At 37.3% G+C, this 71758-nt stretch overlaps 9 protein-coding genes and 1 pseudogene across 10 annotated transcripts in view; 3 read left to right on the top strand and 7 right to left on the bottom strand.

Annotated features, from left to right (window-relative positions):
• The window catches only part of scarb1 (scavenger receptor class B, member 1), a 9621-nt gene extending 479 nt beyond the window's left edge, over positions 1–9142 (top strand). The window contains exons 1-13 of one of the 2 annotated variants that reach the window (XM_057321925.1): positions 1–12; positions 626–786; positions 1848–1989; positions 2062–2265; positions 2347–2442; positions 2590–2705; positions 3602–3768; positions 3869–3987; positions 5469–5542; positions 5692–5743; positions 6572–6718; positions 7603–7678; positions 8330–9142. The exon at positions 1–12 is cut by the window's left edge and continues 479 nt beyond it. In XM_057321925.1, the coding sequence (XP_057177908.1) occupies positions 1–12; positions 626–786; positions 1848–1989; positions 2062–2265; positions 2347–2442; positions 2590–2705; positions 3602–3768; positions 3869–3987; positions 5469–5542; positions 5692–5743; positions 6572–6718; positions 7603–7678; positions 8330–8340 (1377 nt within the window). In that variant the 3' untranslated portion in view covers positions 8341–9142. The remainder of the gene's footprint in view (positions 13–625; positions 787–1847; positions 1990–2061; positions 2266–2346; positions 2443–2589; positions 2706–3601; positions 3769–3868; positions 3988–5468; positions 5543–5691; positions 5744–6571; positions 6719–7602; positions 7679–8329) is intronic. The other variant, XM_057321924.1, reaches the window with a different exon arrangement.
• Positions 9143–13312: 4170 nt separating this feature from the next.
• On the bottom strand, positions 13313–20511 carry tacr1b (tachykinin receptor 1b). The gene is made up of 5 exons (XM_057321457.1): positions 19949–20511; positions 18210–18404; positions 16645–16795; positions 15707–15903; positions 13313–15632 (listed from the first exon to the last, which is right to left on the bottom strand). The coding sequence occupies exons 1-5, from the start codon at positions 20341–20343 to the stop codon at positions 15350–15352; spliced, it is 1221 nt and encodes a 406-aa protein (XP_057177440.1). The 5' UTR covers positions 20344–20511; the 3' UTR covers positions 13313–15349.
• A 6263-nt stretch (positions 20512–26774) lies between these two features.
• Positions 26775–64432, top strand: LOC130546276 (GTPase IMAP family member 8-like). The gene is made up of 10 exons (XM_057321456.1): positions 26775–26871; positions 28075–28155; positions 28765–28895; positions 62017–62068; positions 62165–62226; positions 62441–62996; positions 63091–63164; positions 63255–63290; positions 63410–63523; positions 63596–64432. The coding sequence occupies exons 5-10, from the start codon at positions 62217–62219 to the stop codon at positions 64243–64245; spliced, it is 1440 nt and encodes a 479-aa protein (XP_057177439.1). The 5' UTR covers positions 26775–26871; positions 28075–28155; positions 28765–28895; positions 62017–62068; positions 62165–62216; the 3' UTR covers positions 64246–64432.
• LOC130546279 (trace amine-associated receptor 13c-like) lies at positions 34978–36047 on the bottom strand. Its single transcript, XM_057321458.1, has one exon. It carries the CDS (start codon positions 35992–35994, stop codon positions 34978–34980), a length of 1017 nt encoding a protein of 338 aa, XP_057177441.1. The 5' UTR covers positions 35995–36047.
• Positions 38615–39690, bottom strand: LOC130546278 (trace amine-associated receptor 13c-like; annotated as a pseudogene).
• Positions 44441–45379, top strand: LOC130545745 (trace amine-associated receptor 8a-like). The gene has a single exon (XM_057320463.1). The coding sequence runs from the start codon at positions 44441–44443 to the stop codon at positions 45377–45379; it is 939 nt and encodes a 312-aa protein (XP_057176446.1).
• LOC130545744 (trace amine-associated receptor 13c-like) lies at positions 49326–50297 on the bottom strand. Its single transcript, XM_057320462.1, has one exon. The coding sequence runs from the start codon at positions 50295–50297 to the stop codon at positions 49326–49328; it is 972 nt and encodes a 323-aa protein (XP_057176445.1).
• LOC130546280 (trace amine-associated receptor 13c-like) lies at positions 55797–56792 on the bottom strand. The gene has a single exon (XM_057321459.1). It carries the CDS (start codon positions 56790–56792, stop codon positions 55797–55799), a length of 996 nt encoding a protein of 331 aa, XP_057177442.1.
• A 3253-nt stretch (positions 64433–67685) lies between the features above and the next one.
• Positions 67686–69807, bottom strand: LOC130546253 (GTPase IMAP family member 4-like). Its single transcript, XM_057321421.1, has 2 exons — positions 69432–69807; positions 67686–69247 (listed from the first exon to the last, which is right to left on the bottom strand). The coding sequence occupies exons 1-2, from the start codon at positions 69493–69495 to the stop codon at positions 68487–68489; spliced, it is 825 nt and encodes a 274-aa protein (XP_057177404.1). The 5' UTR covers positions 69496–69807; the 3' UTR covers positions 67686–68486.
• A 1929-nt stretch (positions 69808–71736) lies between these two features.
• Positions 71737–71758, bottom strand: part of LOC130546303 (GTPase IMAP family member 4-like) — a 1458-nt gene continuing 1436 nt past the window's right edge. The window contains exon 3 of the mRNA XM_057321488.1: positions 71737–71758. This exon is cut by the window's right edge and continues 984 nt beyond it. The gene's annotated coding sequence lies outside the window, so the exon portion shown is untranslated.

Here is a 71758-nt window from a genome sequence, read left to right as displayed (position 1 = left end):
CAGATAGTGAAGGTGAGTTATATCTGACAGGGGCTACACATTTGACTTTATAAATGAATTGAACTGTGTCTGTGTTCGAAGAGAATGAACCGATCTGATTTTCACTGTATCACCTACCTGTGGTCTACACAGCCTACCTGAGATCAGCATTGACACGGATTGTCATCTTTGTATAATTCATTTCGGAACATGCCTTTGTTTGTTTAATTTGTTTGTTTTGTGTAGCTAACTGACTCCTCTTTCTTTTCACTTTTCCATGTAATGTTGGCTATTCTGTTTATTTAATCATTTCTTTACTATCTGCACTCGTATGTATTTACTGTAAAGCTGTAGCACATTTTGAATTTCAATTTCGATTACATTTATATAATTTATTCCACGATTCCATATTTATATTCACCGTTAAAAAAATGTTTTTAAGAATGTGTAAATGGTAGTCTTAATTTTTAATCACCTTCACCTTTCAGTTCACTTAACTCGTGTGACCATTTTTGTATTGTAATTTTTAAATAATATTTTGTATTTCTTTTGACAAATATGTGATCGTAACGTCTTATTCATTTATATACGTATATATGTTGTTTTGAGTAGTTGTTTAGATTTCTCGTGTTTCGTATCTTTGCAGAATGTAGAGATCAATCCGAAGAACGATCTCTCCTACACTATGTGGAAGGACATCCCGGTACCGTTCTTCATGTCTGTGTATTTCTTTCATGTTCTTAACCCTGTTGAGATCCTGAAAGGAGAGAAGCCCATGTTGCAACAGAGAGGGCCGTATGTCTACCGGTGAGGACGTTTTCTTTAAAGCAATAATATGTTTTGTAAACAGTGCTGTAAATAACTTGACCTGGACTGGACGTTTAATGGCCCTGTGGATGTTCAGACTCGTAGGCAAACACTGTGGAATTCACGCTATGCGAGTGCTTTGTCTCTATTGTCCAGTCAGGACCACCAAAATCTCTGAATGTCCCTCCTTTAGGATTTCAAGGAACGTTTTCTGAAGTGAAAGTGACCTATTAGTCAGATATGGTGACCCATACCCGAAATGTGACTCTGCATTTAACCCATCCAGAGAGTAGTGAACACACGCACAGCAAGTGGTGACCACACGTACACCCGGAGCAGTGGGCAGCTATCACTGCAGCGCCCGGGGAGCAAGTAGGGGTCAGGTGCCTTGCTCAAGTGCACCTCAGTCGTTACCCGCCGGCCCTGAGGATCCAACCGGCAACCTTCTGGTCACGAGTCCCACTCTCTAACCATTAGGTCACGACTGCCCAAATTCTAATTCTAATTCTAATTGGTTTGTTCCTCCTGTGCTAATAATGTGTCCACTTTGATCAAAAAGAAACGGTCACATGTGACCTTTATGTGGGTCTTATAAACATAATTGTAGTAAAACAGAGTAAAATACTTTTCTTCTAGGCTCAGTCCAAAGTCATTTTGATGTTTTGCAAAACAAACATTTCTTAGCGCACTCAGTTTATTTGTTTTTTTATTCATTAAATCTAATTCCAATTCATTTTTTTATTTGAGATGATTATGTGGGTAAATGTGCACTGGTTTCATCATCTCGCAGTTATGTTTAGGAAACAGACGCATGGCAGAAGTTTCTAGAGCGATCATGTGCTTGCGTGCATGTGTCATACGGCGTGTCATCTTGTGTGACTTTCTAATATCCGTGCCATTTCTGCTGACCCACTACCTCAAATGTCTTCCTCAGAAAGCAGAATTTTGCAGAGTTTGGACAATATTAGTGTATAAAGACTCTTGTTAAGACATCTCCGCTGACTAACCAAAATAAAAAGAAAGCTCTTTTCTTTGACTTTTGTTTATTCGGTGCGTTTCAGTGAACAGCGCTGGAAAGACAACATCACGTTCCATGACAACAACACAGTATCGTATCGTGAATATCGTCAGTATTTCTTCGAGGAGAGTATGTCTGTGGGAGATGAGTCTGATGTGGTCACCATCCCCAACATGCTTGTCCTGGTGAGTTTCTTCAGTGATATTTTCCCCATCATCCCCGGCGACTTGATATAACGCCGTTTCATTGTGTTTCAGGGCGCTTCAGTAATGATGGAGAACATGCCGTATCCTTTTCGCTTGCTGCTCAGCACCACCTTCAAGTCCTTTAATGAAGGAGCGTTCCTAACCAAACCGGTGGGAGAACTCATGTGGGGCTACGACAGCAAGTTGGTGGACTTTCTGAACAAATATCTGCCGGGCATGCTGCCTTCCAGCGGGAAGTTTGGACTGTTTGCCGAGGTATCATCTTCTCCCATGGAGTGATTTGTACAGCAAAAGATGCAGAGCTCTTAAATTAAAGTCATTTCTTTCCAAATACAGTTTAACAACTCCAACACGGGGCAGTTCACAGTCTTCACAGGCCAAGGGGACATCCGGAACGTTCATAAAGTCGATTCCTGGAATGGTTTGAAAAGCGTAAGTTTCGACTAGTCTAGATGACATTTTAGAAGAATGTCACATATTTGAAAATGTGCTCGATCTGTAGACAGCTCACAGGGAACAGAACGTCGCTCTGTAATGTTGATCATCATCAAACTGTAACGCAAATGATGTTGGTTTCAGGTGAATTATTGGAGAACGGAGCAGTGTAACATGATCAATGGAACAGCTGGACAGATGTGGCCACCGTTCATGACCACAGAATCAACACTGCCCTTCTACAGCCCTGATGCGTGCAGGTACACCACTGACAACAGATTGACGCACACTCTTAAAGGGACAGTGCACTCAAAATATGTCAGATACAACACATTTTCTAAATACGTGTTCTACAGAAGAAAGCGATGATGTTAAAGGTGTAGTTCACTATAAAATTAAAATGTCATGATAATTCACTCACCCACGTGTCATACTGTCCGTGTGTTTATTTCTTCTGTGGAAAAAACAAATTGAGGTTTTTGAAGGGGAAGCTTTCCAGGGTTTTTCTCCATATAGTGGACCGTTGGTTGAGGTCCAAATTTTAGTTTCATCGCAGCTTCAAAAGGCTCTACGTGACACCAGCCGATGAATAGGGGTGTTGTATAGCCAAACAATTGGTCATTTTCCAAGAAAACGAAAAAATGATATACTTTTTAAACATAAATATATGGCAAGAAGAACGAAACACACAGACGGCAGATAAGTGAATTATCATGCCATTTTAATTTTATAGTGAACTACTTTTTCTGTCATTTATGACACTGTGCTTCGATACCTTCTGTGTTTTCATTGTAATACGATGTGACATCTTCTGAAAGTGAACAGCATAAACCGATCCAAAAACAAACAAATAGTCTGTTTGTGTCATCATTCTGGATCAGTCTTTGATAAACAACTATTTTCTCAGCTTTTTCGTTTGAAATGTTGTTTTTAATGCAATTTAACCACAAATAAATGCGGCCAGATTTTTTTAAAGCAGAGGCTTTGTTCTTTCTTTGGATATTAAATGTTTGCATATTCATCCTACAAAATATCCCATGTAAATGTTGTGACAATGCTCAAAGAAGTTGGCAAGGAAAGAGCGAAGAACCTTGAGGTCCTGATGTTCATATGGAATTGAGTTTGTCAGAGTTTTGTGGTGCTTTTGTGACCTCAGGTCAATGGAGCTGGTGTACCAGAGGCCGCTTGTGTCACGTGGGATCCCCGTGTTCCGTTACGTGGCCCCAAAGACCCTCTTCGCCAACGGTTCAGATTATCCTCCCAATGAGGGCTTCTGTCCGTGCAGACAGTCGGGTCTTCTGAACGTCAGTACCTGCAGACACCGTGAGCACATCTGACATTTCTTTATGACTTTATCTGTGCGCTTCTGACCACATTTAGAGTCAGGTGATTTATATCAGGAGCGTTTCTTTCTTGACCTCAGATTCGCCCGTGTTTATTTCTCATCCACACTTTTATAACGCTGATCCTGACCTGTTGAACACCATCTATGGACTGAACCCGAACGAAGACGATCACGGGCTTTTCATCGATATTCACCCGGTAAGAAAACCAGACACGCAAAAACATTACGATGAATACAAATGTCACAACATTACAAAAACATTATCATGTTCGGAATGCTAATTTAATTAGCTGGGAATAAAATTCAAAAGAATTATAGAAACGATTAGCACACGTAAGTAAACAATTAACAATTATTTAGAACAGAATTCAACGTTTGCTTCCACAGTTTAACCTTATAAAGGAAAGAAAACAGAATATCAAGTTATCTTTCAAGGTTATTGATTATCTGTCACTTTGACTTATGAAACGCGTTTTTATCTGTGAAATTGGCCGTAAATTTAGTCCTTGTGTCACTTATCTAAATTGGTTACATAAACATCTCGTTTTATTTTTCCGTTCTTTTACTGAAAAGTGCTGTAGTTTGTTGTTTTGTTGTTTGATAATACGGTTGCGTTTATCTTTACGACATCTGATAAGCTAATTGGAAATTGCAGTTATTACGACCTTTATGATGCTCGAATGGCTCTCAGGAACCTAACGACCCACTATAAACATGTTGAAGTTTGTCATTTTTAATTGATATATACAGGCAGTACTGTAAAAGGTCCAATCTGTGTAAGATTTGAAAGATTAAAGATAGACGGTGGACGTGCGTTTGGACCTGCGGTAATAAAGATGTTGAATTTCTCTAACACAGATAGGGATGTGCCAGGTTTCTGTAGAGTTTGTCCTGTTGTGCAAAGGTCTTGGGTGGGCATTTAAAGTCGCTTTGGATAAAGTGTCTTTCAAATTCGTTAATGTAAAGTTTCATTATTTGTTGGAATCTACAGTGAGCAGTGAAAACATGTTTGATGTCTTGTAATGTTTGTGATCTCAGGCCTTTGGCTGCACAGATGGTGTGATAAGACGAACCTTTATTGCTTGTTATTATTGGAGATATGAACATGTTTAAGAAGTTGTTGACACGCTATCAGCCTGAGTGCCATATTTCTTAATGACGTTATCTAGATGGAATGTTCTCACATCTGTAGCATGACACATGATTCGCTTCAGAATCTGTCATAGTTGCAGTCCTGTGTCCATGACTAAGTCACCAGTAAATATGGTGAAAACCATTAATGCCGTCTCGTCTGTCTTAAACAGATCCACACTGTTGTTTGCGTTTCTTTAGAAAATCTTTTTGGTCTGATTCAAAAGGAATTTTGGCAGCTAATTCTTTCAACAGAGTTTAGATCTCTTTCACGTTTCACTATGTTTATATCCATTTCCATAAATCCACAGATTTCATTCTCCAAATTTACTGAAATTTCATATTTTCATTATTTTCTTAGGTCATTTTGGAAAATGCAGAATTTTTAGACATTTGTACTGGAAAACAAGACAAAAATACTAAGTGTTGCAATGTTGTCATGGATGTTAACATGGTTTCTACATTTCAAGTTGCTGTATTTACTCATTCACCTCTCTCAGGATGTCACAGATCAGCTGTGTTTGATTGACAGATGTTTGTATTGCAGGAGACAGGAGTGCCCATGAATGTGTCCATCCGTCTCCAGCTGAACCTGCTCACGAAGAGCGTGTCTGGAATCTCGTGAGTACAGGACAGATGTCACACTGATGTGTGTTTGCTCAAAAACCGGCCGAGGTCCAATAAGATCTTTAAATGCCTGTTTGTTTTTCGATTGCAGAGCTGTTGTGAACTATGTCCTGTTTCTGTACTGTGTTTTTACTGTGTTTCAGAGAGACGGGGAAGATACAAGAGGTGGTGATGCCCATGATCTGGTTTGGAGAGGTGAGATTGAAGAACAAACTCCATTAAAGAGACAGTTCACTGTAAATAAATATTTGTTGTTTTGTTGGTTCAATTAAAACAAAGTTACCTGGTTAACTTAAAATTTGAGTTAATTCAACTTGAAAATATTAGTTAACTTGTCGAGAAATTTATTGAGTTAACTAACATTTTTAAGTTACATTAAAGTCACTGTGCAATTAAAAATAATAATAGTCATTTTCTTACACAGCGTTGCAGTGATTATTATAAATGATTTATCCATGCACATCATTATTTTTGTCAAATTAATTTGCAGTTGTAATCCCCTCTAAACAACAATCCCTGAAAAAGAGGTAGGACTATACGGACTGTTCAGTGGGTACCGCTGGTGTTTCAGGCCAATTTACAACAACCCAATCAATTAGGGGAGGGAGACATGAAGTCCCGCACTACTTTGTTTTTATTTTAGAAGCGTTTCACTTGGATGTCACTCGGATGTACGTCACGACGATAAAGAAACGAAGACAAACGCAACTTCCGTTTCATGGTGACTTTAAATTTTTGAGTTAAGGCAACCAGGTGACTTAAAAAAAAAAAAGTTGAACCAACAAAAACAAATAATAATTTTTTTACAGTGTTCCGCCAAAAATAAAAATCATCTTATTCCTCCTCATGTGGTTGTGAACCTGTATGTGATTCTTCAGTGGAACTCGAAAGAAGATATTTTGTGAAATGTGTTCATACAATGAAAGTCAACGGCTTTTATTCATAACAATCATTTCTCTTTCAGTTTCAATTCTGAAACCGATTTGGTTAACAGGTGGATTTTTGGATGTTGTCTTTTTTTAGAGTGGGTACATTGACGGTCCCGTCCTCGACACATTTCGTACCAATCTGGTGGTGTTACCCATGGTAATGGAGTACATGCAGTACATCTTCATCTCCCTCGGACTCGCTCTCATCCTGACAGCCGCCGTCTTATACCTCAATGAGAAGGTATGGGATTTACAGCACATTATGGGTTGATGGGACGTTGAGAAGGATTTGATGTTTCAATTTGTATAAAGGGCAAATTAACACCTACAAGCACTTTGAATATTCCTTCATCATCACCCCACCTGAACTCTCTGCATGACCCCTCTGACTTCTATCAGTGTTTTAATGGCGTGCAACATTGACATGGTGTGTTTTACAGATATCCAGAGACAAGAAGAAATCTAATCTAGCACAAGCGGTCAGCATCAACATTTTAGATATGTATCTACATAAAGCAATGAGAAGTGACCAAATTATGATTATCTCTTACCCAAAATCTTCAGAAGTTCAAGATTTCTTTATTATGATTATTTAGGACATCCATGTTCAAGAAGCATTCACCCAAACATGAATATTCAGTCATCTACAGAATGACCAAGAGCTGTAAAAACAATTCGATTATTATCTGTTGTAGTTTAAAAAGTGGAGCACGAATCTAATAAACTACCGTTCATTTATGATCCACGTGAGGGTGAATTAACAATGGCAGAATCTTCATTTTTGGGTGAACTATTCCTGTAAATCTTGCCGCGCTGACAGGTAAACAGCCGGATTGGAATGATCTCTGACAAACGGATATGAATCCAGTTTTATTCTGAGAATATGTAAATGAGCACAATCCAGTTTCAAAGCATGTGATTAACCGATCCACGACACCTCGCATGATTCCCTCCCTGTGTCAATCACTTCAACACCTCATGCATGCGTCTCCACATCACACTAATCGCACACGGGCCGCTCGGATTCCCGTCTCTTCATCTTCTGACGTACGTCAAAATAATCACGCTGGAGAAGTCAGTGTCACTGCCCACCTGATGTTCAATGAGGTCTGGTTATTCTTTTAGGAAAACGTAAAAGACACAAAACACGAGTCGAGCGCGAATGAGCAGCAGGCTGAAAAATGTGTCATGAGCGATCCAGGTGGGTTTGTGGCTTTAACACATCACATCTCAAACTCTTCTTCTGCAGGTGTGTGGAGACCGCAGCACTAACAAACGCTCGGGACGAATGTTCTTCATTTCATCTGCTGTCGTTCGTAACGCATCAGAACAGAAACTGTGTGTTTGTGTGTTTCTCATGTGGAGCAGATGAGCATTCAGACGCACGTGTCGAGAGAGAAATGCATGAATACAACTTGCGAAGTTCTTTTTTTAATAGCAGAATTACTTATGAACTTATATGTAAAAATATCCTGATCAGGTCCTTAATGTCAAATGTCAAAATAGTTTACCAATTAAACAAAAAACATGGTTAACTGTGGTCGCAAAACAATATTTTAACCGTGCTATTTGTAGTAAAACTGTGGACAGGCAATTTGTCGATCAATCTGCCAACTTTCACTATACTTTGCTATATTAAAACAATGGTTTATCTTTTATAATAATATTTTTAATTGAGCTTTTAAAGTACATATTTGGTGTAACCAATATTTTTTTTATTATTAATATCATTTATTCACCTGTGTTTTTTCTTCCGTTTAAAATTGCGGGTTGAGAATGATCGTTAATGTTTTTAGCAGATGGTTTTGTTTTCTTTCTGTTGTATTAACATGCTTCTGGTCTTCATCGGCAGGTGAAAAGTAAGATGTGTGTCCTGCCGTGTACAGATGTGAATCCAGACGGTTCAGTCCACGAGAAGACTCCTCTAACACACAACACCGAGACATAAGAGCATCCGTCCACTTTACAAACTCAATGCCTTACAATCCCACAATCCTCTGGACATGAAATGTTTGTTTTATTGGGTGTTGGGCTTGATAACCAGTAAAGACTGCCGTAATAAACGGGGATTTGATGTGGAATTTGAACTATGAGTTTTGTGCACTGTGGCATGGTGAGAATGACCTGTTGGATTTGTGTCTGATATAAACGTGAGCGTATGAGCATTATGGTCAGGTTAGATTAAAGCGCTTTCTGTTGTTCTGTTTATTTTAATTTATCGTGGACACTTCACTCCTAATGAAATACATCAAAGCAGAGAGTGTATTTGAAACGACACATTCAATAACACATTGTATAATTGAAATGAATCATGAGATATCCGATGTAACCTTTATACTGTAAAAAAGAGAAAGTGGTGCGCATGCAACGTGTCATCAAATCCCTAGAAAGCAGAACATGCTGACATTTCTCGATATGTGATAACACATCTCGGCCCCGTGTTTTAAAATCCTGACTGTAAAGGCACTTGTGTTTAAGGCCTGTGCAATATTCTTTAATACCTGCGTCATGTTTGACTGTTCTTTAATTAGTCTATTGTTTAAGAAATAAAGTTTGCAGTGTTTAAGAATGTATTAATATCGAGGAGCCAAAAACAAGGATAGTGTCATTTGCATAAATCCACGTAACACATCCTGGATAAATGTTTGTATTCTTTGATTTAAAAGCCTTCTGTAATATGTGTCTTCATTCTTGTCCATTGAATCTTCTTGTCCAAAAAATATCAGGTTTACTTTTATTACATGCTTTGTGTGATGATAACGAAGCCTATTTTAAGAACCATTATAACTGACATTTTCATGACCAATCCATTCGATACCCGAGTTCTTGTTACTTTGGGATAAGCTTTGGATGTTTGTTTGTGCGTAATTTGGTAAAGAACAGTAGCATTAATATTGTTATTTTACCGTTGGCTTAATTACTGACAGTACATATCGATAATACAAGTATTTTCATAATCGTAATTCATTTGCATTAATGAAAGATTGTTGGAGTCATTTTCAAGATGGCTTCTTTGTATCGCCACAAGATGGCGGAAGCGAGCAGCAGTAGAGCGCGGCGCGAGGCCCTGTTGAGCGTTGACTCCGTCGATGTTTGTTTCTTTAAGTTAGACCTGTGGCAATTGGCAAATCGTGTGTTTATTTTCTTAATCTTTCAATAATCAAATAGTTTTTCATTAAGCAAATAGCTTCCCTCCACCCCATATGTCATACTGCTTTCAGCAGAACATTGTTGCCGAAATTCAAATCTTTTCCCACTGGGAAAATGGTGGCCTGGTGAGCGAAAAAGTTATGTCGTGAGTTTTTACTTTTTTGTGCATATACCATGCGTTACATCTCTACACTGTATGCTTTAAACAGCAGTTTTGTTACATGTATTACATGTTTGTCAAGTTGGCGGCCTAAATGTCAGTGTAGTATTTACAAACTAGAGATGACAGAAGTCTGCAATAAACAGTATGATGATCTTATAACGTATAGCCCATCTGTAGATAGACATTGTTAAACCTTCAATTGTGCTCTGTTGTTTCTTAAATATGAAATGAGTTTTTTATTTTCATAAGTGATCGGAAATGATTTGTTGTTATTGATTGCTGGTGACTTCCGGTGTTAAACGTCCTCATTCAAAACCTCAGTTCTTATTAGTGTAATGCTTCTGGATGTTTTACGTGTTTTTCATTAGCTTAAGATTTAAGATGTATTTATGCTATTAATTAATGATCATTTATTAATTTTATTTTAAATAATAATACAGTTGGCTTTATTACAGTACTGAAAGCCATTTTCACACATTTTGAAATGTGTGACTGTCGTCTAATTCAGTAATATTGACAGTATTTTACTTCCAGTGTGTGAATCAGAAAATCCAAGCAGGTGAAAATGAACGTATTCATGTTTTTATCTCATTTAAAACTCACAACAGAAGTAATGCTGGGTTCACACCAAACGCGAACAATCGCGTTCCACGCTCTTTATTATGCTGGGTTCACACCAAAGCGAACATTTCGCGTGAGTGACGTAATGTGACAAATATTTTCAACCTTCGCGGAAAACGAGGCGCCGCCCGATTCGCGTCATTCGCATCGCCTGCCACGAGCTGCGTAAGCAGCTTAATTCGTATTTGGTGTGAACCCGCTATAACAGAGGATGAAGTTGATGCATATGTAAAAAGTGATATTTTTAAAATATGGCCTTGGGGTCTCAGACTGCAAACATTGAAAGGTTTACACTTTATCAATGCAGCAGGTCATTTAAAACAACATGTGCAGTTAGAGAAAAGAGCTTTAGCGGTCGGACGTCAGTTCAATCGATGCAGGTGACATATGCATTGACATGACCTTTTCCTCACAGCCGCCTTGCTTCAGTCACATGTCCTGAGGGTCTCTGTGTGTGTGTGCTCCTGTGACCCTCGCTGCCAAATGCTGTATGGTGTCGTCATGGCCACAGAGCTGTCATGTATGTGAAATACATTTTCTTATGTGGTCCTTAAAGTGCAATATGAGTAAACGAAGCACATAACTCTAGTGCAGTAGCCTACACTGCCACTTAGTGCGTGCTGAGAGATTTATCCTCTTTGATCGTAATCTCAATTCTCTCACCATGGCCTTTATATTGAAGCAATTAAGAAACAAGAGGATAGAGCTATATCTCATCCGACGGCCCGGTGCAGTCAGACAGCAGATTCTCAGGAGATGAATGCGAACAAAGAGCCTGCTGCAAATATCTAATGAGCTCCGTTGGCCGGTTGGTAGGCTCTTGTGTGTGTGGAAGACAATAGTATGTGTCCATCACATGTTAACGTGTGCGGTGGGGGACTGTTTGTGCTGTGATCATGTTGAGGGTTGAGTTTGGCTCCTGTTTGCCACCTGCGAAGGATGAAAGGAGACCGCAGGTCATATCTCCCAGAATTATCTAACTGAGGTGTAATCTTTGATGTCTGAGACCCGACAAACATCTGGTGCACAGAGTGATAATGATGATGAAGAATATAGAAGGTTTCATCTTAACAACATAAATAAACGTTGCTGCGCATGCGCACTTTTGTGACCCCAGCTTAACTTCCGGTACACATTCACAAACAATAGAGCACCTGTAGATTATTTCTCATAACAAGCAAAAGAAACCGAGAAGAAACGTTACTCGGCTAAACTTGTCTCTCCGTTATTTTGAATTTAGACTGCGATACCAAACTCAACCGCTAGATGTCACCAAACTACAGGACCCATTCCCCAAATTGTTTTTTTAATAAAATGAACATACAACAAAATTCAACAAATCGTTCATGTAATACAATTATTATACAGTAAAATAATAATACAAATTAATTTTAACATAAATGAAATAAAATATAAATTGTTATAATATTAGACACTAGCCAAAGACAAACCGGAAGTTAACTGGGATTCAGGCGCGCGCGTCAGATGAAACGGTGTATGATGATGTAACCCACTCCATCAGGTAAATCTGACCATAATATGTCAAGGTCTCGTTTTCCTTTGCACAACAATTAGGCCTATTCTAAAGATTTTAGTCTTACATGTTTGTTTGTTGGTCATTTATATGATTCTCATTAGACTCTCGTCTCAGTACTGTAATACTTTCTTATTTTAAGGAGCATAGCACAACTGACACTTATGATGATTTATGATTTCACTCATTTCTATTCTTTTTGCAGACAAGTAATGACAGTAATGATAATATTGGTTATGCATTTTATCAGACCAAATAATATTTTAGTTTATAGTTTTTGTGTGTTTTTTATTTATTTTGAGGTAATGTGTAAATGTAGACATGTTTGACTGACAGGTTTCATTAGATTGATCTATTATTGTAAATTATAAATAATGTGATCTACGTTTGTCAAGGAAGAAAATAATTCATTTTAAAAAATCATTAAAAATCATTTTTTTATGTGCGTGGTGTGGATGCATGCATTAATGAACCAAATACTTTAAAAACAAACAGAGAGGGATACAAATACAAATGTTATCTGGTTATCACCGTGGCCACGTGGAAATTTGATTTCTGAGGCTTTTGGCAGCATCATATAAAAATGGCTGGGTGTGCTGAGGATTGGTTTGTGTTATTTCAGGAAGATTACTGCCTTTCGTTTTCTTCATATTGATTATTACTGGCAGCAGTGTTCCTGGTTAGGACATTACAAGCAGTTTAGATGTCATTTTGCTCTCTGCAGGAATAAATAGATTCATGTTATGTTCACACAAGACATGATATTGAGCAGTGCTTCTCTGTTGGTTTTGTTTCAGGAGTCAGGGTCCTGGATCTCATGTTGGAAAACACAGCACAGTACCAAAACTGTGTATGAGATGCAAGTAAGAAAACATGTCTATCTGTATTTACAAGAATAGTTCACCTAAATATGTCAATTCTGTCATCATTACTCATCTTCGAGTTGTTCCAAATCTGTATAAATGTCTTTGTTCTGATGAACACGGATAAAGATATTTGGAAGAATGCTTTTAACCAAACAGATTCCCCCCCCCATTGACTCCCATAGTAGGAAAAATTACTTTATCATTTTGTTTGTTCTGTTGAACACAAAGGAAGACATTTTGAAGAATGTCGGACAGCACACAGTTCTGGGGCACTTTTGACGACCATTGTATTTCTTCCTACTATGGGAGTAGGAAATGGTAGTAATGAAGATTTTGTTATTTTTTAATGGAAGTATGATGTAAAGCAGGGTCCACTGATGCATTTATGTGCGTAGTTAAAATTGACACAATAGATATTCACAAAGTTGTGTATTTTATTAAACAAGCACAAATATATTACAGCTGAATGCATTAATAGTATCTGATACTTACCATCTCAGAATTAGGAACAGTTAACCAAAAATGTTCCAAACTTGTATGAGCTTATTTCGTTCTGTTAAACACAAATAAATTTGGAAGAATATTTGTAACCAAACAGTTGTGGGGCACCATTGACTAGCGTAGTGGGAAAAGAAAACCAGACTACTATAGTCAGTGGTGCCCCAGAAGGGTTTGGTTTCCCACATTCTTCAAAATATCTTCTTTTGTGTTAAATACAACAAAGAAATGTATACAGGTTTGTAACAACATGAGGGTGAGTAAATGATGACAGGATTTTCATGTTTAACCACATTTCAATCTGATAGGACAAGTGTAAAACACAGCGTTGCAGTTATTTTAAGCTTTTACACGCTCATCAACTTTATACAAACTAATGGCTTTATTTTACACACAAAACATTTACGTGATCAGATGAATATACAATGTTTATAAATACATCATTAGGACGATGTACAGAGACAACCACATCAATGCAATGATGCTTTTCTGAACACATGCACTTCTACTGTAGGATTCAACATGAAACACCAGTTAGAGCCACATTGGTAATAGAATTTCGTCGGCGTGGTTTGGACTTTGTCTGTTTTGTGGAACAATGAATAACACACAGAGCGTATAGAATAAAAGTGATATGGTGCAGCTGGTGGGTAAGTGCTGTATGTAGAGTTAGATGTAAGCGAGTCTGTGTTTAAACATGCGACCGTCGGGAGTAATGCATGCAGCTGTGAGCGGTTCAAAAGGTGCTGCACTGCCAAATCTCTGTTCCTCTGAACGCATCAAAGCAGCGCTCACACCTGCGCCACAAAGAAAGAGTCTCTACAATCTGATGTCCTTACAGCTGAAAGAGACGTGTGAAGCACAGGCCGCGCTATAAAAAACACACATTACACGTAAACATCACACAGAAGTTCTAACACTGATGTTCTGGTATCATTTGTAAAAAATGAGACTGATCTATGATCAACTCTGTTAAAGGGACAGTTCATTCTCTCATGTGTTTGTAAATCTGTATGTGAGTCTTGGAAGACAAAAGAAGATATTTTGAGAAATGTCTCGGTGGTTTTGTGTTCATACAGTGGAAGTCAACGGAGTTCAGTGTTGATTGATGATCGACATTCTTCAAAATATCTTCTTTTGTGTTCTTCAGAAGAAAGAAACTCGTACAGGTTTGAAATGACATGTGGATGGATAAATGATGACAGAATTCTCATTTCTGGGTGAACTGTCCCTTTAAGCATTTTTATAACACGATACTCTCTAATCCATCATCACAAAAACAACTCTTTTAAATGCAGAAAATAGGTTTTTTTTTAAATATACGGACAAAAACATCATATTCTCTTTGTAAAATGTATTTAACCCCTTTTTTGGCAATGGCATCTATAATTGATACTTCTGAACATACGCTATATATACACACAATGTTTCATATAATGACATAATAGTGGGCAGCTATATTAATAGAATGTCTCTCTCTGTGTGTGTGCTATATATATACCATCTATATAAATCTTTTGTCGCCTCTGTAGTCCAGTAATATACGCCAACAGGTGCGAACTCTTCTGCGTCTGCCTATCAGATCCCCAACAACCCCCCGTAACCTTGATGGACGACTGACAGATTGTTGCCAAGGGCATCAGCTGGTCCCGTTTTCCTAAACAAATCGGGTCCTGGAATGCCGGAGCGAACGCCGGTCAGATGGTTTGATGGGAAAATTCCTGTGGGGACGACTGCTGGCCAGCTGCTCTCAAAACTCGTGTAGAAGTAACGAGAGAAAACTACACGTGCAATACATGATCTCACTGGACGGAGTTTACAGGAGATCTGATGTCCTGTGTTTGTTTTAAATAGACTTAAATAGATTACAGTATGTACTATGCATTGTATTCACAGTCCACAATTATGCTGTCAATAATATTTTGACTGATGTGCAAGTATTCTCCAGGAGAAAAGTGAGTGTTGGACCTCTTGATATTTCCAGAAAGGCGAATCCTCTCTGAACAGGATCGAGAGTTTGTGATGAACTGAAAGAATGTTCTAAGCGAGGTTGTTGCTGGAATAGAAGCTGGAGGACTCCGAGAGCGTCTTAGAGGCGCTTCGTGAAGAACCGTTGGATGTGAGATCTGTTGAAAATCGACTGAGGTTCTCCTGCAGGTCTCCGGCTGGCATCACTGTGGATATCGTGGTTTCCATCCGGATGGCGCGGTAGATGCTGGCCTGAGTCTGTAGGCAGCGGGTGGATTTGAGCTCCAGACCTTCATACGTGCCTTGAGGAACACATGGACACCAGGAGAACGCCTGCTGAAATCCAGCTCGAAATCTGCAAGATACAACAGTCACTGAATGGGCGAGTATTGAATTATAAAGCGATGTGAATGCATTGTTCTTTGTTACCTGTCATTGAGCAGACAGTAGATGATGGGATTGTACATGGTGGAGCTCATGGCAAGCCACATGATTCCTAAGTACACCTGCTGGATGTAGCGCTCCTCAAACAGGTCGGGAAAGAACTGATGCAGCAGAAAATAGACGTGATACGGCAGCCAGCAGACGGCAAACGTGCACACGACCACAATCATCATCTTCACCACCTACAGACCACGAAGTGAGTTAAAAACCTGCCGCCTGATTCATGAACATGCTACAAAAATAAGCTAACCATAAAAATGTTCTTTAGTTCAGTTTTATAACGTTTGTATTTAAAATACATTTTCTTACGAAGAATATTGAATGAATCTGGCACCTGGAGAAGACGCTTTCATAGTGAACTATACAGTAAAAGTTATTCTAGTTTTTGGGGTTTAATTGCGGTCTTATAAACATATTTAGTTCGTTTTATGTTTATATGTTATTATATATATGTATTTTTGCTATTCCTTGGTTCTTTAATTGTTTATTTATTTTTATAAATTTATTTGAGCTTTTTTTATTTTCAGTTAATCATTTTAGTGCCTCAAATGTATTTCAGTTTTCTTTTAAAAATAATATTTAGGCCTATATTTTATTAGATTTTTAATCAACATAAACAAACGTTATGTGGCCCAAACTTAACTTCCGCAAAGAATCAATAACTGTTGAGTAGTTTTAATTTCATTTAACACAATTAATATACAATAAAATATAAATTATAATTAATATAAATGAAGTATAAAATAAATTGTAATATTCCAACCAAACACAGACGCGTGCCGGCGTGCGTTCGATGAAACCGTCTATAGATGACATTAGAAAACCAGCACAGATCAGACGTTTAGTGTTGGTCTTGTCTTGCTGATGACGTGAATCTAGTTTTGAACATTTTGACATACAGTATGCGCTTAAATGTGTCACACCTTTCGTTTGGCAGTGAGCTGCTCTCGGTAGCGATCCGAGGAGTCTCCAGGAATCTCACCGGCCCAGAGAGTGCATCCCACCACCAGATACGCACAGCCCATGACCAGCAACGGTAAGAAATAAATGAGCACAAGCACACAGACGTAATACCTGATGAAAAAACACTCGACTGAGGTTAGGAAGAAAACAGCCAAAGAACAGAACAGACATCTGTGAGGGAAAGAAACGTTTGGTGCATATTCGTACGCACACCATCACCTCTCGGTCTCTCGTGTTTCCTCCTGCTAGCTGGCACTAATAAATGAACGCCGGGTAACGTTTGATGTACGAACCGTGAACGCTTTGAGAATGCATTGCTTTCTCGAGTCCCGTACAGTTCAACAGGCTGGAGTCTTATCTAAAACACACACACAACCCTTCTGAATGTGCACGTCTCCTGCCTCGTTCTTTGAACCTTTTCCTGTGGCTCGTGTGGGTTGAACGTGTGCCACACACTTAGTTTTAAATGCGTTAACAAGCCAAACTCTCACAGCGGGAGAGGGGTAATTGAACATCGGCCGGCTGGTTTTTGCTAAAAATAAGGAGATTAAGGCGATACAGCGATGGGTGAAAAGACCGAAGCTCGGAGGATTAGAGCGGCTGGATGCAAAACCCTGTGGAAAACAAATGAGCCGCCTGCTTGAATTTAATTCTGTGTGTGTGTGAAACTATCCATCATCACACTAACAGCGAGATCTTAAAGAGAGTCCATTCATCAATGCTTCTCATCTCCAACACCTCCCTCAGGGACTGTCTTAACGTCACAGAGAGTTTCAAGACTCCAAACCTGAATGAATGCTTTCCGCTCGCTCTGATGGGTACGTGTCACGTGAAGCAGGTAGACACGTCGCGACAGAGTAATCCTGAGAGAAGATTGGCTGCACGGGTGGGTGAACCACTAAAGCCGTTATGGAAAAGACCGTATGCCGTCTACACATGACACTTACAGAGCCTGCGCAAGACACCGGAGAGATGATGTCTATCCATCCTCATTCTGTGGATGATAAACACACATGTAAATCAGACGGTGTAGCACATTGTTAGATTGTGCGGCTGGTGTTTAACGAGGCTGATGTGTGCTGTTTTTCTGCAGTGCAGGCATAAAGGTGAAATGCACAACACAGAAATGCCGAAGCTCTGTGCACTTTAGAATTTTAACAACTCAGATGACATCACAACTCCTTCCGTCCAATCCCGTGGCACCGTTCTGGAGTTTATTCCCAGAGGATAAAATCCCATGCAAAAATCAATAATGATATAACCATCATACATAAGCATGACTCTTTTTTTTTCCAAGTATCAAAATCATTCAGTTATTTGTGATACGCACATTTGCAATATTGTGTTCATCTTGATATATCTCGCATCCCTAATTTTATAGTTTGTTTCTGGCAACATTTAAATTGACCTCGAGCTTTTGTACACCTGCTTTATATTCGTGCTGTTGGATGTGTTTTATTTTCTATTTCACGGACACATCCGATGAGGGGATTTGCGTCACAGACTCGACACAACATGCACTCACGTCTTTTGAAAATCCCACACGCTGAACACTGGCCAGTTGATGTAACAGACGACCCGTCCCGGGAGCCGAGCGGTGCTGGAGAAGTAATACTGAGGGAAAGCCAGGAGCAGTGCCAGGGCCCAGATCACACCCACTACTAACTTAGTCTCGGTGGACGACAGACGCTGCTGGAGAGGATGGATTATAGCCATATACCTGCGGCGAGAGGTCAGAAAATCAACAACCTGCTGTTTATGCAGACCTGATGGTCATCATTCACCATTTGACCCTGAATGCTTCACTCAATCCTGCTGATTGGATTTGATCTGAAGTCTGCAGCACAGTTCTCCAGGCAGGATCAAGAAGGGTTTATTTATGAAGAGATTTTTGACTTGCAGTCCGTTCTATGGTGTGCTAAGGTGTTCTCCAGGATTCCGACCCATGGTATTTGTTCTGCTAATGTAATTCTTCACCCATTCAACTAAGAGAATGCCATTGATATGGTACTGAATGATTAGCATATTCATGTAATATGGAACTGACACAAAAAATACCTTGGTACATGTCCAAAAAACATGGTACATATGATTAGGACCCGTGTAAACGAATCTACACGTTTTTAATGTATTAAACACAAGTTATCGGATTAACCTCTCTCGGTGCATGTGTCAGACGTCAAGTGGAGATTTGGCTTTGACTTCACCTTGAACCGTAAATACCAACCAGAGTTATTATAGTTTTCATTTTAGTTTGATTTAGTTTCATTAATATTTTTAATTAGATCTATCGTTTTTATGCTAATTTTAGTTAAAGTTTAAGCAATTTTGTTATGCTTTTGTCATTTTATAATTTGTGGCTATAATAATATGTTGCTATATAACATAAATTAATTTTGACTTTAGTTTTATGTTAGTTTTTTGTTTATTATTATCATTTTAGTCAATTGATTTTTGAGGCAAATTTTCAATGTTTCCTTTAGTTCAGTTTTTCCCATAATTTTTAGGTCAATATTTGATTTGATTTCAATGAACAGAGACGTTTTCAAAGTTTTAATTTTAGTCAACTAAAACAACCTTGATACCAACACAACAAATATACACTCCTGTTCAAACGCTTAAGGTCACTTACTCACTGTTTGATTTTTTTGGTAAACTTGGAATAACACAAATCTAAATGTGGGATTTGTGTTGTGGCTAAGAAAATTTTAAATAAATGAAAACTATTTTGTACAATTTTTCTATTTCTGAAAATATCCATATTTGGTGATTTTTATTGTTTGCCATACATTTTATTATTAGTCACCCTTCCCTTAATGTTTGTCGCTGGGCTTTGCAAATATCTAACCAATAGAAAGTGTTGACAATACAATATTTAATGATTTAACATGTACAGTGTTTTCCCATTTCCTGAAAAACATCTGAGGTGTTGGATAAACGGAGATGATAGTGTAGTCAATCTTTGTGTCGAATTTGCAGAAATGTTGTCTATTTATCGATCAGTCTCACCCTATAGGAGTTCGCATCTGTTCTAAGCTCTTATTGGCAGATTTTTCTTCATTAAAAACATGTTATTATACAGTTTTAGTTTTGTAATAAAAGCAGCCAATATGTTTGCACAATTGTATTACAATTGTAGACATTCAAGTACTTTCACATCAAAAGATTTGTAAGATTAAGAGAAACGTTTCACTGAAGTGTCCCTGAACTTTTGTATGTGGATGAAAAACACGAGATAAACAGACAGAATACAGTGGATCTCACCTGTCCAGGGCTATAGCAGTCATTGAGTAAATACTGGCGAACACTGCAGCTATTGGGAAGAAGTTGTGAAAGCGACAATAGACCAAACCGAAGTACCATTCGTTATGAACCGCGTACACGAAGTTAATAACGGTGTTAAACACAGACATGGACGCTTCAGCAAACGCCAGATTCACCAGAAAGTAGTTGGTGACCGTCCGCATGCGCTTGTGCGCAAAAATGATCCAAATGACTGTGACGTTCCCGACCACCGACGCCAGAACTATACAGCAGTAACCCACAGCCCACAGAACCACCTGCCACACCGGCTGGACGAACTGATTCGAGAAGACACCCGTGTCATTCACTGACGAACCGTTACTGGAGTTTCCCCAAGTCATATAAACATCATCCATGATCGAGAAATAATCACCACACAATCATCATTTCAGCAGAAAACGCAAACGGTAGATGCGGAACATGCGATTTTAAAAGAAGCGAAGAAATGTTAATAGTCCCGTCTCTGGATCGCACGCGCGCGTCTTCGGAATGAGCTGCGGGCGGAATCCCGAGCGCGCACTCTCCAGACGCGACATCGCTGCGGAGCGCGTGTCCGCGCGCTCGCGTGCGCGAGGGTGAGGATCTTTCCAGTAACGCGCATCGGCTTTTTACCGTGGTTTTGATTTTCAGGTGTTTGCTGTGGGAACGAAAAGGCGATTGAAAAACCTTGGTGTGAAATGCGCAACATGGCGGTGTTTTTAAAATGATGCGCATATCATATAATACCACGTGCTAAATAAAATGTATATACCATTTCTATGGTTTTATACAGTTACTATTAAATCATTTAAATATTTTTTATATAGTTTGGTCTGTACTGCAATAATGTATTTTCTGGAAACGTCATTTGCGACAAACTTGTGAAACGCGCTATAGAAATCAGTTTGAATTGAAGTAGATGATTTAAAGTCCCAGTGAAATTAAAAATCACAATGCCTATTTTTTCTTGAAATATTGCAGCGTTTATTGTAAATAGCATACCAATGTGGGTCTTTCTCTTTTCAACTGTCAGTCTGCTCCCAGTTCCAATTCAAAATGCAACGGCTGTTTTTATATATCAATTCAATTTGCAGGGAAAAACAAGCCACGCCCACTATTTTTTCTCTTTCGAAATTACTTTTCACTCGGAAATGCGTCAGAATACGGAAGTCAGCATCACAACTTCCGGTTCACGGGGACTTTAAGGGAGCATTGCCATTTATTTGGAAATTTGGCAAATTTAAGTATTCCTGGTGTTTTTTTTCTCTTTTTTTTGCTGCGTCCCAATTCGCCTACTTATACTATGCACTAAAGGTATATGTACTGTTTTTGTTATAGAAAAGTATATACGTTTTAGTGTGTAGCAAAACAATATGCACACGCTGGGACATACTAACAGGAAGCAGAAGTGTCCGTTGTTGCCTAGACAACGTTGTGGCCATTAACTGTCACACACATCAAAATACAGCTCTTCTTTCCATTTAAGTATTTATTTATTCATTGTTTCATATGTAATGTTAACTCTATAGTTATATTTATTAATTAACTCCGCCTACTTGCAGTGAGTTGTGGGTAATATTAACCGTTAGTGCATCATTCGGTACTTCGAATTTCAACCGGAAGTAGTCGACCATCTTGGAATCTTTGGAGTACTCTTTTCAACATACTATGATATGGGACATACTAATTCTATTTTCGAATACTATTAAGGACGGATAGTATGCAAATTGGGATGCAGCATTTGTTTTTTCCATTAAAAATGTTTGGACAAATTCGTTTTTTGTAAATATTCGTACTAGTTTCTTAGCACACTCTAAAAACGCAGGCTTGTTTTAAGCCGTGGTTGGGTCAAGTGTGGACCAGATTTTCTAGATCAATTTAAACCAACGCTTGGTTTTGTCTACATATATTTGACCCAATCTAGAGTTGAAACGATCCAGCTTTTTTGAGTGCACGTATTGTTTTGATATGCTCAAAATCATATTTAATCATGTTAGTCTTTCGCATTATTTCAGATGAACTAACAAGGCCAGTTCTTTGATGACATCATCCTCCAGGATGCCAGGGAGTGACATCATACTCGGTGAGAAAACAACACTACTAATGAAAAGGTTTAAGTGACTTGAGCTGTTTCTGAGTCTGCTAAACGCTAAAAATACTGGTATAGGACACGTGTTTTCAGCTCTATTCTTCTGTTACCATGGTAATCATTTCTGCCAAAACAAATCCAAAGTTAATACACAAATTAAGAATGAAACTAAATAAAAGAATCTGACTGTCACATTGGTAACCTGTAACTATGGAATTTCTGTGGGTACCATGCTATGTACTTTTTCATTGCATTCTCTTTTTAAAAAAGAATAAATTAACGAACCAGTGAAGTTGATGGCTAAATTGATTGGGTATTTTATTCTTCAAAGTAAAAGAGGTTTTCATTTTGCACGCGTCATACTCAGACTCCTGTAATGTTTCACCTTTAACACAAAGTAAAGTGAGGTCACCGCATACATACAGTATATCAAGATGTCTACGGGTGGAAAACGTGAGCGATGAATCGATGCACAATCCTTGACCTGAACCATACTTGTGTCTCTTGCGTTGAGCGGCAGTGGCCGCATGAACAATATCTCGCTTCCTCCACAGCGTGATCTCCACGCAATTTATCACTGCAAAAATCTAAAACATTCTAGCTGAGGATATGGGTGGAAAGTGTTTAGTGAAATAGAAGAGAAAGAAAGCAGGCACTTGGCAGCAGTAACAGTCTTAATTCATCGCCATATTTCTAACCTGTCTGAACACAAAGACATTCAATTAGTTCAATGGTCTATTAGCATGTGACCTATGTACATGTCTATAAATACACGTTCAGCAGGTCTATTCACATTCACGAGGCATTGAATTCTTCAACAGGGTGCATTGTCTTCTGATTCCCTCGCTTTTATTCTGTTCATCAGCTTTAAACACAGGCTTTAGTTGAAATGTGCCGTCAAGAGATTTGCGCTGTTCAGTTTACACCGCCTTGTAGAAAGTCTTGTGTTTCGCCATCATGTCTGCAGTAAGTCTTCAGTTGCTCCACACTGAAAAAAATTACTTGTAGAATTGACTTAATAAAATCCTCGTAACAATTTTCCTGAATTTTTTAAAAATGTGCTGCTATAATTCAAGTACAACTTACTAAGCAGGATAAAGTAAATTCTATTTATTAAATACATTTAGTTTTTGTTAAAATATCAAGTAAATGTAACTTGAAGTAACCAAAAAAATGACACTAAACAAAAACATTTGTCTGACTCAAACTTCACAGATCCCTTATTTTCATATTGAAATATAAGATTTTTTGACAACATAGATGGTGAAGTAGGAAGAGACTGGTGGTCTCATACTGGCATTAGCACACTTACTGCTCCATAACACACCTCGTGACTCATATCAGCCGAGGCACAAGCACCGCTCTTCTGAACAACGAATGTCTTTAAAACAGTAGAGACATAAGAAAAAAAACATAGATTAATATAGAAATAGAAAGTCATAAAAACAGGAAAACTGTGTAATACAATATCATGTAGAAAACATTGTATTAATGCAAATCTTTCATAGTGACCAGTAAACTTGAAAACACGAAGAAAGAGAAACCAAAGAAAAGTGAAACACACTGACCCGTGTGTTACCTTACTGTAATATAACCTTTAGTTCACATGACCGTTGTTGGTACCCACAATGCTTTGCAGGGAGGTTATCGGATCAAGATAAGAACATATGTCGTGCCGTCTGAAGGTTTTGAAATGGTGAAATGGTGTTTTGATGGGGGTGAATGGTCTCGACCCGATCAGCAATGAGGTTTGTTTGCTGATTTGTTTTGTTTTGCTGGTGGTACTCGTGCACCTGTCCAGTTAATCCCTGATGTCCACATGTGATTTATCAGAATGGACAGCAGGGAAATGAGATTTCAATTTCACACGTCACCTGCTGCTCACTAGAATACAATCCAGCAGAAAACAAGCGGCGGTAATGAGAAATGACTTCACGAACGGATAATATTCCTTATGCTGCAATACTTACAGTATCTTTTGAATAATATTCAAGTGCAATACACAAATATTTCAACATTATGGGCGGTAAACAGCTTGACCCTGGAGTCGTGTGGGGTAACTGAGTTTCAGAGACGCTCTTCTGATGCCTTGAAGACACGCAGAGAATGAAATGAAGCTCTCCCTCGATGTATGTGAAGCAACTGTTTTCACCAGCGATGGCCTTCCACAGAATCAATACATGCCATACTTTAGATCTTTGAATCGTATTGATTTACATTTTAATTGATCGCTTTCAAAATTGATTGAAAAAGAAAAGCTAGTTAATCAATATTCACCTGTTTCATATGTAAAATCTTATTACATCAAATGTTTATTTTATCTTAGAAACTCACAGATGAGATCTCTTCAGTTTTGCAATTTTTTCTCCTAGACATCAATGAGATTAAACGGAGAGAAAGTTTGGCTCTGTGCGTCAGATATTTCTCACGAGGAGAAAAGGTGTCAGAAATGTGTCTGTCATTAGAGTTCGAGAAGAGATGTCTGAGCTCACATTTCTCAAGTCTGCAATCAAAAGTCAACGTTATGGAAGATCTCAATATCATTCTCATCACATAAACCCTCCTCTGCATGTGATCAAGGCGTGTAAGCATCATAACGACAGTACTGTACATAAAACATTTCAGTCATCAATCACAAGCAGTATATCTGTCATAGAAAGTGTGGTGTTCATTATTTGTGACGTATGAGAGCAGGATGAGGATCAGGTGAACAGCTTCATAAATCAAATGTCAATTCCAATATCGCACAGAAATTGGATGTCCGTGCTCCATATCAGAGTTCACGTGAATTAAATTGGATTTGATGAGTGATCTTATGAACAATGCTTTCTGTTTCAGTGACTGAACGAACAGAGACAATGACACAAGCAAGAAAGAAACCATGAGAGATGTTTTTCTGTAGTTCACGAGAGCTTTGTTAGATTTGGTTGTATACTGTTTGATTTGCTTTCATAAGTAACGCCGTTCTGTGTGTGTGCCACAAAATGGGTTAAAGGACTAGTTCATTTTCATGATCATTTACTCACCCCCATGTCATCCAAGATGTGTATGTATTTGTGTTTTTAGTCGAAAAGAAATGAAGGTTTCTGATGAAAACATTCCAGGGTTTTTCTCCATGTAGTGGATTCAATGGACTCCAAACGGTTGAAGGTCAAAATGACAGTTTCAGTGCCGCTTTAAACGATATTAGACGACGAATGAGGGTCTTATGGTCTGGTATGGTTTAAAGCGGCACTGAAACTGTCATTTTGACCTTCAGCCGTTTGGAGTCCATTGAATCCACTATATAGAGAAAATGTTTTCATCAAAAACCTTCATTTCTTTTCGACTACAAACACAAATACATACACATCTTGGATGACATGGGGGTGAGTAAATGATCATGAAAATGTATTTAGAAAATGAACTAATCCTTTAAAGTAACAATATTAAAATCTTATTGAGATATTTTTCTGTAGAAGGTGCAGTCACTTTTACTGTGAATATCAATTTTTTGAGCTTCAAGCTTACTTTTTTAGTAGTTTTAGTGTTCTTCAATTAATGTAGTATCATGAATAAGACATCCTAAAAATGTCGCACTATTTCTGTGTTGCGATTCAAGGTCAGAACTCCGGTCATCCATTGACATCAACATGCTTTCTGTTCTATTCTCATGTTGGGATGGATCATTGAGTTTGGTCAATCCCAGCTCAATTAACTGTTTTCTTTTTTATATCAAACATGATATTAGATCAGAAGAATGCAACATGGAAGCACTTTCACCGGTGATCTGAACCTCTGTATGTGTTGAATCTGTATTTATTTGGCCTGTGAACAGATCTGTGGACGGGTCCTGATGAGAGGATGCTGACCGGACAGATAAAACATGCTCGGCTCGATGTGCCAACTAGATTAATCAACAGACTCTCTACTATCCCGTGGCTTGCTGACAAATAACGAGGCATCAAAAGTTTCAGATACACCACAACATTAGAGTCAACCGAGGTAAATGGTCACCTAACGCATTTAAACCCTCAGATGTTCACTTCTAAAAACAGAATGCAAATATATGAAGTCCAGTTGAAAGGCACTAAAAATGTGTAGCATCGCGGTGTTGTGCAGAATTGTGCTTGTTTGCCAAATGCTGTGTTTTTGTGTGATATTTTATAGCACAGGGCTTCCAGAGGAGCGTATTATTGCTCACAGGTTCCACCTGTTATTTTGATGTCCTTCTCATTTCTGCATAGTTCGGCTGGTGATATGATGCCGGACGCATTTACACCCAGAATGATAAACTCACGCTGTCTCTATGAAAGCTGATCGATATTCTAGATTTGACTGTATAGATACGAGCGTGCATGTGTTCACAGGACACAAAATCCCTCTGAAGTGTCTCTGGTGTGTTCACAGATGCCATAGAAATCCATTAGTCAGTAAACACGATGTTGTGAATCTGCTTCCGTCTTAACTTCACCTCTAATCCCTGATTATTACATCTCAAGTTTGAGTATCTGGTGAAGACGTTTCTCTGAAGTCGTGTTATCCTCCATCTCTTCTCATCCACAAGCACGTCGCAGGCTTACGAGGGTTTCATTTATTGAGATCCATCAAAGCAAAAGTTTGTAAGAACATGACTTTCGTTGCGTGTCTTTCAGTCTGTTATATTGTATGAAAGAAATATCAGCTATGAGACATTTGTAGCAAATGTTAAACTGAGTGTGAAACTCATCCTTTACTGCAGGGGTCTTCAACCGGGGGTCCGCGGTGGAATCTGCACTGACTTCTTTCGCATCCAGAGACAACCTCTACCTCCACTAGAATAGTGCCATTAACCAGGGTCAGTCATCTCATTGAAGCCTTCATAAAAACCTAAGGTTCAAATAAATGTTTCATTGTCCATCTCACAGTAAAATGAAAATGTTTGATGCTGCAAATCCCTTAAAATAATCAAGCAATCTATATTAAAAACAAAAATAATGCACAGAAAGTATTTAGCCTATGTGCAACAATAACATAATAGTGCTAATGTGATGTCTTAACATAATATTGCTGTGACAATAGGGTTGTTTCTATTTAAATAGCTCCGTTTACACATTTAGTATAAGGGGGTCCCTGCTCCATGCATCTCTCATCTAAGGGGTCCTTGCCCCGAAAAACGTTGAAGACCCCTGTGTTACTGTTTATGAAAGTGACACTTTCGATTCAGCATCTTAAAGCAGATCAAATTCAGAGACTTTGAGACTTATCTCAGAACCAGAATCAAATCTGACTTGAGGATGGACTTACTTCTGGGAAAACAACCTAGCAACACCATAGCAACCTCAAGATCACCTTAGCAACCCACAGCATCTTTAAAAAATGGGTACCACTTTAAAATAAGGTTGATTTTTTTAACACTATAGTTAACATGCTCACTGAACAATACTTGCACAACATAGTGGATTTGAGCATTAACAGTACTAAACCACGTTAAAAATCAAAAGTTGGTCGTGTTTACATTGGTTGATCCTCTGTGAACTGACATGAATGAACAATTGCATTTGTATGAACAAAAACTATACAAATATGTTTCTCGTTGTTCATGTTAATGAATTAAATATGGAGTTAATTGATCTAGTGAAAGCAGATCTCTCAGAGTAATACATATACATGAGAGTTATGATATGTTTTGCTGTTCATGAGCGTGTAAAATTCATTTGGAAGTGAGAAGTAATGAATCTCTTCATATCTGTCTAGAAAATAACTGGCCAGCATCCGATGAAATATTCATGAACATATGGAACAGCTGATAATGATGTCATCAATCATTCTGATGTCATTATATTAGTTAGCCAATGTTACTGTATTCATATACATGCGTAAGAAATGGTAGGTGTGTTAAATCAGCTTCTGTTGACTTCAATTAAAAGACATTAATTCTTACAGACGCAGATGAGGTTCAGGTGTTTTCATCACTGCATCGCAGCAATTCATTACAAATCCAGGAAGGAAGGAAAGCATTGAGGTGTTATCGTGATACGTGTTTGTTTATGATTGAAAGGTGTTCTGATGGCAGAATATCAAGAGACGGCTGTTTCACACCCCATCTGCACTAAAAACAGCTGAAGATGAAACATGTAAGGTGAGTTTGTGCTGCCATCTGCTGGTTCCCTATAAGAAAGAAAAATGATAGAAGAGATGAGATGTAAATGATTTCTCCTGGACCTCAGTAAGATTACATGGAAAGTTTTGCTTGAGTCTCATCCGTGTCTCAGATATTTCTCCTAAAAAAAGGAGTCATAAATGTGTCTGTCATTAGAGTTTGAGAAGAGATGTCAACAATGTGTCAAACTGAGCTCAGATTTGTCATGTCTGCAAATGTCAATATTATCGAAGATCTCAATATCAACTCAAACATTTCTCATCGCATTTACTCATTTTACCTCTACAAACTACATTCATTTACACCTCCAGACTCTTCATGTGTTTATAACAATTACTCTCTGCTAAATGGAGAGTTTTCACCACTAAAAATGATTGTCAATGGTCCTTTTGTTCTCTTAAGAAATAAATCAGAAGAATGTGATGCAGGAGAAGTGTTGTGTGTCCTGTGTACGGTTGATTCTGTGACTGAGATTGATCAGATATCGATACGATCAGGTCTGAAAGAGCCAGTGGGTCGTTCAGTGTGTTCAGATCAGTTCAGGAACGGCGTGTCACGTTTAACAGCATCGTACTGTGATCTGTCCAGCGCTCCTGGCCTGCAGCATCCCACCGGTCCACCAATCACAGGAGAGAGAGAGAGAGAGAGAGATGTCAAACCTTGATCTCAGCTGAAATGCTCATCGCACCGTCTCATCTCAATCTAACTTCTATAACCAGGTATGAGTTCGTCTTTCTTCATTTTTAAGCTGTTGCAAAACTATTTGAAATCTGAAGTCGTTGTTTATTAACACCTTTTTTAAACAGTAACTTTTATGTGACGTGGCATAACAAAAATTCTAAATCTATAGCAAAAACGAATTCAGTAGTTACAGCTTAAAAGTTTTCATAGTGATACATTGTGTGTTGAGTTGAAATAGAATTATGAAATAATGAATATTGGATTTTAGACAAAAATTTTCTTGGGACTTATTGCTTTAATAAATGCATTCAAAAAATAACCAGTAACAAACACTCAGAACACCATAGCAACACCCAGAGACCACCCAGAACACCAAACATAGTTTAATAATGTACAGACAGACACAAACCGTGAGCAAAATCAAACAATTATAAAACACTAGAATTAGAAATCAAAGATAATCAAACCCATTAGACTTCCCAGTAACTGAAAAAGAACTTGAAGGCAAAACCAAAAACCTTAAAGCAAAAAAGCATCTGGACCTGATGGGATTTGAAATGAAATGATAAAACATACAAACAGTCGATTACATCGGGCCATTTTAAAACGATTTAATGTGATTATGAGTGTAGTTCCCTGACATCTGGAATCAAGGCTTGACAACACCAATCTTTACAAACGGACATAAATTTGAGCCGAACAGCTATAGAGGCATCTGTGTGACCTGAGAAAACTATTCTGTAGTTTAATAACCGCTCGACTCTTACACTTCATCACCACACACATGTCCTGAGCAGAAGTCAGAGAGGATTTTTACCAACCATATCTACACGCTTCATACTTCATACAACACCTTAACCAAGATAAAGGTCAAATATATGCATGCTTATAGACTTTAAAAAAAGCTTTTGACTCAATTTGGGACCAAGGCACCATCACATCCACAGGAAACTTGAATCCTACAGTGAATGCCATCAAACGTCAATGTGTGTAATCATATCAATGCTGTAGCTCAGAGAACAGGAACTGGGGTTAAATAAAAACAAAACATTACTAACAACAATAAAAATGTTAAAATAATTCAAGATTGGTCAAATATATACAGCATATACATACAGAATGAGAAATAGAAAAACTGGCTACAACTATTAGCCGGTGTAAAATAAAACATCATTTATTAAAAATGAAACTACATAAACAATCTTAACATGAAGATATAACACATAGAAGGAAAACATTAATAATAACAATAAAAATGTAAAAAATAACTTACGTTTAAAAAAAAAAAATATATATATATACATATATTATTATACATACAACTATTAATTAAATATAGATTGAGAAATATAAAAACCGGGTATAACTAAATACAAGGGAATTTAAGTCCATGTTCACTTCAGCATAATCTGAAAAAAAGACAAGAGTAAGACGGTTATGAACCCAAACACTTGAGTTGGACCTAATAACTATATTTGAAATAGTCATTATAGTGTCACCAATTTTTACGATGTACATGTATTGGTTTTACTAGAAAACGTTGTTTCGGAAAGTTTTTACAAAACATTAAACCCGCCTTTAATATCACACCACTAGATGTCGCTGTGAGGTCAAAAATCTTTTCTGAACCTATTATATCGCCCATTTTATGAAAAATCATTAACTTTCTCGCTTTTATTAGTTGGCATCATTGATCTAGTACTGAACTGTTAAAGATGACATTGTTTACCATTTTAAGTGTCTGTGTGGAGCATATTTCAAAACGAGGAAAGGAGGTCCTCCACATCAGTTGCCCTCAGGTCCTTAAATTGTTTTTGTGTTGTCCCTAAAAAGTAGAATTGCAATCTCTGATGAAATAAAATACTATCTGTATGTTAACACAGTAAAACACTTTTTTTTAATGACCCTAAAATGATTAATAGGACACAACTTGCCTATGACTATAGTTGGAAAATCCTTAGGTCTTAGAAGGCCTGTTTTTGTTCTCCCTTTCAAACTGGCCCCCACATTTTTTGCAATCGTGCACAGCATTTTCCTGACTGCAGCACCAGGATTTAATCCTCCAAGGGATCGAAAACAATTCATGAATAAATAAAAAAATGCAATGAAAGCATTTAATTTAAAACGTAAAATGTGTTCATTCATTGATCATGTGTGTTGAGATCTGCTTATCAAGTATTAACTGACATTTAATGGCATGCTACAGATTACATAATTTAGCAGGTTTACATCTGAAGAAAACTGGGGATGAGAAGGAGAATAAGAGAGATAGAAGCAAACATTTACTGATAGCATTTATGAATTTGTATTAGTTGCATTTTACGATTCATTTTATTCTTATATACCGTATTGTTCCCCAAAGCCATTTGACCAGTACCTTAAAATGGTTGTAGACTCATCGAAATATAACGTATTTCATCACTGACCCTGGAAGCAATTGCACCTCGACAAATAATCAACAAACATACAACTCGACAAATAATTTCACGCCGGAAATTAAGAAACCCTTTTACCCTGACAATACATCATTTATATGTTCAAAATAAAGAACAAAAATAGCAAGAAAACAAGCTAATTTCACAAATTTTGACACACAACACAGAAAAATAGTGGGTACGGCCCTACGTGAGAATGTGCGTAGTGAATATTTCACAAAAAGCTGTAATTTCATGTGCTCTTGGTGGCCCCCTAGTGGCGGTGAGGCCCTAAGCAGCCGCTTAGTTCCCTTATGGTGGTCCAGCTATGAAGTCACTGGTGAACAAGAGTCAAATATGCAGAAGATGTGGAGGATTTGAAAGATTTTTCTGAAGATCTGTGGACAGTTTATAGTCACAGGCTTGAATTTAAGTTAGCGTTCAGATATTACGGAGACTTCTGTTATGGCATTTAGCCCCTATTAGCTCTACAGAAACCTAGACCAAACCACCTATCAGAAGGTTCTATCTGCGTTTGACCTGATCTAAAAATCCCCATTTACAAATGTCAGAAAATGTTGATATTGTACATTTAGAACACATTTAGGGTCTCCGCAGTGGTGTAGTCTACGTGATCCGGGTATTCTCCTGATACTCACTAAAAGATCAAGGATGTCCGTATACCCACTTAAAAAAGTGTCAGAGACTTCTGGACCATTGATGCTACCGGAGACACTAGGCTTGTTCGACTTGATGTGGCGCCGCAAGATCCGACAGGCGGATGACATCAAAGTACCGCGAGAGGGATTCGAAACCAAACTTTTAACAATTTTTGAATCGCTCTCGCGGTACTTTGATGTCATCCGACTGTCGGGTCTTGCGGCGCCGTATCAAGTCGAACAAGGACATAGGATTTTGACAGACTTGTGGCGCTGGTGACGTCACGACCTAATTAGCATATTCGTGACGTCATCACGTCGTGTTAGTGTTAGCGCTTATCTGTTTTCCTTCTACTCTCTTATCTGTCACATTATAACGTTACTGTATTTTACACCGGGATGCCACCAGCAGTCACTTTAACCGCTGCTAAAATCCTAATGTATAAACGCAACATCATCGGACAAAAACACAATACAGTACATCTACATTAAAGAGCGGCTATATGCTGTTGCTGTATTACGAACGCTTCTTTGATTTTAAATGCAAGTTAAATACGAGAGGGCTCGCGCACACACATGGAGCTCATCGGAAGAGAGTGCATGCGAACACTCAAGAGAAGGACGCGCACGCACGCGGCCACGCTCCACTCACACCAGAGCACGCGAGCGAAGCTGAGCACACGGTGTGTCTCAATATTTCTCTCAATGACGGTGCGCTTCGCTCAGCCGCTCACGGACCAAGCAAACGCTCCGCTCACATTACGCTCACCGGTAACCCAAATCCCGCTCAGACATAAACCTGTCTAGTAAGCCTAATTGTTTTCAGTTTATAATAAATTTCTTGAATAAATGGCTCAGTTTAAGTAGTATTTATTTATTTTATTAGTATCATTTTGTACTTAAACAGTGCCTAAAATAAGTGTATAATAACTGATAAAGTATATTTGATTTTCAGTTAGTTTATTTCCGTGAACATATAGCTGCCATACTGCAACATTCAGAATAAACGCACAAAAGATGAAATGCACTATAACACCTTTATTATTACTGAGGTTAATAAAAGAAACGGGCTCTAAAGAAAAATAGACCAAAACAAGGGGAAATGCGGTCTTAAAACGTCAAACCTCAATCGTCACAGAATTTTAGAATGTAGCCTACTTTTAGAAACTTGGACAAAGAAGCTGCGTCTTCGAAGGCTGCATGCGTCCTCCGGAGATCACATTTGTCGGCCGAGGCCGGAGGTTTATTCAGGGTTTTTGTTACATTGGGTTACATTGTTACAACTGTTACATTGGGTAAGTGACGCAATGTCTTCGTAAGAGAAATAAATATAAATGTTATAATGTTTTTTTTTAACTGAAATGAGCCTGTGTCAAACCTCTTATCGCCTGCGAGGATGGACGAGGCGTTTGTAGCTGACGCGCATTATGCTGTGTTCTCACCAAACGCGAATTAAGCGTTTGGCGCGAGTAAATTACATACAAAGTCAATGCAAAGACGCGCATAGACGCGAACTCGTGGCAGGCGGTGCGAATGACGCGAATCGGGCGGCGCATTTGAGGCGTTCTTGAGGTGACCCCCTGAGGTGATTACGTCACATTAGCAACCGCATTAGGTTAAGTGTAGCAAGTCAATTTACAGCACCACGTTAAACATTCCAATATGTGCACGCAGATTATTTTTCACGCTATAAGTCAACCAAAGACAATGCAGGGAGGCCAGCGGAGGAGGGCGGAGAAGCGCCGCAGTCAGAAAAGCCTTCATCCTTAGGTACGAAAAGAGGCCGGAGTTTGCATAAGAGGACATCCATCAGCACTCGAATCAGTTTGATACAATCTGGCCATCTGTAGTAATAGTTCATGGTTTATGTATAACAACAAGTAAAACGATGAGTAAATAACTATAAAGTCATTTTATGTTGGACTGTTATCATTATGCGCGTGTTTGGATAGATCTAATAAGTGCATGTGCGCAGCTGCCCAAGTAAACGCATTGTATGGGAAACGCTGTATGAAACAACAGGAGATCATGAAGGGCAAGCATTTAAACTACACTATTTCTGTGTTTTTGTAAACCTGCCCCTGAAGCTACTATTTTAACCATTTATTTCAAAATGATTTACTGTAAGCCTTTGACACGGCCTTAGTCAAACTAAATCAAAATTTTAAGATTATACTTTCACAGGATATTCTTTACATTATGTTGGTTGCCCTGCTGACAAAATAATAGAACCCGGCCCAAAACACAAGAGATGCAGATGGGAATCAATAGAACACCCCTTATTGCCAAAGACATTTTTTATTTTGTAATAGAAAATTGTGTGGTTCATAATGGTATTTTAATGGAAACCACTATAATTTATGTAATGGTTTCTTTTTTTTTTTAGCTGGCTGAGAGACCGTGATTAACAAAACCAGCAGGTTTTCCCAGCTGCCATTGGCTATTGAAATCTTGCTTGCAATAAATCTTTCAGAATGCTCTTGATTACATATGAAGAGTTTGGTTCCAAAATGAGATGACTCCGTTCATAAAAATCATGTTTCATTGTGTTAGTTAGCTGTATTTTTTGAGTTATTATGGCTTAAATCAAAACAAACCAACTGCAGTTTGATTGATTTTAATTGGAATGCACAATAAAAAAAACATGACTTTTGTTATGTTGTCTGATTATGGAACCAAACTCTTCAAATACAGTAGATGCATACTCGATGCATTCATGAGTGTGGTGGTGCTCATGGGTTGTCGATCTGGGACGGGTGAGTAGGCTGGGAGGGAAAAATCAAGAATATACTCTCTACAAAAAACTAGACTACACCACTGGGTCTTTTCACGTATGAAAGAGATTTGTTCCTCATATCATTTTTTGCTATATGAAATGCATAAACTTTAAAGCTCAATATCTCAAAACCATGCATTTTGCATTTGTTGACATCTACAGTATAGTTAATGTCTAAAAATAACCAAAAAAGTTGGTCAAACAAGAAACTCTTCACAAAAACAGGCATTAATAGTTGACATTAATAGTGACATCAGTAGTAAGAAGCAGGTCATGAATGATAATCCACCGTAATATTAACCAGAGGGGATGCTTGCTGCAATATTTTAAGTGTTAATATGTGTTTAACAGATTTTTTAAACCAGCTGTAAAAGAAAGCATAGACGAGAGGATTCAGACTCGAATTACAATACAAAGCCCACATTAGAGAATTTGCAGTGGTGGGTGGGATGAGCGTATCCCCCGCTGCAGATATGATATAGTAGGGAATCCAGCAAAACAGATAAACGCTCACAATGATTCCTAATGTCAGAGCAGCTTTGCTCTCAGATTTCCTCCTCGCTGAACCTTCTGTTACATGTTTTCCACTCTTCATCAGAGAGTTTATCACTTTCACATGCTGTTGTGCAATGTAGAAAATCCTCAAATATAAAGTTATGATCAACGTGCAAGGAACCAGGAAGGACACGAACAGATCAGTGACTGACCAGGCGAAACTAACCAAAAATGGACACTGGCCATAACACACGTCTTTTATGCTCGAGCGATTGAAATACCCGTTGTGTGTAATAAACAAGATGTTATAGGCTGAAGACCAAAACCAGCTGAAACATACGATCGCCAAAGTTCTAGATGTGGTTATTTTTTGCGGGTATTCCAGAGGGTGACACACAGCCACGTAACGGTCAATGGCAACCAACGCTAAATTGCAGAGTGATGCCGAGAGGAGAAGCCCAATGAACATTGAATACAGTCCACAGAAACTGTCTCCAAAATACCAGCAGGTTGCAGTCAGCTTGATACCTTCGATAGGAACGATAATGAGTCCCACGAGCATGTCGGCCACAGCCAGAGAGAGAATGAGCAGGTTGGTTGGAGTGTGAAGCTTCTTGAAGTGAGAGATGGAGATGATCACCAGCAGGTTCAGAAACACGGTCCATACAGACAGCAGTGAAAAAAACACATACATGACATTGGATTCATGTGTGGAGCGTTTTGTCTTGATGCACGACGAGTTAACAGCAGGAAAGCAGTATTGAGTCTCATCATCTTCTGTCTCATAGGCCATGAGTGTCGTCCTCCTGTTAGGAGTTTGATCCGATCTCTTTACTGTCCTTACATTTATACAGAGTCTGAATCAGACCGACCAACCCATTCACCTCCCACCGTAATGATGCACGATGACTCTTAGTTAATATTCTACTATATTTTAATGGACCAGTGTGTGATTTTATGGAGGATCTATTGACAGAAATGCAATATAATATTCATAACTACAGTATGTCATCAGAGATGTATAATAGTGTTGGGTCGGAGTCAAGTCCAAGTCCTTATTACATCCAAGTCCTTTAGAAAAATTTGAAATGGCATTATTTTTACAGACTTTTTCTACAGTGCAAAAAAGGATACCAACAATGGTTGGACCTTTTGGTATTAAATAAAGCCTTCAAAGTTTGTAATTTGTAATAAATTCAAGCGATAAAACTGACAAAAATCAGATTAAGCAGCATATATGATCATCTCTTCTGTTATAGCACGAATTAAACATGACAGAACATCAGAACTTTGGAAAGATGTCAATGGAGATTTAATCTTTATTTTTAATCTACTAACTCACCTGTCTGGTTTGTTTGTTGGATAAAAATGGCATACGTCTGCATTATGATTGGTCAGATTGCCTGTCAATCAAACTCTGATGAAAGGTCAATTGTAAACTCAACACTGAGCTCTTAATTAATTAGATTATTGCGGGAGAGGTCCGGGTCACGGTCTTTATGTCAAATGGGTAATGGGTCAGGGAATAAAAATTGTGTGCTGCGGTCGGATAACGTGTCGGATGATCTGTTCATTACTGCAGGATACTGCTGTTCGTTTCGACAGCAAATTTTGATTTAGTTTTAGTCGTAGTCTTTTGATGAAAATCCTATTTACTTTTAGTCACATTTTAGTCATCCCCATTGCCATCCCCCTTACCTTACAATTAAATTAAACCAGGTGATTACCTTATTTTTTGGAAAAGTACTGGATAAGCATTGTTGCAACACAGAGGATATTAGACCATGAACGACCCGTGTCAGTTCATTCGGTCTCATTTTGCCTCGGTCATTCAGTGAAGGGTGTATTCATTCAGTACGTTCAACCAATGAAACGCTCCGAAACTGCTCACACTCAAACGCTATTGCCTGGTGTCTATTCTGTGAGAAATATCTTAAAAATCTATTAATTACATAAACTATTACTTTTCTTCAATCGCCCAAGCATGTTACATAGGCTACTTGGTTCGATCTTTAGCATGTCATCCATTCTTTTAATGTACAATCAAACTCAATATGTCACTTCTCCAATCGGTACAGCGCTGGTTTGGCTTATGTTGCATATCATGTTATGCACCAGCTCGCGTTAGTGGATAAGTAATACGTTGGCATATAAAAACGTTGGTGCTTGCCTTTTGAAATGAGTTTCGGGCTAAGTCGCCTGCAGTCGTTCTTCAAGTTTGCTGTGTTTTACCGGTGATTGTGAAGTAAAAGAAGACACTCCACCATGTGGAGACAAACTCAAATGTACAATACATATTGTCTGTGCTCCCAGAGAGTTCTCTGTAACCGACATAAGTAGCAAATGCCACAAGCTGATCTCTGCCGACTGGGATAAGAATATTTTCGCCTCGTTTGTATTAGTTGATGAAAATGTTAGTATATTTTTAGGTGTAAAGGTGTAAATAGCAGTAGGTTCTTTTTACACTTAAAATAGCTGCATTTCTTAGTGATATGCTATTTATACGAACCGAAAATAGCTATATTTTCTTTGGATTAAGTAGAAATAGTAGTTTGATGCTATTGATACTTATAAATAGTGGCAGATAACGTTACTATTTGCACCTCAGTATTGTTGTGTATTAAACATTATGCAACAATATCAGAGTATTTTTAAGTCTTAAATCAATTTGATTGAAAACAAATGCCTTTATGATATGTAAAGTGATAGAAAAAGGTGAACGAGCGTTTTCAGCGAGAGGTGGATTAGAACCCCGGTTTCCAGTGCTAAACTGTCCAGACTTTACACCTTACGCCACTGGAGTCACTGTTTAAAAGAGCATCATTCCTACACTTTCGCTATTATCTATATCACATATTGGTGGGCGGAGCTAGTGCAAATAGTCTCTGCCAACAAGGCGGGCTATTTGTACTCAGTGTAAATAGACACTCCGATATTTTTATTACACTTTTCGTTATCATGCATTAGTTTTTATTTAGTAATCGTCTCGTTTTCATTGGTCAAAACATGTAGTTAACGAACAATTTTCATCATAGTTTTTTAGTTTACATTTAGTCATTTAGCAGACACTTTTATCCAAAGCAACTTACAAAGAGCTCAGGGAGCAATAAAACGATATGTCACAGGAGCAACGAAATTAACACTACTACGGGTTGGAACCAAACTCTTCATATATACAATTAATATAACATAATATCTTATTACTCTTATCAAACTATTACATTATATAGTTAAAACACAGTAAAGACACATTTTTTATGAAATAAGAATATTTGGCCTCTATGAAGGATGCACAGCATGATATACACAGTATAGCTTTGCCTAACAAAGTAAATAGATGTTTTGTGTCACCTAGATTTCCATTGCAAAAAACCCACATTAAAAAGCTATGTTTAATTACCCACACACAGACTTTATGAATGATAATCTGTAAAAACGTCCACCAGAGTGGATGCAGGGCGAAATAGTTTAAGAGTTAATATGTGTTTAAGGGCCTTTCTAAACCAGGAGTAAAAGAAAGCATAGACAAGAGGATTTACAGCTGAGCTAACATACATAGTCCATGTCAGAAAATTTGCAGTGGTGGCAGAAAGGATTGTGCTTCCTGTGAGAGCAAAAATATAGATTGGTACATAACACAGAAGATGAATTGCCACAATGATTCCTAATGTAAGAGCAGCTTTGCCATCGGATTTCCTCCTCGTTGAGCCCTGCGTCACATCTTTTTGTCTGTTCACCAGAGAGTTGATCGCTTTCACTTGCCGTTGTGCCACGTAGAAGATTTTCAAATACAAAATGATGATCATGGCACAAGGAACCAGAAAAGTAACAAAGAAATCAGTGACTCTCCAACCGAAACTAAAAATAAAGGTACACTCTCCGTAACACACACCAGATCGGCGTAAAGCATCGCTGTCGAAATATCCATTACCAACTACAATGACGGTGATGTAAGATGATGAGCAAAACCAGGTGAGAAAAATGGCCACCAAACTTTTAGTCATAGTTATTCTCTGTGTGTACAGTAAAGGGTAAATAACGGCCATGAAACGATCAAAAGCGATAAAAATTAAATTACTAAGAGATGCCGAGAGAAACAGTCCGAGTAAAAATATAAACAGTCCACAGAAACTGTCTCCAAAGTACCAGCACGTCTCGATCAGTTTGATGGCCTCGATGGGAATCACAATGAGTCCCACGAGCATGTCGGCCACAGCCAGAGAGAGAATGAGCAGGTTGGTTGGAGTGTGAAGCTTCTTGAAGTGAGAGATGGAGATGATCACCAGCAGGTTCAGAAACACGGTCCATACAGACAGCAGTGAAAAAAACACATACATGACATTGGATTCATGTGTGGAGCGTTTTGTCTTGATGCACGACGAGTTAACAGCAGGAAAGCAGTATTGAGTCTCATCATCTTCTGTCTCATAGGCCATGAGTGTCGTCCTCCTGTTAGGAGTTTGATCCGATCTCTTTACTGTCCTTACATTTATACAGAGTCTGAATCAGACCGATCAACCCATTCACCTCCCACCGTAATGATGCATCATTACATCATTGTTTTCTTTTAATAGCTTGAACTAATAAAACTGTGCTTTATAGTTCAACCTACAATTAAAAATATGTGATATGACGACAGAATCTTAGACCTGGATATATTTCAGTTATAATTACTTGGGTTTATCAGGTAGCTTTTGAAACGTGTTTTTTTAACTCACACGGCCATGTATATAAGCAACCACAAATATGATTATGGGCTTTTCTATGATGCTTAAGTGAAGATACATTTCATAGAGTGAAAGATGAACCGGAAAAAGAGAACAGGGCCTTATCCTCATATAGCTCCATATTATCCGATATTAACTACATTTTTCAAGAAATTATTAGAAAAAAATGTGTATACATTGATCAGCCTAGAAATGAAGACCATGTAACAAGTGAAGTGAATGTGGTTGATTGTACTGTGCGAGCAAACAATCCCTTCTGGCCCAGCGGGTTATAGCTGATACCCCAGGACACCTTTATGGGTCTCGTAAAGCCTCGTATAGGTCAGGTCTGTTTTGGCAGCACGCAGAAGACAAACCGTATATTAGACGGGCGTAATGTTAGAAAAACTAAAAAGCAAGCAAAATTGTATTTATATACCACCTCGTAAACGTTGTATTTAATCATTTAAAATGTTAAGTGTTTTTTCCATTTCCTAAAAAAACTGAATTTGGACATCCGAAGTTTCAGAAGGACAGCGAGGATATAATAAAATGAAACGGATTAAATAATCAGAGTGTCTATTTACAGCGAGTACACTTAGTGCAAATGGCTGCTTCCTTAAATAAAATGGATGAAAAACAAACTCTTGGAAAGATGTGTCAGAGCGGTATCCCGGTGGTTAGCGCTCCAGACACATATGCATGAGCTGTTGGCTCACGGGGACCCGGATTCGAGTCTGACCCAGGTCATTTCCCGATTCAACACCCCGTCTCTTACCCTCATGTTCCTGTCTGCCTCCACTGTCCTATAAGTCATTTGATGTCACTGACAGGTCGAGCCTCTTTCACAGAAATCACATGTGTAGATTTGACACACAGTGGCGTAGCGTCTGGGTATGCAGGTGCACATGGGCCCGGAGGATTGGGGGCCAGCATCCCAGTTTTATACATGGCCGCCTAATAATGTAGGAAATTACTAGATGACTGATCTCAGATCTGGTCTACCCATAGGCAGATGTGAGTGGGTCCTCCCCAGAAATAAATTAAGAGTGTAAAACGACTACATTTCGCCAGCAGCTTCAGCGGCGTAGCGAGTAAGATGTGTGACAATTAGTTCTGACGTTTCATATGAATGCAAGATCGAATCTGACTTTTGCCGAACTACATTTTCACATCACAAATCATATCATACAGGCGTTTGTTTTCAACAAAATGAAGAACATTTCTGAAAATGGCTAACAGGTGTTAAAAAAAAACGTAGCTTTGTATATTGTAGTAGGCCGTATGAGACCAGTTTTACTGCACTTATGCTTTTTGTTGTCCTTATGTTGTTCCAATTGCTTCTATTGTTTACCTCATTTGTAAGCACATGTATAGTATAATGCAATATAAGTCGCTTTGGATAAAAGCGCCTGTCAAATGCATAAAATAAAGAAAAATGATGTTGCGTGCAAAACACTGGCTTTTAACCAGTGTTTTGGTTAAACCCCGCTTTTCCCCTCTTTCTGGCACTTGGGAGTTTGCGTACCCTTGGGGTCTGCCGTTACTATTTGAGCGCGATTTACACGCGTCAACATTTAAGTTACAAACCTGAGTAAACAACCGATGTCCAGTAATGTGCAACGCAGTCGCGAACAGACGGAGGGGGCCCGTTTAAAGTTCTTGCATATGGGCCCGGACCTAACTTGCTACGCCACTGCGCACACACTGACATCTATCTTCATCATAGGTTTGTTTACTCTTACTGATGTTTGACAACTTGAATCGTGTTAGATCTCTGAGGACCAATTATAATTGTTGTGTTTGCCATGTTATGTGCAGTTTTTCTGCAGAGGTGTTCGCCCGCTGATCTAGATTCATGCCATTCATTATAGGTGTGAAATAAACACACTGGTGCAATAGCTTCTCTCTGCGGTCACTGACATTACACTTTATTTTGATGATGTAATTCAATAAGTTATCTTGCTATTAACCTTTTCCAAGGTCAGATAAAGTGAAAGACAAAGATGAGGCTGCTTCGCATCGGCACTTTTGTATGCTATAGTCCTGTTTAATGTCTGTGAGCATTAAGGGCTAACACACAGACACACATCTGTTTGACATCTGATTAGTTTATTCATGCTCATTGCCCGTAGTTAAATATTTGTTAACCGATCAGTTTAGATAAATTGTTGCTTAGTTCAGATGATTTAAGAGAGTACATCTGTGATCTACCAAAACATTCACACAAAGACAAGAGAGTGAAACAATAAAACTAAGTAAATGGTACAAGATTTGTGCTTAATTGACATTTTACTCTGGTAAAATAAGCCATAGACAAAAGTATTCAAATGTGACTATAAAGTTTGTGTGAAAAAAATAATAGCCAGACTAAACTTTTGGTGATTTTGTTGGCAAAATTAAGTAGCAAATGGCAAGATTCAAGAATACTGAAGTCAGAGAACCTCTATTATCTTTACATGCTGCTGCATTAATACATATATAATGCCTTTTTTAAGTTTACCATTTGTATATACAAAATTGTTGCATAAGGTATATGTACAGTATTTCATAAGGTATACAGTATATTCTTCTTATAAGTAAGCTTTACCAGCAACAACATAAAGAAACATTACTGCGCATGCACGCTTTTGTGGCCCAAATTTAAAGTGATAGTTCACGCAAAAATGAAAATTCTGTCATCATTTACTCCTGCTTTTGTCTTTTCAAACCAATCTTCTGCAGAACACAAAAGAAAAGTTGGTAACCGAACAGCACCGGGACCCCATTGTGTGGACACAAAACCAATGCAAGTGAATAGGGTCCAGTTAACAACATTTTTCAAAATATCTTCTTTTGTGTTGTGCGGAAGAAAGAAAGTCATAGAGGTTTGAAATAACAAAAGGGCGAGTAAAGAATGACAGAATTTCTATTTTTGGGTGAACCATCCCTTTAACTTCCGGTACATATCCGCAGATTATTTCTGATAACAAGCTAAAGAAGTAACAAGCTAGCGAGTTAAAAAGCCAGTATTATTTTGGGTTACCAGTAGAAGAACCGTTACTTGGGTAAACTTAAATACGACAACCCATTCAACAAATTGTTTATTTAATACAATTATTATAAAATAAATCAAATAAAAATAAATGAAATATAAATATTATTATCCACTAGCCAGGGGTGCGTTTCCCGAACAACGACATAACTGGCTGGTTAACCACCATAGTTGATGCATCGTTGGGGAAATTAACGATGTAGTTACGACTGTTTCCCGAAACCGTAGTAACTCTGTCGGAGATCAATTGTTTGAACCAAGTTGGTTCAGCAATCTAGTTGATGACGCCACACAGCTGGAGGAGTAATGACGTCTACTAATAAATACCTTCAGATCGAATTAATGTCAAATTCTTGCTGTAAATAACATACATTGCATTTAAGGACTACTTTTGTTATCCTATTTTTGTTATCTGTTGTTTTATTTCACGATATTTATATATTCATTTATCCTCCTACGTCATTCCGCCCAGGGATTCCCCAGGGTCTTAGCGCATGCGCACTTTTAAAAAACAGCGCTTTATTTCCTTGACAAACTTAAAGATGTCCAATTAAATTTGTATATATTTCAAGTGATAGATATGGAATGCACTGCATGTTGCTTGCTTACGTTGATAAAAAGCTTGATGCATGTAAGTCCTAGTTGTCACAATAGTAAGGAACGATGCTTCTAACCACAGCTCTAGACCTGTAGTTCCAACCACGCAACTTTGCGATGCTGTTTGTGATTGATCGTTGAAACGATGGTTTTGGGAAACACTTAAATCGTTGAACTATGCTGGAACGACGGAACTTGCGACCATTGTTGGCTAACGATGCTTTTGGGAAACGCACCCCTGGCCAATAAGTTAAGAAACCACGGACACACCTTGCACAGGTGGCCAGTTTATCACAGGGGTTTAAAGTGATATTTTAAATGATATTTTATTTCATAAATCACTTTCTATAAGACCAATAATCATGTCTTTTACAGTGACAGATGAACGATGGGTTTGGTCATGCTTTTAATTGTTGACTAAATAATACCAATACAAAGATGCAGATAAGACACTGTAAGAAAGAAAGATGTAAGAAGGACTCAATAAACTAAGTAATTGCTATAAGTTAGATCAGCATTCAGATGTATTTATTTGCTAACATTAGCTCTGTTTGCTTGAACGGTTAACAAATGACAAACAAAAAAACTGTACTGGACTGACATCTTATGGATGATGATCTGCAAGAATATTAACAAGAGAGGATGCTGGCCTGAATATTTTAGGAGTTAAGATGTGTTTCACTGCCTTTCTAAACCAGTTGCTATGGATGCTGAGTGCGCCGAATGTGACAAAGCTGTCTGACGTTGAATACGAAAGAGAATTCACAATACATTCAGCATTGCATGCTTATGAATATTTAACATTTGGGTGGGATTAATGTGGTTCATTCAGTATAAATAAGGCCAATCAGCGCTGAACATCAGGAACCAAACGAACTACCTTCAGCATCAGCAAAGACACAATGTTCAATGAAGGCAACCGAAGCGTTCAATACTGCTTTTCAAACAACAATTTGTCGTGCATCAAAGAAGTCAAACCTGGAGCGGAGTACGTCATATTGTACCTTTTTATTTTTATAGCATCACTCTTCACCGTGTTTCTGAACCTGCTGGTGATCATCTCCATCTCTCACTTCAAGAAGCTTCACACTCCGACCAACCTGCTCATTCTCTCTCTGGCTGTGGCCGACATGCTCGTGGGACTCATTGTGATTCCACTGATGGGCATCAGATATATTGAGACATGCTGGTACTTTGGAGAGACGTTTTGTTCATTATTTCCATTTATTCTTTACACGGTTGTTTCAGCATCTCTTGGTAATTTAGTGTTTATATCCATAGATCGTTATATTGCGATAAAAGACCCTTTGCGATATTCCACGAGGGTCACAACCAACAAAGCAGTTTTTTGTATCATCATAAACTGGCTATGTTCAACCGTTTATTCTGTAATTATGTTAAATGACACGATCTTTTATTCTGACAATCAAAGCGTGTGTTATGGAGACTGTATCGTCACTGTGAAATTTCAATATGTTGTCACAGACCTCATTGTCTCTTTGGTGGCGCCTTGCTCTGTCATCATATCTTTGTATGCCAAGATCTTTTGTATAGCAAAACATCAAGCTCAGCTCATAAACTCAGCCACAAATGCCAGCAGGTCAGAAAAAAAGGCAGCAAAGACGCTAGGGATTGTGATAACAGTTTATCTTCTGTGTTGGATACCGTATTACATAGCCTCTCTTGTCCCGGGATATGACTCAAATGAATCGACTGTAATAAACATTATGTCCTGGATAATGTACATGAACTCCTGCATGAATCCCATCATCTATGCACTCTTTTACCGATGGTTTAGAATATCAGCTAAACACATTTTGTCTTTGAAAATTCTGAAATAGTCATCTAATTATTTGAGCGTGTTTGCAGAGCCAATTGACCAGTGACCACCTGTGCACCCGACAAATGAAAAAGTCTATAAAAGTGTCATTCTGTTCTATTAAACATGAACAAAGTAAAATGACAAAACATTATAGATTTGGTGATGACACAGTTAAAAATGAAAAATCTGGGGTTACTAAATAATGGAATAAAACATTTCCATTTTGTACACTATATTAGTTGGTGCACACGTTGTTTTCAATCAAATATTAACAAACATTTTATTCAACGTCCTCTGTAAAGATCGTTTTGATATTAAGAAAATAAAACGGTTTTGGATATAAGCTTAAACAAAAGAAAATGCTGCTTGCTGGTTTTACATCTGCTAAAAAAAGTTATAATACAAAATTGGTTCACACCACATACAGTATGTGTGAAAAATATTGGATCCACAACCTCCTGAAAATAGAGTCATGTGAATGTAAAACAGCATATCTTAACAAGGCTAAACCACACTCTAAAAAAAAGCCGTAAAAATAGGGCACAATATACTGTATTAATATGAAGGAATTTTCCGTGTTCATTTTTACAGTTGTTTTACCTGTATTTTACATTTTGCACTGCATTCATTTGCATTTTAGCATTAATGGAAATGTCCGTAAAATAAAGGAAAATGTACTGGTAATTTTCTGCCAGTACTTTATCTGTTTTTTTACGGGATTTTTTTTTACAGTGCACTTACTATTGATGCCTGGCACTGTTTTTCATCTAATATAAAGAAATTATAGTTTTATTTCCTATTTATGGATCTGATTGTAAAGATGAATTGTTGATGGCAGGTCTGTTGCTTTTTATATATCCCCATATTTTTTATATTTGGAACCAACAAGTATTTTGATTCCCCCCAAAATTTAACTGTTTTACAGGGATAGTTCACCTAAAAATGAAAATTTTGTACATCATTTACTTGAGTAAAGGTCAAGTTCATTTTATTTTCTATAACAGGCCACTAGGACTTCGCTTTAGCACCAGAGCCTAACACATTTTCTCAGTTACCAGGCCTTTCTATGTTTCGCAGGGTATCAGAATATTAAATAAATGGCCTGAAAAACATTAGATGTTAACTTTTTATATGCATATACTACTGGGCTCACTTGATTAAATATTATTTATTTATATATTAAGTATTGTCCGGACCCCCGCCGCAAATATAGTAGAGACCGCACCACATCTCCCCAAGCCGTTAACCTATAGGGGAAACACTATTACTCACCCTCAGATTGTTCCAATCCTGCATACATGACTTTGTTCTGCTAAACACAAAGGAAGATATTTGTAAGAATGTCAGTAACCAAACAGATCTCATCCCCCATTTACTGCCATAGTGGGGAAAATATACTATGCGAGTCAATGGGGATGAGATCTGTTTGGTTACTGACGTTCTATTAATAATAGTAAAATTAATTTTGGAACTCAAACTTTGATGCTTGTTATTTCATAATTAGATTTGAGACCGAGCCTGGTAAAACTTTTATTCATTCATTTTATATATATCACTTTTATTGTTATTATTTGTTTGTTTGTTTTTTTGTTTATTTTATTTCTAAAGCACATTTCAATACAGCCGCAGGTTGACCAAAGTGCTGTACATTGCAAATAAAACAAAAACTAAACACATAGAAGCAGATTCTTACAGTAGAATAATAATTTAAGAATTATTTCCAAAAAGTTAAGAATTAAAGCACAATTAAATAGTAAAATCACAGCAAGACGTCAGATTATTAGCATGTCGCAACTTGATCCAATAAATGTGACTTCAACAGGGATTTAAAAATAAACAATATTTGATGCGTTTTGTCCTTACTTTTAATATTGTTTAACCTTATGCTGGGTGCTGTATTGTCTTTTATCAATTCACATTTATACAGGTTTGGAATAATCTTAGGAAATAATGACAGAATTTTCATTTTCGGGTGAAGTATCCAGAATAGTCACGCAATGTAACAGCACTGTCCCACTTTATTTGCACGTTACTGTGACAGTAGCCTATAGAAAAAGTGGTATACTGTAGTTATTATAATTGTTTTAAAAATTGTTGTGATTGATTGTTGTGATGGAAGTTTCTTGTGGTCTAACACAAACATTATTGGAGTGCATACAGTATATTCTCCCATGTTACCCACCGTAGCAAACACACTTGGTATAAACTTATAATCACAGTCCCACTGCCAGACAATGTCTTATCCTTGATCAGCTGGAAAATCACTTTGAAAGCAATCCCAATGAGATCGTATAGTTATTCAATTCCTATTTTTTATAAAGCACATATTAAAACAACAAGGTTGACCACAGTTCTGTACCGCATAAGTGAATCACAAAATTATATTATTAACATTACTATCAACATAAATTATGGCTGATGGCGAATTCGATATTTACATGGCGGAATTTGCACGCGGAAAAACGGATCATCTACAGGACAAGACAGATTTTAAAGGTTATGTATGCAACAATAATCTTTTACAATTTAATTCATTCATTTGTAATATTTGGCATGTTTGTGAGCTGCTGTGCGTCCCTCTGTGTGTAATAAGCAGAGTGTATGCGCGTTACATAAGCGCATAAAACGCGCTCTTTAAATAACAGAAAAAATATTGCGCCATTGACTGTAGACCCGGTTTCAGTTGGTCAGTGGCGCAGTCTACTTCAGTTGCTTCAAAATAGCAACGCGCCAACAATGCGCCTGAACATGTTTTCAGACCAGCACGCCCATGAGCGCACAAATAGGCGCGATTAATCGCACACGTGTAGTGAAATTAATACACATACACTTATTTTGTTTATCATGTTTATTTTAGTGCTGTCAATCGATTAAAAAAATTAACTAACTAATCACACACAGCATTTATGTTTTTAAATATACTTTTACATTCTAATAATTTCACATTTTATCTCCAAATTAATGTAGAAACAACACATTTAGAAACAACACTTTACAGTCTTTACTGCTAAATACATGAAATACAGAAGAATCCTCGTTAAAGCTACAAAATCACATTGACTTTTCTTTTGTTCTTTCATTAGCATTAGTGACAGGAGTCACAGCAGCAGGTCTAATGCGCTTCCTATTTTCACTATTTGCAATCATTTAAGACTTTATTTAACTCCTTGAAGACTGTGCTTGCAAAAATACTAGATAAAATGTGCTTTCTGCCGTAATCTTGTGTGTTTTTGTTCATTCAAGCATGAAAGAGAAGTTAATTCTGGTGCTGTGCTGTCTGACAGATTCTGACGCAGCCTTTGGCCCATGTGTACACAAGTTGAGCCGTATTCCACAGCCAGAAGCTGTCAATCTATACTGGATGCATCTAAATAGTTTAAAGGCCTTTATATGAATAAGAGCGTGATTATATAATGTAACGCTAGACAACGATGACAGAAAAAACGGATGTTGCATTAAAGGCGTTACATTTTTTTAACGCGTTCATTAAAAGAAAATGTAACGTGTTAACGTTGACAGCCCTACTGTATATATTTTTTTTGGGGGGGGAAAGAACAACTAAGCACCATACATTTCATCAATTATATATTTGCATTTGATTTCAACAAAAGCAAATGTACAGATTTAAACAGAACTTATTACAATGCAGACAAGAGTGACCAATAGACAAAATAGATAAAAGCCACAATAAACACCAAAAATCTTTGCTGCTTTATGTAAGGAGTCAAGGACCTCATTGGAAATGCATAAGAACAATAACTGCTGCAATAATTTGAGTTCACATTTAGAAAAAAATAAAGAAATTTAAGATACTGGCCATCAGTTCGTAGATTCAATCCTGCTTTGACATGAAAATCCAAGTAAATAATAATATACCAATTTCTAATATATAATTATTCACAATATACTGTATAATACAAAAAACTTAAATTATATAATCACTATATACAAAAACATTCTTTGTATCATTGACCCTCTGGGAATAGATTGAAGTATTGTGATGACGGTTGAAGTATTTGTAGAGTCAGTATGTGTTTGGCTGATAATCTAAACCATCTATAAAACAGAGCATAAATAAGGGGATTCATACAGGAATTCATGTAAACAACCCAACATGTTACATTAAATTCAACTGATACAGTTGACTCGTCTCCTTCAATAAGTATTACCATGTAGTACGGGATCCAACACAGAAAGTAAACCACTACCACAATCCCCAATGTTTTGGCTGCCTTTCTTTGTGACCTACTGATGCATGCGTTAGTACTCACAACTCTGGCCTGATGTTTTGCAACACAAAAGATTTTCACATATAAAGACATGATTACAACACAAGGGGCGATTAAAGTAACAATGAGGTCCATGACAACATGTTTCATCGTAAAATAAATTGCACAGTCCCCATGACACCCATCCTGTGGTAAAGCTTCATAAAACGATAACGAATATAGGACTGAACATATCCAGTTGATAATAATGAAATAAACAGCTTTATTAGTCGTGACTCTTACTGTGTATCTCAATGGATCAGTCACAGCAATGTAACGATCGACAGAAATAAAAACTAAATTACCAAGAGATGCTGAAACAACAATTAAACTAATTAATAAAAATAATGAACAAAACGTCTCTCCAAAGTACCAGCATGTCTCAATATATCTGATGCCCATCAGTGGAATCACAATGAGTCCCACGAGCATGTCGGCCGCAGCCAGAGAGAGAATGAGCAGGTTGGTCGGAGTGTGAAGCTTCTTGAAGTGAGAGATGGAGATGATCACCAGCAGGTTCAGAAACACGGTGAAGACTGACGCTAAAAAAATGAACGTGTACAAAATGACAGACTCCGTTTCAGGTCTGTATTCTCTGATACATGACAAATTGTTGTTTGGAAAGCAAAAGCGGATTCCTTGGCTGTCATTCTCCATGATGCTCTTCATAATCTCTCATGTCCTCACATGTGGACTGTCTTAGTTGCTCTGTGCTCGTGTAAGCTGCAGTACGATGTTCTTAACATTCGACTCATATTTAATTTCCACTGAAATTGCAGATACAGACTTGAACCCACCCACTACTGAATATTCAGAGAATTGAGTGACATTACGATATTACAAGGCGTAACGTGTGTAAGCCTGCTATGAACTACAAATAATGATAATAAATCAAATAGAATTAGTAAACTGCACACAGTGCCAGTGAGTGCTGCCCACTCAAACGCAAGAATAAAAAACATTATCTCATGAGCTGTGGTTTGTTATGGCCGTATACCAGCTGGATCACTACCATGCTGATATTGAGTTAAGTGTATAAATAACCAAATTAAACAAATGTGCACTATATGGACAAAAGTACTGGGACGCCCCCTTCTAATAAACAAGTTTGACTACTTTATTCATTTCTGTCTAGTGCACTACCGTCAAAACATGATTTGACAATTAGCATACAGTTTAGATTGGTGGTATGATTCAGTTCTGAGGAAACGCGCGTTGTAGAGTTGTTTGTCCGTTTAGGGCTGCTGTACAAAACATGGCGGCGAATTCAATGTCTGTAGGGCCGCTCTGTATGTAGATATAAACAGGTATTACAAACATAACGCTTCATTACGTAAGGTCTTTATACACCTCTGAAGAAATAGTTTTGTATATTATATTGCATTTCTGTCAATAGATCATCCTAAAAACCCCGTATTGTTCCTTTAAAGAAGAAAGTGTAACAAATAATTCAAATGTAGTGGAGACTTATGAAAAGGAATAACAGAAGTCGAGTCCCGAGCTGGAGGAGGGTAATTTGCTCCTGAGCAACGCGATAAGCTGCTATTAGCTTTCTATATAAGCTAATAATCAGAATTCTGCAGCTCGTGTTATTTCTAGAACACCTTCTACTAAGCTGCCTCCCTGTCATTTCTGACTTATAACAAAAAACAGAACAATGCTTAAAACTGCTGTGTGACAAGGTGTACAGTAAACGAGCCAAAAACGCCCGCGCTGTCTCAAAAACATGCGAATGGTCACGAAATGTCTGGAGCCCTGAACTGACCTTTGGATATTTGACTTGCCAGTGACAAAATGTTTACTGCCCTTCTAATAAACATGTTTAACTTAGTTCTGGGTTTTCTAGCTTGTACACCTTGTCACACAGCAGCTTTTAGACATTGTTCTGTTTTTTGTTAGAAGTCAGACATGACGAGGAGGCAGCTTCCCGCAACAGAAAGTCAATGGAGAGAGTGGCACTGGTTTCCCCTCCGGTGTGGGCGTGGCCTAAATGCGCTCTGTCTCTATATAGTGTATACCTAAATAATTGCTCTGTGTGCTTTATTGCTTTGGACATACATCAAACCCCTATAGGAATTATGAATGACAATTAAAAAAGTAATTATCTGCCATAGCACACATATCGGTGCTGTCCTTCTGAAGCTTTGTATCGCCATATTTAGTGATTTTTCTTTCTTTCCATAATTCATTATTATTAGTAACCCTTTATGTTTGTCACTGGGTTTTGCAAATATCCACCCAATAAAAAGTATTAACAAAAAGCGCTTTTCAACTTTGACAACACATTATTTAATTTTAATGTAAAAATAAAGTGATTCGATTCGATTTAATTTGCTTAGATAATAACGCAAGATCTCTTACATGAACGCGCAGGACATGTGTGAAGAGCGACTATTGCATCAGTCTGTAATGTATGTGTTTGTTTCACACTTTTAATGATGCTTTAGTGGAAGATCCTCTTTGCATGCAGCACAGGTGTTAACAGGACCCTCGGGCCCTGCACCTGTTCTAAATAAAGCATAAACATCATTTGCTTTCTTGGGTTTACTGTAATTCATTTCTCAGATGGTTCATTTCTGTCTTGCGCTGTCAGCAGGAGTAAATGAACAAGAGGTCAAATGCACAAAGACCTTTACTGCATGTGTGATCAATCGTGTGACCTTTCTTTCTTCGAGGCTTGTATGGTTTGAAAAGCCTATTTTATATGCAATACTTTCACTGAGATCAAAGTTTTGCTTCGATACTATCTCACCATTTAGCAATTCACTTTAGAGCAGATAAACAAATGCATAAGCTAATACATCAAGAATTAGAATTCGCTGCATCATGTTGCTAATGAACCGTTATAATCCAAACATGGTTTGCCAGGCTGAAGCAGATGGCAAAATCTAATTTAGATTGCTCTCAGTGAAATGAATAAATAAATAATAATATCTGTTCAGCGGGTACATTTTCATCTGTTGATCCTATTCATCAGTGGTATTAAGTTCCAAGAGGTCCAACAGAGGTGTGGTGCACAGCAAAATCGCCAGTGCACTCGTGTGGATTATATATACACTGTGCGTGTTAATTTGACCTTTTTTAACACTGGCGATTTTACTGTGTGTGTATAGTGTCATCGAGTGCACTTACATGCACAAAATAAACAGATATATATCAAAAATCAGCTTATAAAAGAAACCTGTTTTCATGTGTCTACATTCATACACAGCAAAATCGCCAGTGTTAAAAATGTCAAACTGACGTTTGAGGTTTGAATTTGAACTGTAGATTTCTCAAGTTATATATTTAATAACTAAACATGATGATTTATGGTATGCAAATCACACATTTCTGCATAATTAACAATGTGTTCCTGTGGCTCAGTGGAAGAGCATTGCGTTGGCAGCGCAAAAGGGTCGTGGGTTCGATTCCTATGGAACACACAAACTGATAAAAAACGTATAGCTTTGCTAAATGCAGAAGTGTGATGTAAATGTAACATATCTCCAATAAATGTTGTTGGACATACAATTTACTGTATATAGAGTTATGGCCAGCAGTTTACATACACCTTGCGGAATCTGGAAAATATTGATAATTTAAGAAAATGGAATTCAAGCTTTGTTTTTGATTTAGTACTGCCATGGGCAAGTTTTTTTTTCACATTTACATAACATAAAAGCTATAGATACTATACAATAGATATAATGTGTGAATTTATCAACATAACTTTACACACACTCAATTACCAATATTTTGTCTTTTTACCTGGACAATAAGTGACTGTTTTTTGTTTTGTGATGGAAGAATTTCTTGTTTGACCCGAGCCATTGAATAGTCCACTGGCCTTCAGGTCTTGCACAATCTTTGTTTTTCCAGCATCTTTATTTTTGACTCCTGTCCAACAGTGACTGTGTGATGTTGTTGAGATCCATCATTTTACACTAAGGAGAATTTCAACATAATTATACAAAAGTATCACAAAAGGTATACAAACGTTCCCTTATGCTCAAGAAGGGATCACAAAAATGAGTCAGGACACCTCTGAAAATGATAACTGATGTCAATTGTTATTATTTTGTCTCCTAGAAAACATGTTCTTTTGTAGCTTTTGAAGGGAATTACTCAATTTAATAATAATATATTTCATCAACAATTTCCAGAACAGACATTCTCCACACAGTGACATTATACAGAAACACAATTGCGCTTCCCTTATAACAGACACATTTTTATTAATATGGCTATTGTGAAAGATAATTCTGTTCTGTGCGTCACTAGAACACCACCATTCGTTGTATATTATATAACTATTTAATTTGATGTATTAATACTTCTTTATATTTTCCTATAGTATATGCAAACATTGCTATAGCCTGACAACAACATTCAACGGATAGTTCACACAAAATGAAAATTCTGTCATCATTTACTCACCCTCAGGTTGTTCCAAACATGTATCATTTCTTTTTTCTGCTAAACACAAAGTAAGAATGTCAGTAACCAAACAGATCTCAGCCCCCATTTACTGCCATATTGGGGAAAATAAATACTATGGGAGTCAATGGGGATGAGATCTGTTTGGTTACTGACATTCTTACAAATATCTTCCTTTGAGTTTAGCAGAACAAAAAAATGACACAGATTTGGAACAATCTGAGGGCTAGTTAATGATGACAGAATTTTCATTTTTTGGGTGCACGGTCCCTTTAACCTTTTGTTATGGGTTGGTCTTTTGTTTCCAAGGTAATGTCTGGAGTCTGGAGACTTTTCTGCCTAAGCTAAATTTCACTATTGTTTTGATTGTTATTCGATCTTTGCTTAAAATGATTCAAACAAAGTCGAGGGCCCCAGTGCCCATACTAATGTCCCAGGTGAAAAAAGTGCACTTCCATATGTAACGGTTTCAGCACCACCGGCCACGCCCCCCATGTCGTCACCGCCAGCTCGCTTCACCCGTTCCCTCTCCCCGGAGTTTTGAACTCAATTTCCCAGCATGCACCACACATCCACCATTTTTGATTAGTCCACACCTGCATCACATCATCAGGACTCTATTTAAGTTTGCACCTTTTTGTTCTTCACGGTTCAGTCTTGTTGTCTTCAAAGCAATTCTCAACCCCGATAATGGTGTGCTCTCCGTCTACCAGAACCCTGACACCATAATGTACTTAAAGTGCTCTATTTTTACACACTTATGTGGTACTTAATATACTAAAAATGAATCTTTAGTACTTCTTAAGATAATTTTCAGTCCATCTAAGTGTACTCAACTGTGCTATTTTGAGACACCATGAAAATGAACTAAAATATACTTTTAACATACTATCTCTGTATTTAAAAATTTATTCAGTTACCACTTGAACCCATCTTTCATATAATAGTGTGTTCAAGTTTATTTCGAGTACAACAAATAAATACAGAGATAGTATGTTAAAAGCATATTTTAGTTCATTTTCATGGTGTCTCAAAATAGCACTTATGGATTTAAGATTATTTTAAGAAATACTAAAGATTATTTTTTAGTATATTAAGTACCACATTAGTGTGTGAAAATAAAACACTTTAAGTACATTATGGAAGTGCACTTTTTCTCACCTGGGACATCTTTTTGATTCACAAACATTCTACAAAAATAATCAGATTCTATGATGACATTCAATAACACAAGCAATAAAAGAAAGAAATCCCACTCAATTATTCTTGTAGGAATCACTATGCTGTTAATACATTCAAACAAAACCTTTCTTTTTGACAGATTTTTATTTTTTTACTTAAGTTAAAAACATTGACAGACCATACAAAATGCTTCGGCATTTTGACACCAGATCCTTACAATTGATGGTAAGAAAAGAAAATACACAGAAATTCATCAAGAACGAAAGATCAGACCATCTATGCTTCATTTAAAAATCTATATTTTTCACATTATTCTTGTAATTCTAACATTACAAGTGTTACATTTACGTCTTCTTTCCTTCACCAGCAAAGGAAACTTTATTTTTAATATAGTTCTGTTAAAGTTCTGTTAATGGAGTCTATATTACTAACAAATACAGATGCTTCGTAGTGACGATATCTGGTCATAAGAGAGTCAATAGGTTTATATACACAGGTGTATATACAAAGTGCTTAATACAAGAATCCTACTCCATTTGGAGACAGATGGGCTTACATTGAGGTCGATCATTTCTCTTCTGGGAACAGATTGAAATATGCTGATGACGGTTCCAATATTTTCAGAGTCACAATATATTTTGCTGATATTCTAAACCATCGATAAAACATAGCATAGATAAGTGGGTTCATGCAGGAATTCATGCAATTCACCCAATACATTATATTAATAACAAGAGAATCACCCGTGTCTTGCCCAAGAGTAAGAGCAGCTATATAGTACGGTATCCAACACAGAATATAAACCATAACAACAACACCTAAAGATTTGGCAGCCTTTTTTTCTGATCTGACCTTTTTTTCTAAGATCATGTTTAAATTCTCAGCCTGATGTTTTGCCACAAAGCAGATTTTCATGTATAAAGAAATGATAACACAACAAGGTGTCACTAACGTAACTAAGACATCTGTTATTATATATCCCAACTTAATATAAAGTATACATTCTCCAACACACGTGTGGTTTTTCTCTGGCGAGATCAAAGACTCATACAAGATAATAAAACAATATACAGAGGAAAATAACCAGTTCACAATAATAGAAAGAACAGCTCTGTTGGTAGTGACCCTCATTGGGTATCGCAAAGGGTCATTCACAGCAATGTAACGATCCACGGATATAAAAATCAAATTGCCAAGAGATGCTGTTATAACCACATAGAAAATAAGAGGAAATATTGCGCAAAATACTTCTCCAAAGTACCAGCACGGCTCAATCAGTTTGATGCCCTGTACGGGCATGAGAATCAGTCCCACAATCAGATCAGCAATAGCCAGAGAGAGAATGATCAGGTTGGTCGGAGTGTGAAGTTGCTTGAAGTGAGAGATGGAGATGATCACCAGCAGGTTCAGAAACACGGTGAACACAGTTGTCACCGAAATGAAAATGTACACAAAAATGTACTCGGCGTCAGGTTTAAAATTTTTGGTACATGACAAATTATTGTTTGGAAAGCAGTAAAGGATTGCTTCGTTGTTCGCATGTGCCGCTCCCAAGTTAGACATTTCCACGGTGGATCAGATTTGAAGAATGCACTTCATCAAAGTGTGCGTCATCTGCAAACCTTTCTCTTTAAGGATGCTAGTTGGTCTGGCCTCCTGGTTCTTATCACTGACATGACTCGGTTTTATACCTACGGAAATCACAGCGACCACCCTATTCAACGCAAGACATCATTATTCAGCGTTCAGCCCACCCACTAGTTAATTATTCATAGACCTGGTAAATCTGAACTATACAATAATAAGTAACTGAATCCAACGAGGATCACCACACATGCAGCTTATTTTACAATTTGCACATTATAAAGTCTACTCTAGACTGACACATTGTGGAAGGTCTGATTTAGCTTTTCCTAAAAAGACATTTAGTATTAAATACAATCGCTTCACCTCACAGCTCTATTTTCCACTCAAGAGCTATTTACTTCAATGCAATTGAACACAAGCAGAAACGTGTTTTTTAGTTATTTAGATCCACTGGCACTAATTAAATATTAATGGAATTAATGACTCCCTGGAAATCAGCCTATATATATATTTTTAGGAGTCCTTAATTATTACCATTAATATTAGGGATGCATCGATATGTAAATTGTGTCCCATATCGATAACTTTATATTGCGTTACCTGTTAATTCTTTAATGTTAGAAGCTGATAACCGATATATTGGCCGATATACACAGTATCTAAATATTAATAACAAAACATGTTCTGAGCCTGGAACAAAAGGTAAAACGTAGACAACTGCTTTTGTTTTACAACGTTGACTGCAAAAAACAATGTAACATTTAGTTCTTCTTTACGAAAATCATGTACCAAGCCTACATTACACTAGTCAAAGAGTTTGTTTAATAAAACAAATGATACATGTTCTTCCAGTGCAACCCAGAAGTGTTCTCAATAGCCGCAAGACTAACAGGTCTTTCAGACAGCAATCAGAAAACTTTCCTGTAGCTCAGTGGTTAGAGCATGGTGCCAGCAACGCCAAGGTCATGGGTTCGATCCCAGGGATTGCACATGCTCAAATACAAATGTACAGTATCATGCAATGTAAGTCGCTTTGGATAAAAGTATCTGCCAAATGCATAAATGTAAATGTAAGTGATTGAGCATGACAGAACTGTATTGTATTTTAACTGTGAGCAGCGTGCACCTGATGTGCTTCAATCAGAGGAATTTATTCATAATTTATCGGCTTAAATACATTGACCTGATTTTATTATTGGGCCGATACCGATTACATTAAAAATGTCCATTTATCGGCTGATACCCATATGGCCAATAATATATTGTGCATCCCTACTAAATACACTGGAAATTGAAATTACACACCACACACGGTCAAAACACGTACCAGAACCACGTTCCATGGTTTCCTACTACAAGGTTTCTGATCAACATTCCACTTAACACAGCAGTGTTGCGGAGACGCTCTAGACTAGTAATAAGGCCCATCATTAACCATGACTTTGACACAAAGTCAAACTTTAGCGTTATTCTCACCCATTCAACAGACACTGATGCCAAATACCAGATGGCTGAGATAACATTAAAAAACTGATAACTGAGACTACAGAACCAGGCATTACCTGGCCATCGACCAAATGAATACAGTGGTTTGTTTCAACATGTAGACATTTTGGGGCGGTTTCCCGGGGAGGGGATTAGATTTGAAAAAAATGATTCTTGAGGGTTAGTAAATACTACCCATGCAAATCAGTTAAATTTTACTTAAATATATTAGGTAGCAAAGTAAACTATAAAATTGAGGTAACAATTTGCACTCAATTAGATTGAGTAGATTTGATTCTATATTATTTATGGTGACATCAAATGAATCTTGTGTTAATTGTCAAAAAGGGGTTTTATAGAAGTTTTGTTATTTGGTCAATAAAAACAATTGATGCGATCTGTTTCTGACCATAAATTCAAGCTTCTCTGAATAAGTCATATTTATTGTTTAATTATTCCATTTTTATGATTCATAACAAGTAGATTAACTGTTGTCGGTTATATAAACTAATATTACTACATTTTTAAAAGTAATTAATATTGAGAATATTGGGGTAGACTTTATCTGATTTCTTTTACTGTGTCATGACTCATAGCTGATGAATTTAGGTGCTCTTTACTTCAAAATATAGAATCAATTCTACTCAATCTAATTGAGTGCAAACTGTTACCTCAATTTTACTGAGTAGATTCAGTAAGTTCGCATATAGTTTACTTTGCTACCTAATATATTTAAGTAAAATTTAACTGAGTTAAATTTAACTTAGTGAATGACTGTTTTTGCATTTTACTAATCCAATTAATAGCTTAAAAAGCTGTTACTTGCACATAAATGCCTACATGTATAACAAAATGATCTTTACCTATGTCTTTTCTTTCATGAGATAATTTCCTCAAATAAGTGGCAGTTTTGTATATTTTACAGTTTTACACAAGTTCCAAGCATTCTGGGGTAATGTAAGTAACACTCCCGAGGGGAATGAATAGGGATGGGTACCGAGAACCGGTACTTTTTTGGACCGGTAAATAATTGGGTCAATACCAGAGTATCGATAAGCTTCATGACAAACGATACTGTTATCGATACTTGCGTTGTTTTATCTCTGTGTATTCGGGTGTTAAACGGCGAATTAGAGGCTGCTGCCTGTCATTTTCCATCCCTGAATGATGTCTGAATGGCTGAAGTTTGCTCGACGTATGTGTGATATCTAGGGTCATATGATTTCTGCGATGTATTTGTAGTCTGCTTGTTTTGCGTGTTTATGAGTGAAAGAGTGGGATGGTTGCGCTTGTGGAGCTTTCAGCGTCCGCGTTTCTCAACGAGGAAGCTTCCGTCAAACACCCCTTTGCGGAAACCCGTCAAAATAAAAGTCCTTTATTTGAGAACAAGTTATAACGGAGTATATTTACTTACTTTAGTAAATTGAAGTAAATGTGCTAGTAAAATTATAAAAAAATAGTACATATAATTAAAAAAATATTACTTAATTATACTAATAGTACTTAAATTTATGTAGACCTAAAACCAGAAAGGAAAAAAGAAATACGGTCTACCAGCCAAATAACCACAGTGATGTAAAGTAAATATGTTGAATTACATTATGATGTGCTCCATGCACATGCTAAGAGCCGTAAGTGGTATTCTAAGGAACACACACACATTTTGTTATGTGGCATTTTCTGTTTGCTCAGAAGTATTTTTGTAAACTGCCGTTCTAAAGCTCAGCTGTAATAAAGAAACTTAAAATTTTTAACATCTTGATTTTTGCATCAAATTATAGAGCGTAGTATCGATAACAGTATTGATAAGTACCAGTATCGATAAGCAGTATCGATGTCGGTATCGATAAAATCTTAACGACACCCATCCCTAGGAATGAATGGATCCACAATCGACGCATCAGGCCGAGTCTGTTTATTTCACACCTTTGATTGTTATGCTTCAACAGCATGTTTAATGGGAGATTATTGTCAATGGCAAAACAGTTGTTGTGACAAGGGCTAATAGCGTCTCTGGTGACTTTGGTGCTATATTTCGTCAGGTAAATAAAGTGGCGTGATAGACGTGCTGATTGCTCACAAAACACTTGAGAACCACTGAACTTTGACTCCTTTTTTTCTTTAAACTCTTGGCATACATGTTGGTGTAGTTTGACGTTTAAATCAATCAATATTTTGCTTCAAGGTTATGATCTGCTAATCATCTGTTTGTTTTCTGAAGGGACTCAAACAAACACTTTCTCCAATGTTAATTTAACGTGTATAAAACTGCCCTTACTTGTTTCTTTGGCCTGTGAAGCAGAGTGTGTCACTCTCTGAAGATCTGTGGGGTTTTGTGAGAAACAGCCGACATGAGTATTAGATCGTATGCAGAGACTTCTGTTGCACCCTAAAAAGAAAAGAAGATGAATAAATCAGAAACAAAATCAAAATTTCCTCAACAAAGACATCAAGGCAATGCAAGAATTGAGATTTACATCCACAGAGCATGTAGGCTACTTCCTATTAATATACTATATTTCCACATTATTGTTATCTATACACTAACAACAGTACTTCTATATTTCAGTATTTAGAACATTTATATATTACCCTCTTTACTGCCTATTAAATCACTTTAGAAAAACGTTTTTTAATCAAATAAAAGTATATATGGTAAGATTATAAATTATTTCAAAATAACTGTACACAAAATACCACAAATTATAAACTTGAGGTACATGTCTGTACCTGTCCATGGAGCTCGTGACAGCCAAACCTTATTTTAAGGCTAACCGTTACACATGCATAAGGTTTAAAAAAAACTCGACATCAATGGCCAATATTCGCTAAACAACATTCTTGAAACACTTAAATAAAAATACAGGCCATCTCTGACTGCAGAAACGTTGCTCAAATGATTTTGTGTACCGTAAAATTGGAGATTATCAATTTACCAAACGCTGAGGCGACTTTCTCCCATCGTTGTTCTCGCGCACAAGAAACTCAAACCCAGCGCGTGACCAAAGTAATCGATTACCAATGACAAAATTAGCACGAAGCAATTATGCCCACTCAAAAAAAGGTTTGTTAAAAATAGTTAAAAAGTAGTTCTAATAAAGTATGCGTCAAACGAGACTTTTGAGTCATTTAATTTGGCCTAGAAGACAAGATTTTGTTCTAATCTACATCTTGTAAGGCAGGCGTCGCCACCTACTGGGCGCATGTTGAAATTACATGCTGTGACCTTGATCAGCACAAATAAATAAAACATGCTTATGTATGAGCTCAAATGGACAAAGATGTGGATATTTGTACACAGATAGGAACAATAAAGTTATGAAACTGATCGAAATAAAAAACAGTTCAAGTGAATGATGTTTTTGAGCATAACCATAAAAAATGCAATACAAAAGCATGGAATGACACAAAACTACATGGGAATTAAATTGTGACAAAAGAAAAATGTAAATAGATCAAAACTATGCTAAAATTGGCCAACCATAAGTAGCCACTATAATTCCGCTATAATTCTACACACAATTTCAAACATTTAGACATCGTCTCAGGTTAATTTAGTAAATGTGCATCATATTCTATATGATTCTTTCCTGTTTTCACTTTTGTCACTACTATCTGTACTAATGTATATACTTTAGGTGATGTATTTACTGTACATGCAAAATTGTGAAAAACACTAAAATACATGAATTGAATCAAACATCATGCCTTTCAGATCAAAAGGTTTTCAAGATCATTTCAACCGAGTGACCCTTAACCTTTGAACGGTAGTGTATGTTCCAAGACATACCGTGACTGCATGTATGTGTTCCACCCATTCAGTATACAATACACAAACATACTTTTACTTTCATCTACTGCAGACGATTTACTGCACTCGTCACTGAGCTCCTCTGAGTACACATTGATTTCAGTATGGCACAAGGTAAGTTTTGTGAGTGTTTATGGTGTTCTAAATGTACATAGACGAAGTTCAATTGTGAAGAATAAGTAGAACAAAGCTGAGTGCGTTTCAAGGCTCACTGACCATTTTTTCAAGTTGAGCTGAAAGTGATTGTAGCTCACAACAGCAGTCTGAAGTATATACTGTATATACCTATAGAAATAATATTTTCCTATTTTTGTGGGCTTCATTACAGGGCATGGAAGCATAGCCGAGTTTTGTAAAAAAGACAATGTCACAATTCTTCTGCTTGGGACAGACGACAAGTGTAAGTGTTTGGTGGGAAATAAAATAATTCAGTTGGACCATTTCCGTCCAGAACGGTCCTTATATCAAGAAATATCCCTGGAGTTGCAAGACTGCGTGGTTACTGTTATTAATATCCAGAAACAGCATTTTCAGTCATTTCAAAAGATTGAGAAATGTTCAAATACATCCTCTGAGCACCCGTGTATAGTATTTGTCCTGCACCCTGACTACGTTACTCGGAGGGATTTGGAATTATTTACAGATTTTCAGCATAGGTTTGGAAAGAAAATGTCGGAAAACATGATAGTACTTCTGTTCAGCGATACAAATAAGAGATCAGCAAAGCCAGATGATGAAACAGATCGTTACCTGCAACGCATTGTCCATCAATGCCAGAGAAAAGCATTTGATTTTAACACAAATATGGAGTCAAATGACTTCATGAAACGACTGATGAAATACTGGAAAATTGTGCCTGAGATGCAAATAAACAAGTACGAAAGGTAAGAGGAAACATTTAAATGTAATCAGATGCGGTTTCTTCTCAAAATGAAGCTCTATATCTGAGATCTTGATTAATTTTCTCTTTAATTGCAGATCACACAGGCCCACATATGCACAGAATGAGATTTTACAACCACGGGAAGCAATGATACAAGAGAACGTATCAGGTAATATACATCATAATATTGTTATCAATCATTTTAATAACAAATTTACATAAAGTCATAAAATCTCCAAAACCCGCTTTTCCTCTGCAGGGCCCGGCCATAGGCAGGAAAGACCCAGGACAAGTGGTATTCTATTCTACATTACCTTATATTGTACTGCATGTTGTTGTGTTGTGTTGTGTTGTGTTGTGTTGTGTGTCATGTGTCATGTCATGTGTTATTGACCATTTTTTAAACTCCTGCAGGGCAGCGGCGGAGTAGATCATTCAATGTTAGACACATTGGACCCACTCTCCAAGCCCGCTTGACCTCTGTAGGGGCTGCAGCTTATCCCAGCATCCCGGGCCATAAGACAGATGGTATACTAATCTCTATTCTATTCTATTCTATTCTATTCTATAGCATTTGGTCATTTTAATTTTATAATTTAGGAAGAGACCAAGCTGCTACCACTAAGACAGACACCATGACCATTGTGCTGCTGGGCCAGACAGGAAGTGGGAAGAGCGCTACAGGAAACACCATCCTGAGAAAGAGACATTTTGAATCTCGTGCCAGTTCTGTGCCAGTAACGCAGGTGTGTCAGGTGGCAGAGGAAACCGTTTGTGGAAAAAAGATCAGGGTCATAGACACTCCAGATTTTTTTTATGAAGGCCTAAGAGACCAGCAGAAACACATAAAAAGGTGTCTAGAGCTCTCTCAGCCTGGGCCTGATGCATATGTACTGGTCATGGAGCTCGGCCGTTTCACAGATGGAGAGAGAATGATAGTTCACAATATACGGAAAGTGTTTGGTGAGGATACTGTGAGAGAAATCGTCATTCTGTTTACTGGCAAAGAGAAACTAGGAGAAAAAAAAACGTTATCAAACTACATTAGAAATACTAATCCCCACCTGCAGGAGCTGACCCAGATCTGTGGGTCCAGATGTCTTGCGTTTAACAACAATGATCGCAAGGATGGACAGATTCAGACACTGCTAGAGATGGTTTCGGAAATGAAGAGACAAAATGGATGTACTGACATTTGTGGACCTCACCCCCAAAAGGAATCCATGAAGAAAGATTGCACAATCATGTAAACTAACTAAATTTGAAAAACTAAATTATAAATCAAATTTAATTTGAAAATGAAATCAAATTAAAACCTTAATATCGTTTATCATGTCAATATTGTGAATTTCAATTAAATATTTTTATGGGTACTATGTGGTCATTCATTTAAAAGTTAAACCTTTTAAAAAATGTCAAAAAGAAAATGAAGGATGATCTTGTCTTTTGAAGACAGTGAGGAATAAAGGTCAGAGAATGTGGTCCTACACGTCTACATTCTTGCTTTAGTGCTTCAGAGTTTCTGCTCATAAATGTGAGACTATGAAAATGAAAGTGTCACTGGTTATTTTGAGTTTCTACCTTCTAAGAAATGTTTTTCTGAGTTTCTTCCTTATGAGAACTATAAGAGCTTGATAAGAGAGCGCACACAATGTGTGTAATGATTGTTGTCGAGTTTAGTGGGGATTTTAGCACGTTCTTCTGCATTAAACCCGCTCAGTATGTTTGGTAAACAGGACCAGGGGCGTTGCTAAGCATTACTAAGCATTTTATGTCTTATTTTCTAGTACAAATATCTAAAACTTCTAAAATCTAAATTAACTTGACAGTGACAACGATCTCAGATATTTAGTCTTGCTTTATGAAAGAAAATATAAGAATTAGGTTTCTATTTCAAACAAGCAAAAACATCTCTCAATGGGGTAAAAAATAAACTTGAATTTAGTTTTACTTTTTTCTTAAGAACCTAATATAAATTCTTCTTAACCCACTGGCGGATTATTTTGTTTGTAGTTTGAAGTATATAGGCTTAGCTTTTTAAACCTGGAAAAGTCCAGTACTCTGTAAAGAGACTTCTCTTAACATCATCCTTATTGTCATACATTTCAGTTAAATGCTTTTATATTTCACAGTTATAGACAAATGTTGCCCTACATTTCATGGCAAGGTTTTATCACTGTATTTCACATTATTTACCTAATATTTAATACACGTACTGTATATATGAAGAGTTTGGTTCCAAAATGAGATAAATCATGTTTTTTATTATGCTATCATGTTTTTATTGTGTTTTGTTGTGTTAGTTAGCTGTATCTTTTTAGTTTTTATGGCTTAAATCAAAACAAACCAACTGCAGTTTGATTGATATTAATTGGAATGCACAATAAAAAAACATGATTTTTGAACATTTTTAAAAACATTACAGTTATCTCATTTTGGAACCAAACTCTTCATATATTTAGAAAATATAATCTGCAAATCATCTGTTTATATAAAATGGTTCATTACCAAGAGCCAGTTAAACAACCTTGTTCAGACAGTACATTCATGTGCACATTAAAAAGGAAAATTTGCTTTCCTGTAGCTCAGTGGTTGGCACTAGCAATGTCAAGGTCAGATCTCAGGGATTGCGCATACTGGGGTACAAAGGTATAGTATGATGCAATGTAAATCGCTTTGGATAAAAGTAAATGTAATGTAAAAATGTAAAGTATCCCACTTTACTCCATGACAAAAGACTACACTGTATTGATTAAAGTTTGCACAAAAACTACAAAACTGCTAAGGTACGTTGAGAACAGTAAGCTTATTATTGGAATGTAGAATAGGCTAAATTGTTAATTTCGTTTGTTAAAGTCCCAGTGAAATTAGAAATGACAATTCTTATTTTTCATGAAATATTGCAGCGTTTATAGTAAATAGCTTATCAATGTGGGTCATTTTCTTTTTAAAATTCATGTGCCCTCATAATCTTCAGTTAAAATCTGAAAATGCACTTCCGCCCTGAAATGACTATCCACCTCAAATGACGTAAATTAGACGGCTTGGGCGGAGCATCCGTTAACTCCTCCCCTTCAGCTGTCAGTCTGCTGCCAGTTTCATTTAAAAATCAATGCAACAGCTGTTTTTACACATCCAATCAATTGCAAGTGAAAAACGCAAGCCACGCCCACAATTTTCTCCTTTGAACTTCCTTTTCACTCGGAAATGTGTCAGAATATGGAAGTAAAAACGATCGCAACGTCCGGTTCACGTGGATTTTAAGAGAATAAATGACGTCTGTTGAAACAGTGCCACCTGCTGACAGGATCAGGTGCTGTTTAACAGCGCGGCACAACGAGCGCTTCAGAGATGTGTTTAATGAAATGAACGTGTGAAATTATGCTCATGTACCACGACTCGCATTAAACATATTTAAAAGCCACAATATTATACTCTTATTATATTATATATACATATATTATATTACTTAAAACAAATCGCATTGACCTGGAAGAGAAGCTCTCCATTTTCCCGCAGAGAGCAGCTCAAGAGAAGGTAAAGCAGATTGTTATCCCTGCCTTGGCAAAACACAGATGTTGTGTTGTTTTTAAGTGCAGGTGCTATCTGATTTTATGAAGTTCAGGCCAGTTGTGAATATAATAAATGTTTTGATTAATCTGCACTTTATAGGAACGCGTCGTGGTCTTTGCTGAAATGAGCGCGTTTTACTGCGAATTCTATTTCATACCAAGAACAGAAGAGTCTAGCATTAGTTTGCTTTTGGTTATAGAAGCAATAATTAGGGAAGGCCTTTAGTGAAAGGACTCGAACCTTCTGCTTATGGAAATGCTATTTTTTCTTAACAGAAACTTTTGAAGTACATTACATTTATTCATTTGGCAGACGCTTTTATCCAAAGTGACTTACAAGTAGGAGAGCATATAACATTTTGTTAACACGTTAAACGTAAGTTTACAAGGCCATGCTATTGGAGGATTAAAGCTGGAGTAAGCAAAGGAGAGAATGAAAAACAAGCCTGTTTTTTTGACACATGACATAGACAGTTATTGGTTAGTCAAATAATTGCGGAGCAGGTAGTAATTTGAACATTAATAACAAAACCAAACGCCAACTGTACGCTACAGACATTCTGTATGTTCATTGCTGTATTCTGCTTCATTTTCTTTTCCTGCCTTTTTTTCTAGTTTAGTTCATAAATACGTTTGTTTTGTAGGCTACTTTACACATTGCATAATGTTTTCAACAAAAAAGCACAGCATATAATGTAAACTTGTTCTAAAATGTTCACAAAATCTTAATTAATTAACAATTAACTTAATTAACTAAGTGCAACCATGGGAGAAGTGTAGGCTAATGCACTACAATAATATTTTTAAGAAGCTGTTCTGTATTTAAACGGCAAAATTGTATGTTGTCTAGCTAAGGCATTTATTAACTTAATAATTTTATTAGCCTACGCTCTAAACTGTTAAGCTAATAGAAGGAAATATAAAGGCTCATTTATAAAGATTATGGTTTAGGCTACTTATAAACTTTGCTTTAAAAGCAAAAATAAGAAGTTTTAAGAAGTAATGTTTATAGGGAGACTTTTATAGGAGCACTTCTTTAATGATAAGACTTCATAAAAATACATGCACCAGTTGTTTTGCTATACGTTTTATCTGTGATAATGATCATTGTGCAGTGAATGTGCTTTGCATGACAAGATTTTATTTTGCAACAATATCTCCAGTGCACTTCTTTACACAGTAAAACATCATTTTATTTTTTATCACAGAGCATTTACAGAACACAGCTTTTTAACAGATAAAACCATTATCTCAAAAGAATACATATGTTCAGAGTCCAGAGCCTGCATTGACTGGATTAATGAAACATATTTCAATATTTTTGCGTAAATCAAATGTCATTAAATGCAACCACGCAAAACTTGTAGTGTAGATATATCCCATGATCCACAGTCAAGGTAAAGTCTTTAAAAAAGTGAAACTGTGCCTTTACAAACAAAAGGACCTTTATTTTACAACCTCAAAAGGCTTTTTGTAATACTGTATGTTTGATAACATTAATCATGTTAAAATGAAACTACCAAACTTGAGTGAGAATGTGTTAAGACAAAGCATGTTGATGAAAGGAATTAAAAGAGCGAAAAAATCTTAGTACCAGGAAGTGTAAAATAATCAATTGAAAAGAATGAAGGGACCAAACCACATAACTCCACTGGTAAAAACAACTATAGGACGTGCATATAAGTTCTGCACACAGTCTTTTTAAGTAAATTTTAAGAAACTTGCACAAATAACTCAAAAAGAAAATGAAGTAAACCTTACTAGTTGTTTTTATAGTGTAGAGAACAATAAGTGAAAAATATTTTTTTTATTACTATAGCAATGTCTTAACACATTTTCCAGAACAAACACCGCAATGTGAAAATAAGAAAATATGGGGCTAGATGCCAAACATGTCACAACACTGTCGTTTATGATATTTATAAACCTCGATCGTCAAACCCAAAATTTTGCTGATTATTCCCAAGCAATATTTGTTGGAACATAGGGATTCTATCATCCAGAAAATCAAGAAAGCTAAATTCATACTCCAGAAGCTCGGCCATCTCTCTCACAAGATTCTGTTGTTGAATGAGTTCTTCAGCTTCTTCGTACATTTCCTGAGTAAAGCATCCTCCTCCATTGGCTGCCACCATCTCATCTATTTTCTCTAGTAATATTTTCACCTGAGATCGATTTCTCACGTCAGTGTTGTCAAAAACAACATATCTACTCCCACAGCTCTGGATGACTCTACGGAGGTCGTCGTGACCACTTCTCACATAGTCTTTTATTGACTGACCTCTGAGCGCATCTCCATGAGTGAAGACCACTATCATGTATTTAGAAGCTTCTTCTCCAAAGATCTCTTGTAGGGCTCGCACAGAATTTTTCTCCTCAGTTGTGAAACGGCCGACTTGTATCACCAGCAGAAACGCGTGAGGACCTGGAGCTGACACCTGAATGCATCTCACGATTTCTCTTTTGATGTGTTCTCTTGAACTGGTATTGGTGTCCAGAACTCCAGGCGTGTCTATCACATAAATGTCTCTTTGGTCTTTTTCCTTTTTTTTTTTGCTTTTATTAGTAACAGAGTTTGCAGAAGCTTCTGATGTAAAAGCGTTTCTACCAAGAATGGTGTTTCCAACCGCACTTTTTCCAACGCCAGTTTTTCCAATCATAACAATGCGAAGCGGTGTTTCTACAGTATCAAACACAGCAGTATTTGAAAACTAAACATTCACAATAACATTCCACTATTGTTCAAAACTAATGCTTATAAACATAACATTTGATAAATTTTTACAGAGTCATAGAAGGTAATACTGAATTAAGCCACGATCTTTTAGTTTTTCCAAAACATTGAGAGGAATCATTCAACTTACTTTGGCCGGCTCTTTTCACTGAACAACAACGGTTGAAAAAATCAAGACACTTTGTTAGACACATTGTTCCTTCACCAGCCGTTCACCTCAACTGCTACTGAATTTTAGTCTGACTGCATTATTGTACCAGCATTTGTGTGTTTGAATGATCCACACCCTGCTCTGTTTGCACACAAGCTTTTACTTTCACTTGCATATACGCATGTACAATCAGATTTCTAGACTGACTGGAAATCCAACATCCTGATCATACATTAAATCTAAGACTGAAGCAAAGTCATCAGTCCTCTCACAGGTCTTTCCGTTAAAAATTCAATTAGAAAATTAATCGAAACGATCAGAATATTATGCATTGCTCGACCTGATTTTGCCAAGTGGTTGATGTAAGGGCAACATTTTTATAAACAAAACCTAAACCCACACCAAACCTTACCCCTAAAATCTGAGGGAAATATTAAGTGTAAAACAATGGTCTAGAAGCACCTAATCCTGGCTGGAAGATTAAACTTAAAATAAACTTTAAACTTATTTCTGAAATCTGATCGGTTGATTGAAATGTTGTCCCGGGGTCAACATGATGTTGCCCTAAGTATCTGTTTCATAAAATAGCTAAAGGTAGTAGTATGTAATGGGCTATCATATTAGGCTAATTGAAAACATAAATAGGATATCAGCAGATGTCATCTCCCGCATGAGATAGTACTGGTGCACTTTACCATCACTGACAGACCCGCGGATCATTCACTATTACAACTTTGTGAATAGACTGATGTTGTCTTTCAGACAAACTCAACATTAAAATGCGTCGCTTTCTCACCATATCCCTTTGCTCACACTCGTAAGTTACATTCGCTGATGACAGAGAGCCGCGACTCCAGATACGCGGACAGTATGAAACCGCGGCGCTTGCTTGCGCATCCAGTGTAAAAGCACAAAAACGCCAACGAACAAGTGACATTTTTATGTCATATGAATAAACTGTTTTTAAGCGTAATGCACCGCAACAGTATAGTGACCTCCAAATGACAGTTACGCCAGTGCATGTGCGAGTCATTTTGCGTTTGATCACTGACCACCGACATTAGAAACACTGAAGAGCGATCACGCGCAGTCGCGCATCACAATGAAATGTGATTAATGATAACGGTCGCATTAAAAACTCACGCAGGCCAGGGAATCATTATTTATACAGCCGTGAAAAGATTAATGCAGAACTTAAAAACATACAACCACTGAATGAAGAGAAAGAGAGATGCGCTTGCAAAACTGGACATTGATCAGGCACAATATATTTGTCTCTCCATTTTCGTATTAGCCTACTTTCGGGGATCGACAAGTAACGTCTCAAAGATCGACCAGTCGATCGCGATCGACGGGTTGGCGACCACTGCCTTAACACAAACGTCGTGTGCTGTTATGACTTCTACATTAAACACATTGCAAAATTAAAATATCCAGTTTGTTTTTAAAGGGGTCATATGGCGTGAACACGTGTTTTTCTGTGTCTTTGGTGTGTTATAGTTGCCCGTGCATGTATTAGACATGTAAAATTCCTGACAGTACAACTGAAGAGGAGCCTGATGTTCCAAATATGGTCAGAGGCGTTACATTTCCCTCACACGCTTGCAGTATTCCACCAATCACTACGCACTGGTGAACTGGCCAATCACAGCACACCTCGCTTTTCAGAGCCATGAGCTTTGTCAAAAATCAGCGTGTTTCAGAGAGGCGGAGCAAAGAGGAGATACAAACATGCACGGTGTGTGGAAAATACAGCGTTTATCAACCTTAAATCCTGTTTACACATTGTGTTACATCTACAACAAACGATAATATTAGTTTATAAAGCGGTCAGTTCTGGTCCTTGATTCTGATTGGCTGAGCGGAGTTCTAAGCCGTTATAAAATACCTCAATATATAACGGCTGACCGCACCACATAGCCTAAATATCATTTTATTTACTTTATTTTATGAAACCTTGCTAAGCATATGGAATAATCGTTTTATAAAAGCAATAAGCCCTGCGAAGCAGTGGGTTACAGTGCTTTTTATAACAGCTACGGGGTTTTAATGACTCCGCTTCGCGTCGTGCCACAACGCCCTTAGCTGTTATAAAATGCACTGTAACCCACTGCTTCGCGGGGCTTATTGCTTTATTTAGCCGTGTCATATGACCCCTTTAATATGATTAATTTCATTTGTGTATACGACACAATGAATCTAGATCAGACAAATCCCTACAAAGACAGAAGAGGAACATAACACTCATCCACCCGTGTGAAAGGCTGATAACAATGAGAATAACAATGAAAGCAACTGTTTCAGAG

The sequence above is a fragment of the Triplophysa rosa genome, linkage group LG22, assembly GCF_024868665.1.
Source record: "Triplophysa rosa linkage group LG22, Trosa_1v2, whole genome shotgun sequence".
Taxonomy (NCBI): Eukaryota; Metazoa; Chordata; class Actinopteri; order Cypriniformes; family Nemacheilidae; genus Triplophysa; species Triplophysa rosa.
This window is presented reverse-complemented; position numbering and strand designations above follow the sequence as displayed.

Bases quoted from the DNA above. Each gene is read 5' to 3' on its own strand.
- LOC130546253 (XM_057321421.1), bottom strand. From the start codon at position 69,495: ATGTGTCTAACAAAGTGTCTTGATTTTTTCAACCGTTGTTGTTCAGTG. The intron at 69,248-69,431 runs GTAAGTTGAATG...TTGATACTGTAG, and splicing joins AGTGAAAAGAGCCGGCCAAA to AAACACCGCTTCGCATTGTT.
- LOC130545744 (XM_057320462.1), bottom strand. From the start codon at position 50,297: ATGAAGAGCATCATGGAGAATGACAGCCAAGGAATCCGCTTTTGCTTT.
- LOC130546279 (XM_057321458.1), bottom strand. From the start codon at position 35,994: ATGGCCTATGAGACAGAAGATGATGAGACTCAATACTGCTTTCCTGCT.
- tacr1b (XM_057321457.1), bottom strand. From the start codon at position 20,343: ATGGATGATGTTTATATGACTTGGGGAAACTCCAGTAACGGTTCGTCA. The intron at 16,796-18,209 runs GTGAGTGCATGT...TTTTTTCATCAG, and splicing joins GTGTGGGATTTTCAAAAGAC to GTATTACGTCTGTGTGCTTG. The intron at 15,633-15,706 runs GTAACAAAGAAC...TGTATCTTGCAG, and splicing joins TACTGTCTGCTCAATGACAG to ATTTCGAGCTGGATTTCAGC.
- LOC130546276 (XM_057321456.1), top strand. The intron at 63,165-63,254 runs GTAATATACATC...TTTCCTCTGCAG, and splicing joins GATACAAGAGAACGTATCAG to GGCCCGGCCATAGGCAGGAA. The intron at 63,524-63,595 runs GTATACTAATCT...TTTATAATTTAG, and splicing joins CCCGGGCCATAAGACAGATG to GAAGAGACCAAGCTGCTACC.
- LOC130546280 (XM_057321459.1), bottom strand. From the start codon at position 56,792: ATGTCTAACTTGGGAGCGGCACATGCGAACAACGAAGCAATCCTTTAC.
- LOC130545745 (XM_057320463.1), top strand. From the start codon at position 44,441: ATGTTCAATGAAGGCAACCGAAGCGTTCAATACTGCTTTTCAAACAAC.